General features: G+C 43.9%; 2 pseudogenes; both read left to right on the top strand.

Moving 5' to 3' along the window:
- The first annotated feature begins 15,925 nt into the window (after positions 1-15,925).
- Positions 15,926-53,469, top strand: LOC136114562 (uncharacterized; annotated as a pseudogene).
- Positions 53,470-53,570: 101 nt separating this feature from the next.
- LOC139826334 (endogenous retrovirus group V member 1 Env polyprotein-like) lies at positions 53,571-54,536 on the top strand (annotated as a pseudogene).
- Positions 54,537-72,089: the final 17,553 nt, after the last annotated feature.

Genomic DNA, 72,089 nt, shown 5'->3' with positions numbered 1-72,089 from the left:
TCAGAAGAGTATAAGTGAGAAAACTCATGGGTTGAGATAAAGACAGTTTAATAAATAAAGCAAAAGCTGTGCACACATGCGAGGGCAAAAAATCATGGACTCCACACAATCCAATATGAATTCAAGCAAAGCCATTTATTACAGAAACAAGCCTCCTTATATATGCAGTTATTTCCTGATCACGCGTCCACGCTCCAAGCATGCATTAGCTGATTGGATATTGTCCATGTTCGCGAGCTGTCCACACGCCCGAGTCTCACTGCTAATAGGCCTGTTGATTTACATCGTCTTGAGGCCCTGTTATTGTAGAATTGCCTCACTCCCACAGCAGGTCCTGTTTTCAGCTTTCGAGCTGGCCTTGAAATGCCTTTGAGCCTGGATCGTTCAGAAATAAATCTCCATCTAATAGAAACCCATCCACACAACAGCCTCAAGAAAATCCCTCAAATCTCCCACAATTCCCCCTTTTTGTTTTTGAACCAACCAGGCCTTGTTTACAACGCGCTGAATCATCTTTGAAATACACTGCAGCATACAACATATCACAGTATCACAGTATCACAGTATGTTTGGGATTGGAAGGGACCTCAAAAGATCATCTAGTCCAATCCCCCTGCTGGAGCAGGAACGCCTAGGTGAGGTCACACAGGAATGTGTCCAGGCGGGCTTTGAATGTCTCCAGGGAAGGAGACTCCACAACCTCCCTGGGCAGCCTGTTCCAGTGCTCTGTCACCCTCACTGAGAAGAAGTTCTTTCTCAAATTTAAGTGGAACCTCTTGTGTTCCAGCTTGATCCCATTGCCCCTTGTCCTATCATTGTTTGCCACTGAGAAGAGCCTGACTCCATCCTCATGGCACTCACCCTTTATATATTTATAAACATTAATAAGGTCACCCCTCAGTCTCCTCTTCTCCAAACTAAAGAGACCCAGCTCCCGCAGCCTTTCTTCATAAGGGAGATGCTCCACTCCCTTAATCATCTTTGTTGCCCTGCGCTGGAGTCTCTCCAGCAGTTCCCTGTCCTTCTTGAACTGAGGGGCCCAGAACTGGACACAATATTCCAGATGGGGTCTCACCAGGGCGGAGTAGAGGGGAAGGAGGACCTCTCTCGATCTACTGACCACCCCCCTTGTAATACACCCAAGGATGCCATTAGCCTTCCTGGCCACAAGGGCACAGTGCTGGCTCATGGTCATCCTGTTGTCCACCAGGACCCCCAGGTCCCTTTCCCCTACAGTGCTTTTGACAATTGGTTTTGTGGTTTTCCCCACTTCTCCCCCCTTTTTGTTTTTTAAAAACAAAAACAACAAAAAAAAACAGTTCAGAATCAGATACGTGCATTGGACCTTGACTACGTACTCAGAATCACAAATCAAATTTAGAGGTTCCTCCTTAAATAGCTCTAAGTAATGTAAAGCTGCACCAAGTTCTGCTAATTGGGTTGAACCTTCAATAATTTTTACAGAATGATGCCAATTGTTATCTGCATGCCAGACCACTACAGCTTTATGAGACTTCCCAGAATCATCAACAAAAACTGTGCAAGTATTTTGGATCAGACCAAATACAAGTATGGTCTGTGATCTGATGTTAAAGACTTGCAGGTTCTGCAGCAACTTACATTTAGGCATGCCAAAAGCTACACTGTTAAGAAAATCAGCTAGTGCAATTTACAATGAAATAGATTGCAAAAATAAAAAAAAATCAAAATTAAATTTCACAAATGGTACATATACGACAAAAAGATCATGGCCTATTAAGACTTAAATTAATTCCCTGCATTTCTTGATCAGAGTAACAATCGGTATATCAGTCTGTTAGCATTCTCATCATACTGTCCCACAATAGCCACAGGTTGTTTCTATGTTGTGGCTATAAATAGACAAATCCGCAAGTCCAATCGAATGCAGTCAGCCTGTAAGGTTGTCATAAATTTATTCATCAAAGTTTCTAACTCCATTTTAGATGTCATATTTATTGGATATTGTTTTCCCTTACCGGACTGAAGTCCTGTTTCAGTTCTATCAGTGTAGTATTTGCTTTATCGAAACATTGGCTGTTAATACTAGTGGAAATACAATTAGCTCAACAGTTGTTACATTCCTCAGCCCCATTTACCTTTCACAATCTACAGATGTCAAAATACAGTATATTAAACATCAATCCATTTTTCCATTTTCCTAGATCCAAATCAGTTCATATTCCAGCAACTTTTAAATACAACCTCATACAATACCATGTTCACATCCATCATAGCATTTAGGTGTTTGGTTGGTGGTTTTTTTGTTCTTGGTTTTTTTTTTGCTGTTTTTTTTTTTTTTTCAATGCAAAGCAGAGTTTAACAATTTCAATTCTTTTCTGGTCTCAAAATTACTAGATAACAATATAAGCAATTACTCAAATGTGTAAGGATGCATCCTAAGGGGGAGCAAGGTGGTATTTTAGTAGTGGAACCGGTTCCCATTTCGTAATTATCTCCCCAAACAAAATTCTTTTGGTACCAAATAGAAATATGCAAATTAAAATACTGAGTTCAGATATGAAAACCAAATACCAAGTTCAAATATGCAAATGGATCACAGTTACACTAATTCAAGACGATTTTAGCATTGCACCTTTGAATTGCTTACTGCTCAGACAGGTAGAGGTGCCGCTGGGTCTCCCTGTCAAAACAGGTCAGTGCGCGCTGGAGCCCGATTGGCAGCCCCCCCGCCGCTGCAGCAAGCCGGACCGGGTGAGGTTTTTATTAGTGTCTCATCTAGTGCGCTACAACTGTTATTCCAAAACCAGTATTCTTTACTTAGTGTGCATACAAAAGAGCCAAATCCAGCACATCGAGATGAGAGACAGCCTATCACAGAGTTGCGCAAGTCTGGATATTGGAATAAAGCTAGCATTCTAGAAAGAAAAGTAAAAGCTACTGCACACAAAATCTTATCATCACATTCACGCGATAAGGAACTAAATTACTCATGATCTTCTGTATTATCACAAAACGCACATTTTGAGTCAACGGATTCTCATTATTTAACAGTCTGTGAACTTGCTATACCATATAACAGGCAAAGACTTACCAAACTATAATATGCTTAAACAGATACCTACAAAGAAAACAGGTTAATAAGGAAAACATCGTGCAGACTTCAGCAAGTTTACTGTGACTTGTGTGTTATCAGTTAATTCTCTCTCAGCTTGTTGAAGTTCAAACCATTCCACCTGTAAAATTGTCTGAAATGATTCGATGATCTCTTGTAGAGATTTATTTTTGTCCTGCTCTTCTCGCTTCAGAAACAACAAAGTGTTATACTTCAAGGTTCTATTCTCCGGACACTTTTCCCAATCATCGAGCTTATACAGCAGCCAACACTAATTTCAATATTTAACAAGATCATATTTTCTCCTATTTCCAAGTGCTTTCCTATGTTCTAATACACCTCCCAATACTAATTTCTTAGGAACATGACTGAAAACAGTCGTTCCCGACCCCATCTTGTAAGTAAAAACCCATGAGAAGAGGGAGGTAGGAGGGGATGTGTGAGACAGGATTTGGCTGGCCTCAGCAAAACTCCCAGCACTTATCATTTGACAAAAGGAAACGTACTGGAGCTTGTTGGTCACAGACCCTGGTGACGAAAAACAGAAACAGTACTTAGACAGGATGTGCTAAACCCTTTGTGTAGATAAGAATTACGAGTTACTAAGGTTGTCAAGAAGGAACTGCTGCTGCTGCTACACTAAGGAGATTGCATTAATCAAGATAGCAACTGCCTAAACAAACATTAGCCAATCAGTAGGTATCTAGCAAGAATGACCAACCAATCAGAGTGTGACGTGCTGTTTAGGATAGGTATAAAATATGTCAGAAATTACAATAAAGTTGACATTTTGCTTGCATCAAGCTGTGTCCCATCTCTCCATCGCGGCAAATTGGTGACCCCGACATGATCGCGCGACGTGATTCCAGGGCTTAAGAACCATCTACCTGCGTGGCATGCTGCGAGTCCCACAGAACGCTGAATGAGCTGCTGAAAGGAAGCCTGAAATCCCTCCGGAGTAGAGAGGTGAGCTGTGGGAAACATGGGAAATCAAGCATCTTCCCCAGAGAGAGACGTATATGTTTGAGTGGCGGAGGAACATGCAGGTCGACCCAATATGAGTGATAAAGCATAGTTCGATTGATTATCAGGCTCACACATACACAAGCAAAGCAAAATAAGGAATTAATTCACTAGTTCCCATTGTCAGGCAGGTGTTGAACCATCTCCAGCAAAGTAGGTGTCCTGGTTTTGTTAAAAACAAGACCAGTTCTCTTTTAGTGAATTTTCCTTTCGTCTAAGTTTTTCCAAGTAACTGAACTTTTCTGAATTTGGCTGCGTGTTTTTCAGACACTGATCGCTCCGGAGCTGATAACAGTAGCAATGGTATGCAGAAGAGGCCCAGATTTAGACTTATTGCTATGGAAGCTAAAGTAACTGAGAGATTTTGCACATCCCATGAGTGAGTGGGGTGTATTTGCAAGGAGGGGCAGACGGAACAGGTGACTAAAATTGACCAACTAAGTATTCCATCCCATACACGTCATACCCCCTATAAAAGTGGGAGATCACAAGGGTCTCGCTCTCTTCGACCACGGCTGGCATCTGAAGAGGACCCCGCCTGTCGTGCCTGTGATCCCAGGCCTAGTTCCAGACTCTGAATCCCTGAATCCAGTTCCGGTTTACTGTGGAATCTAGCCCAGGACTTCCGGGTACCTGCCCTGCAGCCACTGGATCAACGCCAGCTCCACTGCGGGCCACTGCGCTACCTCGGGAAATTCAAGATTGGTTTTGTATATTTTGTATTATTTTCTCTATTTTATTAGTAGCATTAGTAAAACATTTTACGCTTTTCCAACTATCCCCTTTTCTTAGTGAGGAGAGCGAGGGGTTAACAGAGAGCATCTGCCACGGTTCATTGTTGCCCTGCAGTAAACAGTGACAGTAGGGCTCCATCACGTATAACAGTTACTTGGGAAGACAAACGCCCTAACTCTGAATGTTCCCCTCTTCTCCCCCCAAAATATATACTGAGCATGACATAATATGCTATCAAATATCCCTTTGGTCAGTTGGCGTCAGCTCTCCTGGCTGTGTAGTCTCCCAACTTTTTGTGCACTCCCAGTCTACTTGCTGGTATGAAGACCTGAAAAGGCCTTGACTCTGTATAAGCTCTGCTCAACAATAACTGAAACATCCCTGTATTTTCAAAACTGTTCTCATACTAAATCCAAAACACAGAACTATACCAACTACTAGGAAGAAAATTAACTCCATCCCAGCTGAAACTAGGACAGTTATGAAAACTAAAAGAGTAGAAGCAACTGATTGTTCTCATCATATATTCTCTAAAGGACAAGAAAGAAGTCTCTCATGTCTGGAGGCAACCATAAATCCATATAGTTTAATCTGTCTTGTTTGTATCATACTGTTGTCTTTAAATGTTAATTGTTGACAATGTTAGAGAGAACACACATCTTGGGCATTTCCCCATGTATTTCCAGGGAAGTGGAGTTACTTGGGAAATACCAAGTGCTAGCTGAGTGTGGCTGGGAATCCACCCAAGGATATACAACTAGTTAGATGTAAAGCTGACTTGAAAGTTTATACTGATAAATAAGCTGTCAAAGTTTACTGCAAGGTGACAATAAACTGTGGCAGATGCTCTCTGTTAACCCCCCACTCTCCTCGCTAAGGAAAGGTGATAAGGAAAAGGGAGAGAGGCTTTGCACATTGGAAAAGTTTTGAAAGCTTTACTAATGCTACTAATAAATAGAGAAAATAATGCAAAATATACAAAACCAATCTTGAATATCCCAGGTAGCGCAGCGTTTTCACCCTCCCGCAGTGGATGGAGCTGGTGTGGCTCCAGCGGCTGCAGGGCAGGCACCCGGAAGTCCTGGATAGGACTCCACAGTAAACTGGAAGTGGATTCAGGGATGCAGGGTCTGGAACCAGGCCTCAGAATGCAGGCATGACAGGCAGGGTCCTCTCCAGCTGCCAGTCATGGTTGAAGAGAGGGAGAACCTCATGATCTCTCACTTTTATAGGGTGTATGATGTGTATGGGATGGAATACTCAGTTGGTCAGTTTTAGTCACCTGTTCTGTCTGTCTCTCCTTGCAAATACGCCCCTCTCATTTATGGGATGTCATCAGAATTCTTGGTTGTTATAGCAATAAATCTAAACATGAGCTTCTTCTGCATTCCGTTGGTCATCTTATCAATTCTGGAGCACAGTGTCTCAAAAAACATGCAGCTAAATTCAGAACAGTGCAGTTACTTAGAAGGTACTTAGAAGAACTTAGCTGAAAGTAAAATTCACTGAAAGAGTTCGGTCTGTTTTTAACAAAACCAGGACATAAGCAAGCAAACAAAACCCTAAAGAACCCTCTTCGTTTTATTTGGATCTCTTTCTTTATGTTTTAGAGGCAGTTTTCTGGAGTAGCCTTCATGAACACCCCCCTTTTTCCAGGACAGAATTTTTCTTTACCTGATGCCTCATACCTGGTTTTTCTGAATAATGAAAAACTGCTTTGAATAGACTAGTGTTTTATGTCCAGTTCATGATGGAATGTTGAATAGTGTTGGCTAAAAAGCAGTACTGCTTGACTGTACCTGCTGTCAGCAAGGAGTTTGGGCAATGTGACTGACTCTGTAGAACATCATGGGGTCTTGCAGAGGGAATGCTGTGTGACCTCTGTATGCTCTGTCCTGTGAATAATGGAAGGATGAAGTTTCATACATTTTTGACTCTTTGGGCCACCAGAAGATGAAGGAGAACTGTGATGTGCTCCAAAGGGAAGGCACACTTTGTTAGGAACTGCTGGGAAATGTACTTCTTGGGAGAATTTGGGAGTAAAGCAAAAAGGCAGCTTGTTTCCAAGAGGAGAAAGGACCGAGAAAGTGGTAGGGTAAGGAAAGGTTATGAAAAGTGGACTTTGTCAGCATCTTTCACCTCTTGATTGATGCTGGGCATCGGAGTAACCTACACAAACAGAGCGAGCTGCTTCCCACAAGGGAGATGCATGTCATACCACTTCATTGACCTTAACCACAGCAGGGTTTGCCTTTTGCAGGTTTTGATCAGTGAATTGGAACAGATCGTTCCTGTCTAAAAGCATGCAATGAAGAGGTAAAACATCCCATTACAAGAACAGAGTCTGATAATCAATCAATAATTTTTATAAATCAGTAATATTTAGAAAAATGCTAATTGTCTGTTGTGGGTTGACCCTGATTGGACATGAGGTGCCCATCAAAGACGCTCTATTACTCCCCATCCTTAGCTGGACAGGGGAGAGAAAATACAATGAAAGGCTCATGGGTCGAGAGGAGGACTCATCAATTACCATTCCAGGCAAAACAGACTTGACTTGAGGAAATTAGTTTAATTTATTACCAATCAAAATCAGAGTAAGATAATGAGAAAAACTAAATCTTAGAACACTGTGGCAATGAGGAACGACACACACGGGGATGCAGACAAAGATGCACACACAGGCAGAGGTCGTGTTCAGGAGAGCTAGGCAGAGGAGAGCTGAGCCTGGCCAAGCTGCCTTTATTAACAGTTCTCAATTTATAGGTTTAAGATACGGGCCTGGACCAAGAGATTAGACAGGATGTTTTTTTCAAAAAATGTTATTCCAAACACACCACACTCATCTTGTGACTGTTTTCAGTCATGTTCCCATGCATATCTTGTGGGCGGTGTTCCATCCCACTGCGGCAATTAGGGACGACGCATACCAGGATACAGAGAGATTCACGCAGAGGCAGAGATCTTGTTCAGGAAGGAGCGCAGAGCCTGGCCAAGCAGATTGCTGACCTAGGCTGAGACCCTCTCTTTATTAGCCAGTGACAATTTACAGGATTTACAGATACGGGCCTGGACTAAGATGTTACATAAGATGTTTTTCCAATAATTGTTATTAAAAACACACCACACTCATGTGATGTTTGTTTCAGTTACGTTCCCACTTATTCACAGACCAGGACCAAGGACATCTCATACACTTGGGGGCGGTTATCCAGTCCGAGATACCATTCTCACAAGTCTGGGCTATAACTTTTTGCAATTATGAGAAACGTACTTCAAAATAATCTGTCCAAGGCCCTTTATATATTATTATGTTAGTATTATGTCTTCGACCGTCCAGATGGTCATGTTAGTATTGATCTTCCTTTATCATCTAGGTGCCTGGAACCGCCATCTTGCTTTCCCACATTTTACTTTCCAGCATCCCACTCATTCATACTCCCAGGCCCAACATTCACACATCATACATACGGGGGCAGTTTTCTGGCCCAAGATATCATTCTCACTGGCCTGGACTATCACTCCTTACACTCATAAAAAACATGCTTCTGTATAACCTGTCTAAGGCCCTTTAGCTGGATCTGCACATCCTGCCATTCCCACAGAACACCTTTCCTCCACCCATCCCTTCTTTCTGGGCTCAGTTTCACTCATGGTTTTCTCTACCTCCTCCCCCCAAGCAGCACAGGGGGGTGGGGAATGGGGGTTGCAGTCAGTTCATCACACATTGTCTCTGCTACTCCTTCCTCCTCAGGGGGAGGACTCTTCACACTTCCCCTGTTACAGCATGGGGACCCTCCCACAGGAGACAGTCCTCCATCAACTTGTCCAGAATGAGTCCTTTCCATGGGGTGCAGTTCTTCACAAACTGCTCCAGTGTGAGTCCTTTACACAGGGTGCAGTCCTTCAGGAAAGGAGTCCTCCAGCATGGATCCCCAATGGGGTCACAGGTCCTGCCAGCACACCTGCTCCAGCGTGAGCTCTTCTCTCCATGGAGTCACCAGTCCTGCCAGGAGCCTGCTCTAATGCAGGCTTTCCATGGGAGTCACAGCATCCTTCAGGTTCATCCACTTGCTCTGGTGTGGGGTCCTCCATGGGCTGCATGGTGGACATCTGCTCCACCTTTAACCTCCATGGGCTGCAGGGGAACAACCTGCCACACCATGGTCTTCACTGTGGGCTGCAAGGGAATCTCTGCTCAGGCACCTGGAGGACCTCCTCCCCCTCCTTCTTCACTGATCTTGGTGTCTGCAGAGTTGTTTCTCTCACATATTCTCACTCCTCTCCTCTAACTGCTGTTGCACAGTTTAGGTTCACAGCGACGCTGTTGACAGTTTAGGTTCAACATTAATAGATCCCTGTTTAGAATTCATTGAAGGCTATTGCTTCTATTAGGTTGGTGCAAAAGGAATTGCGGTTTTTGCATTGTGTAAATTTGCCATTTGATATTGGAATATATTATTAAATAAATGTGGTTATGTTATATGTAATTTTAATGCGCTTTTCATGCTTTAAGTTTTTTTACTACTTACTTATTACTTGCTATTTATTTTATATTTCTTTTAGAGTATGGAAATGATGTTAGACAAAAAACAAATTCAAGCTATTTTCTTATTCGAGTTCAAAAGGAGTCGTAAAGCAGGAGACAACTCACAACACCAACAATGCATTTGGCCCAGGATCTACTAACGAACGTACAGTGCAGTGGTGGTTCAATAAGTTTTGCAAAAGAGACAAGAGCCTTGAAGATGATGAGCATAGTGTCCAGACATTGGAAATTGACAACAACCAATTGAGAGCAATCATTGAAGCTGATCCTCTTACAGCTACATGAGAAGTTGCCAAAGAACCCAATGTCAACCATTCTATGGTAGTTCAACATTTGAAGCAAATTGGAAAGGTGAAAAAGCTCGATAAGTGGGTGCCTCAGGAGCTGACCGAAAATAAAAAAAAATTGACATTTTGAAGTGTCTCTTATTCTACGCAACAACGAACCATTTCTCAATCAGATTGTGACGTGTTGTGGAATAATTACTGAAAGGGTATGTTATTGAAACTAATTATCGAGAATACACTTATTGAGAATAAAGCTATATCCACATCTTCAGTATATAAGGCAGCTGCGCAGAGGGAAAGAAATCTGCTCTGTATAATTTCACCCCACACACCTGGCCTGCATTCTTAATTGGTGGTGCCTGAGGAAGTTCAGTGTAGTATCAGTTAAAAGATACGAGGGGCAGAGTGATGTGAAGGTATCATGGCCAGGCCCTGTTGTAACAAGGCACAAGTACAATAACCAGACACTATAGTTGCTGCCAGTTTTGGAGATAATGTATAGCTGCTGTCAATTAAAAAGAAATTCTGCACTCTGCAGAATGGCAAATGAAAAATCTGTGATCATGTTGCCAGTCCAAATCCTGACAACACTGTTCCTCTCAACCTGCGGACAGAGAAATTTGGAATGGCTATGGACCTAAGCTTGAGTTGAGTATTAAATAAGAATACCCCCTAACAAGACAAGTATAAATTTTGCCACTGTAGTCATAAGCCATAGTTTAGCCCTGGTCTCCCCAGCTGGTGGCTAGAGCCACGTGCCACTCACTCACCCCTCCCCCACTCCCGGTGGGATGGAGAGGAGTATTAAAAGAAAAACAACAATAAAGGCAAAAAACTTGTGGGTTGGGATAAAAAAAATAAAATAAAATTTTAAAAAACCAAACAAAACCAAAACCAACCAAACAAAAACAAAAAACCCCAAAACAACAGTTTAATGGGGCAGCAAGGAAAAAACAAGACAGAACGAACAAGCAGTAACAGAAATGATAAAGGAACCTACAAAGACGGTGTCTTCCCACATGCCTGCCTGCCATTGCAGCAGTCAGCGCTCTTCCTTGCCCCGAATCTTAGCTCAACCCGTGATACCAAGAGGAAAAAAAGAATAAGAAACGTGGTCCACCGGAGCTGCGTGATGCCTGCCGGAGCCATGCTCCACTGCCCACCTCCTGGCTCGCCCCCTCCCGGAACCCCCAGCCCGGAGACTGGATATAGTATGGAATACCTGGATGTCCTGGTAGCATAGAAATTAACCCCATCTTGATCAATCCAGAACATTCCACCCCTTATTCTATACCATATACAGGTCTCACATGCACCCACGTTTTAGCTAATTACCACTACCTTAAACATATATACATATATTTATATATACATATACACACGTGGTATTTTCTTCCTCAGTTCGTGGCGTAGTCTCATTCCTTTGAAAAATTAATTGAGTCCGTGATTTTTTATTCTGTCAGGACAGACAGGAAAGATGGAGTGTCATGTTGGAGTATTGTATTGCTCCATGCTGCATCTGGAACATTCAGTTTGTGTTCACGGCCTGCATGCCAGAGGCACTGACCTCGAGCAAGTGATGGGATACCAATTGTTGGAGCAAGCTTTGGTTCCATCGCTGCTGCAATCTGCTGAGTTTTGTTAAAGTTTATTCTTCATTAACCTGAAAGACGCTTACTGAATATTGTTAATCTTATGTACAGTATTATGCAGTAACTACCATCATACAATTCATATAATGGGAGCATTCTCACCTAGCATCAAATCCCCCTGAGGTATACACCGGACTCCTCCATCTTCTAACATCACCCACCAAGTGCACCCAGGTCCCTGAGCAAAAGCAATCCCATAGATGGGTCTACCTTTGCCCAGGGCAAGGGTAACCCAGACTGCTTTCCCCAACATAATCTTCATTTGCACCACAGGGGCTTTATCCCCCTCTACAGTGTGTGGAGGCTTCAAGTGGGCAGGGCCAGCTCAATTGGTAGATCCCCTGGTGTTAACCAACCAGGTGGCCTTTGCCAAATTTGACTCCCAATTTCTAAAAGTTCCACCACCCATTGTTCTTAGTGTAGTCTTTAACAGTCCATTGTACCATTTGATTTTTCCAGTAGGGGATGTGATATACCCACTCAATGCCATGCTCTTTGACCCAAGTGTCTATAAGGTTGTTCCGGAAATGAGTCCTGTTGTCTGACTCAGTTTTCTCTGGGGTGCCATGTCACCATAGGTCTTGCTTTTCGAAGCCCAGGATAGTGTTCCAGGCAGCAGCATGGGGCATGGTGTATGTTTCCAGTCATCCAGTGGTTGCCTCCACCATCATAAGCACGTAGCACTTGCCGTGTCAAGTTTGTGGGAGTGTAATATAATCAATCTGCCAGGCCTCCCCATATTTATACTTCAGCCATCGCCCCCCATAGCACATAGGCTTTAACCGCTTGACTTGCTTGATTGTAGTGCATGTTTCACAATTGTGAATAACCTGCACAATAGTGTCCTTGGTCAAGTCCTCCCCTCAGTCATGAGCCCACCTATATGTTGCATTTCTTCCCTGATGACGTGAGGCATCATGGGCCCACTGAGCTATGAATAATTCACCCTTGTGTTGCCAGTCCAAATCTACCTGAGACACCTTAATCTTGGCAGCTCAATCCGCCTGATGGTTGTTGTGATGTTCTTCAGTGGACCAACTTTTAGGCACATGGGTGTCTATGTGGTGCACTTTTACAGGCAGGTTCTCTAACCAGGCAGCAATATTTTGCCACAATTCAGCAGCACAGATGGGTTTGCCTCTGTGCTGTCAGTCGTTCCTCTTCCATTGCTGCAACCATTCCCACAGGGCATTTGCCACCATCCATGAATCAGTACAGAGATAAAGTACTGTCCACTTTTCTCGTTCAGCAATGCTCAAAGCAGCTGGATCACTTTTACCTCTGCAAACTGACTCAGTTCACCTTGTCCTTCAGTGGTTTCTGCAACTTGCCGTGTGGGACTTCACACATCAGATTTCTACACCCAATGCTTTCCCACAATATGACATGACCTATCAGTAAACAAGGCATTGTGCTTCTCATCCTTGGATAGCTTATTATATGGTGGGGCCTCTTCAGCACGTGTCACCTTCCTTTCTGGCAATACTCCGAAATCCTTACCCTCTGGTCAGTCTATGATCACCTCTAAGATCCCTGGGTGATCAAGGTTCCCCATGCGAGCCCGTTGCATGATCAATGCAACCCACTTACTCCACATGGCATCAGTTGTGTGATGAGTAGAAGAGATCTTTCCTTTGAACATCCATCCCAACACCAGCAGTCAAGGTGCAAGGAGGAGCTGTGCTTCAGTACCAATCACTTCAGAAGCAGTTCGAACCCCTTCATATGCTGCTAATATCTCCTTTTCAGTTGGAGTGTAGAGGTTCCAAGGGTTGACCTCGAGTCTCCCCTAGTGCTTTCTGCCAAAGGCTCCAGGTAGGGCCATTCTCCCCATCTGCAGTGTAGAGCACCTTTTTGAACATCTTGTCTTGCTCAAACAGCTGTCTAATGTCCTCTGTCTCCATGGTAGCTATGCCAAAAGCCCACCTGTACCCCTTTGGGTCCTTAAAATACCCTCTCCTGAGGTAGTCTATACCAAGGATGCACAGAGCATCTGGGCCAGTCACAATAGGGTGCTTTTGCCAGTCCTTTCCAGTCAGGTTCACCTCAGCATCTAATACAATTAGCTGTCGGGATCCCCCAGTCACCCTAGAAATGCTGATGGGTTCTGTCCCTTTGTAGTTTGATGGAAACAGAGTACACTGGGTCCCGGTGTCCACCAGAGCCTTGTACTCTTGTGACTCTGATGTTCCAGGCCATTGAATCCACACAGTCCAATAAACTTGGTTATTCTTCTCCTCCACCTGGCTGGAGGCAGGGTGCCCCTAGTCCTGGTCATGGTACCCATTGCTTCCTCCCTGTAAGAATGAACCAGAAGTGCCTTCAAGAGGGTAAGAAGCAAGGTCAGTTCTTCTACTCTGTCTGGGGAATTGGCCACTGGAAACTAGGGCAGCATTTTTCCTGGCATAATGTCTTCTTTTGGTTGTCTCCCCTTTTAATTCAAGTACCTGTGCCTCTAGGACTGAGGTAGGTTGTCCATCTCACCTCCTCATGTCCTCTGCATTGTCGCACAGGAAAAACATGGGGTGCCCCCTTTTGAATACCCTCTGTATTCTCTCCCTTGATTGGAGAGATGCTCATTCCAAGTAGCTGAAACCCTAGGCTGTGCAGGTGGGGAGTGGAACTTGTCTTCAAAACGCTGGAAATCTAGGGACAGTTTTTCAGTTAGCACGTCAGGCAGTTTCTCCACAGCAGAGACACAAGTCCGTAGGGAGGAGGATAGACTTCCCTCATACCGCCGGAGTTGGCCAGCCAACTGATCAACTGTTTGTTCCTTGCCTGCTTTCCATGACACTATTACCAGTGAGCTGGTGTAGTATGATGGTGCACTTCGCAGGAACCTCCGCCACATGAGTTGTGTGAACTGAATCTCATCGGGATCGGTGGGTGTAAGAATCGGTCCAAAGAACAATATTTGCCTCAACATTGCCATCAGGAACTTGGAGAGATACCAAGAAACAAATGGCCTGAGAGAAAGAACTGCGTGGTACAGGGAGACTCCAACCTGGGACTACAGGTAGCTGCTGTCCAGAAGATGGATTTCACCTGCTGTCTCAGCCAAATTTGCCCCACCTCCTCCTTGTTACTAAAGCCAACAAAGAGGAGCACGTGCAGAGGCTTGCGGAGGGTCTTGAGGTCACCCAGCAGACAAGTAAGAGACCCCTGAACGCGAGGTGGTGCAGGCGCAGACAAGTTTTGGCAAGCGAAGCGGGAACTTTTTGGGCCTGCGCAGTTAAGTCTGGATTACGAAATGAAGGCAGTGTCGAGGATTTTGATTGCGGGGTGACATTAAAACCATGGCAGATGTTTTGTTAACCCCCTCTCCCCCCACTTCCCCCTTCAGCCCCTCCCTCTCCCCCCTTCCCACTAAGGACAGGCGATCGGGAGGGAAAGAAAGACAGAGAGGAGAGAGTTGGAAAAATTAAAGATGTTTTACTAATGCTACTAATAAGAATAGAGAAAATAATACAAATTATACAAAACCAATCTTGAAAAGTCCCAGAAACTGCAGAGCCAGCACCAGAAGTCCTGTATTGGACTCCGCAGCCAACCAGAGCTGGATTCAGTCTCTCACTAGGCCTTAGTTCGCAGGGACGACTAGCAAGGTCCTCTCCTAATGTCGGCCATAAGCAAAAGGGAAAAAGGAAAGGGACGAGATCCTCGTGATCTCCCACTTTTATATGCAGTATTCACATGAATGGGATGTTATACACAGTTGGTCAGTTCATTGGTCACCTGTTTCTCGTTGCCCTTCTCGCGAGAGGTGCATCCATGCTTATCAATAACTTTGCATTCCATAGCTATGTTTACCAAAACATGTATGTGGTTTTCCAGGAAAATGCAGCTAATATGAAAGCTTTAGCTGACAGGTAAATTCACTAAAAGAGAAACTTGTTTTTTAACAAAACCAGGACAGGCAGAGATTGGCCTCAATCCATGGGAGAGAGGAGGGGTGAGGCGCTGTTGCTGAGCATAAAAGATGATTCGGAGAGATCTCCCCACCAAAGGATCATGGATCACGACAGAGGGCCGGTAGGATGCTGTTCGGGACCTGGGACCATAGGGATGCCTTTGGACCCGTGGTGGTAGCTATAATCTTTGCTCCCTTTTCTTTCTTTCTTTCTTTCTTTCTTTCTTTCCCTTTTCTCCACTTTCTCTATCGCATGCCGCTTTATGGGCAAAATAATAAAGTTATACTGTTTGATTGAATTATAATCCCTTGGCATTTTGGTTGCCTTAATTTTGCACTTTGAGATCAAGGTAAACAAACCATCACGAGTCCACCAAATGCACCATGACATTAAAATGGCGTCATGGACAGGATTCTGAGAAACAGAAGAGTGCAGGTAGTGTGTGGTCTGTAACAGGGGAAGGACGTTTTGCTCCAGCCGCACCTGGCCCTACACCCAATAGGTGAGAGGTGTCCAGAAACCAAGTGGGGTGATTCAAATTTCCTGCACACCACACATGTCTTGGTGTAGAGCATTAAAAACTACTCTAAAGGAGGAATGTTTAAAAAACACAGAAGTGCTGAGCAAGAGGGAGCAGGAGCTGGAGGAGAAGAGTATCTGACAAATAAATTTACCCTCAGAAGGAATTGGAGAAGGTGAGAAAACATTATGAGGAATACCCACACGTGAGATCCTTAGTGAAAAAATAATATTTTTATGTAAATGAAGAGGATACTGACCCTCAAATTACAACTAAGCAGATACCTTACACTGCCACTGAGCTAGCCAAACTAAAGAGAGAGTATGGGTGCCTCCCTAAAGAATCTGAAATGGAGTACATGTGGTGCATATCCCTAACTGGGGGAGACCAAATTTAGTTAAGTGAAGAGGAAGTTAATGGTTACTGGGGGCATGGAGTTTTCTTAACAAATGGTGACAGATGTGCCCTGTGGTCCCTAACCCAGCAAGCTGCTTATTGGGCTGGAGGGTTAAACCCTTTAGATAGAGGAGATCCCCTGGCAATCACTGGAACACCTGATCAATTGCTAGAAAGTGTACACAAAGCAGCCTGCTTGCAAATGATACACGAAAGAAAATTGATTCTCGAATGTGAATCCCCAATGGTGCTGCCAGTGAATCCTGACATGATGACTCCCTTGATAAGGGGACTTCCAGAGTCACTTAAACCTACAGGGATTAACCTTCAAAAGACAATTGCATTGATGAGCCCAGTAGAAAGATTGGAAGGTTTGATTAGAAGCCAGAGGGATGGAGCTGATACTACCATAGATTAACTCTTTACCTATGCCCTGACTCCCCCCAACCAATCAAATACTAAGAAGGTGTGGATGTGGGGGGAAGTAGCACAAGAACTGGTAGATTGTAATAGGAAATATGGTCCTGTAAAAATCCCAGAAGAAAGGTCGAGAGGAATCCGTCATTCTAAAGTCAAGAATCTGCCCCTCTCTACCGGTACTGCTGCTGCTACTGGTGCTCCGAGAAAGGAGCATCTGCATATTAAAAAAGGAAAGGGAGAACAGCCTAGGATGTGATGAAAATGGTGGCTCTTGGGAATTAAAAAGGGAGTTCCCAGAGATATAATGGAGGGCTTACCCCTTGATAAACTGAGTAAACTGGTATCAAGGTGGCATAATCCAAAAGAACATTCACAGAGCATGAAAGAAGTCCTACCCGTTATACCCTCAGCTCCCTCCCCAGCCAAGAATGAAAGTCTCTCCCAGAAACAGGGAAACTTGAACCTCCATTCCCTAGTAGTGAGCAGGGGAATGGAGGATGGATTTATATCCGACAGCTCACACATACAAAAGGGGGAGATTTATTGATCACGGTTATAGTAGGTCCTAAGCATGCACTTGTAACCTTTTTAATCAATACCGGTGCACAGATTTCTGCTCTGAGTGAGGAAGATGCTAAAAGGTGTGGGGTTTCTCCCTCGAGGTGACGTTTTTGTGTCCTCAGTGCCTTAGGGTCGACAGAAGTTATGAAGATTGCTTGGGTAAAATTGATATTGCCGGGAGATGAGAGCACAGTCACTATCAAGACAGTGATTGGAAACATTCCGAACAGTTTGCTAGGTATGGATACCCTTAAGGGAAAGCAGTGGAAGGATTCAAAGGGATTGTTGTGGACCTTTGGAACACCACAGCTACATGTCAGATTACTGCAAACTGCACCCCCACTCCCATATAGCCAAGTTACAAATGTTAAACAATACCCCCTTCCCCTGGGTGCCAAGGAAGGTATCAAACCAGTTGTACAAGAAATGTAAGAACAAGAAGTGGTGATAAATACCCATTCTCCTTTTAACTCTCCAGTGTGGCCAGTTAGAACACCCAACGGGAAGTGGCGACTCACAATAGATTTTCGGGGGCTGAATGCTAACACAGATCCTTTAACCGCCGCAGTCCCCAATCTGGCCGAATTAATAACCATAATACAGGAAAAAACTCATCCCATCATGACAACAATAGATGTTAAAGACATGTTTTTTATGATACCATTGCGACCAGAAGACAGAGATCATTTTGCTTTTACATGGGAAGGACAACAATTCATTTTCACCCGACTTCCCCAGGGGTACATTCTCCCACATTGGCTCCTCATGCTTTAGCCAAGGAGCTAGAAAAAATACCCAAACCTGAAGGCATAGCTGTTTATTGATGATATTCTTGTGGGAGGGAATGAAATAGAAGAAGAGGGAGCAACCCAGCAGAACATAATTTCACATTTAGAGAATCTGGGCTTGCAAATTGCCCCCGAAAAGGTCCAAAAGCCCTCACAAGAAGTAAAATTCCTGGGAATCTGGTGGAAACAAGGGATGACTTCCATCCCACCGTACACCCTTGCTTCCTTAGATCAGATCAAAATGCCTGAGTCAAAAAAGGATTTGCAGCATGTTTTAGGGTTGTTAGTCTTTTGGATGAAACACATCCCAGACTTTTCTATCATTGCTAGACCTCTTCATGACTTAGTAAGAAAAGGGGTCAAACGGGAATGGACAGCTTCTCAGGAAGAAGCTATGTGATTACTAATTTTTGAAGCAACAGTTCATCAATCCCTTGGTCCAATTCACCCTACAGACCCTTTTCAGGTTGAATGGGGGTTTGCTTTATCAGGCTTGTCAGTACATATACAGCAGAGAGGCCCTGAGGGTGCAACCCGACCTGTGGGATTTTTCTCCTGGGATTTTCGGGATGCGGAGAGAAGATATACTGCCTGGGAGAAAGGTTTGTTTGTTCTTAGCCTGGCTCTGGTACAATTAGAGAAGACTGCACAACAGTAGCCAATCATATTAAGAGGCCCATTTAAAGTCATAAAAACAGTCACTACTGGGACCCCTCCCCCTGACGAGGTGGCCCAAAAAGCCTCAGTACACAAGTGGTACGCTCAGATTGAATACTATTGTAACATTTTCTCAGTATCTGAAGGAGCTTTAAAAAACCTAGCTACACAAGAAATTGAGAGCTTGGACGATGGCCAAGATAAACCTGCTGCAGCTTGTGGGTTTGGAAAAGTTCCAAACCATTCTCGCAATGGTTTCACAGTGTTTTCACCTGTAGCCCTGCCAAAAGCTTCAGTTTGGACTGATCCTGGGGTTATTTCCCTCCCCCCCATCCCCAGCCCTGTTTGCTTAAAGGGGCTAAAATCATCCACTTGCCAGGTTTCCCACAAACCTTTACCCTCCTTTAAATGTAGAGGGTTGTCTTCTATTGGGTGCTTTTCAAGCTGTCTCCGACATTGTTCACTGGCCAGGGCTTCACGATACAAGTCTTTAGCACCAGTGTATTTGTGTTATATATGTAACCACTCTAACAAGCGTTCCCAATCTTCTGAAATTTGGTCCTTTTGTACAGGGGCCTGCAGTGATTAGGGACTGTTGGAAAGTAAAGTGTGGGAAAGCAAGATGTGTGGTTCCAGCCATCTGGATGATAAAGGAAGATCAATACTAACATGACCATCCGGACGGTCGAAGACATAATACTAACATAATAATATATAAAGGGCCTTGGACAGATTACTTTGAAGTACATAATTGTAAAAAGTTATAGCTCAGACTCATGAGAATGGTATCTTGGGTCGGATAACCGCCCCCAAGTGCATGGGATGTGTGAATGTCCTTGGGCCTGGTCTGTGAATGAGTGGAAAAACAAGTGAGACAAACATCACATGAGTTTAGTGTGTTTTTAATAACAACTAGTGGAAAAGCACCTTTTGTAAACATCTTAGTCCAGGCCTGTACCTCTAAATCCTATAAACTGTCAATGGTGAATAAAGAAGGCAGCCTAGGCCTAGGCCTAGGTAGGCTCTCAGCTTGGCCAGGCTCTGCGCTCCTTCCTGAACAAGATCTCTGCCTCTGCGTGAATTTCTGTCTGCGTCCCGGTATGCGTCATTCCTAATCGCCGCAAATGGTGCCCCGTGTGAGTGTGTGACCCCTGAAGGCTCTTCGTCGAACAGTGTGTTTGGCAGCGACCACGCAATCTGACGGGTGAGTAAATTTTATTTGTGGGCACATTAATCCCTACGGTATAGATAGGGACAAGCAGTCCTCGTTGAACGAGAGAGCTGTGGGATTGCGTTAGTATAGGTCAAGCCGCTTCTCAGGAACATAAATTGTATTTGCAGGTTTTACTGCAGCTATTACATTCTTCTGGGTATTGTACTCCTGAGAAGCAGGTAGCTTTGCTCCTCATATGAGTGAAAGAGAATTGTGCTTGGTTTCTGAGTGAGGGGATGTTTGACAGTAAAATTTGGAAACAGGTTGGGGAACAGCTACATGCACAAAAGAATTCAGTTCCCAGTAGTTTACATATTACTTGGAGATTTGTGTACTCTGCACTATCCCAGTTTCAGTCGGCAGAGCACATACTGAAAGGGCAAACAGGGGAGGATGGACAGAAAAACACAAAGGAGCAGGTTGCTAATTATTTGAGTCTTGACAGCGCTCATCCTTTTGAGTCAGGCTCTGTAGATCTCAAAAAAAAAAAAAAAAGTCAGTTTTATATCCATCATTAATGCCATCACAGCTATGTAAAGATAAGGCCGGAATTTGTGTGGAGCTGGGTCAGGAGTCTAAAACTCTGCCCTCAGTACCTCCTTTACCTGATTTTAATGATGCTTATACAGTACACAGTAACCCCTTCATGACTAAGACAGCAGAACACAAAGGGGTGATGCAAAATGCCGTGAAAAGGCTATGGAGCACGGCGATTTTTCTTTCGCCTTTCCAGTTACTTACAAACCATAACAACCACCAGGACATGATGTAATACCTGCTTCTGTGTATTGCATTTCTGAAAATCAAGCAGCTTGTCAGGAATGTGAGTTAATTGTTTTATTGGTTGTTGTTACAGTTGTTTCTTTGTGACATTGTTTATATAAGTGAACTGTAAGTCTTCTCCCCACTTTTCCCACTTGCCCCGCAAGCCACTCCGTGCTTCCCCCCCTCCCTCCCTCTTCTCATGGTCTTTACTTAAGAGATGGTGTCGGGAACAACTGTTTTCAGTCATGTTCCTAAGAAATTAGTATTGGGAGGTGTATTAGAACATAGGAAAGCACTTGGAAATATGAGGAAGGAAGATCTTGTGAAACATTGTAATAAATGGTGGCTGCTGTGTAAGTTCGATGATTGGGAAAAGTGTCCAGAGAATAGAACCTTGAAGTATAACACTTTGTTGTTTCTAAAGCGAGAACAGCAGGACAAAATAAAACTCTACAAGAGATCATTGAATCATTTCAGACAATTTTACAGGCGGAACGGTTTGAACTTCAACAAGCTGGGACAGAATTAACTGATAACACACAAGTCATAGAAAACTTGCTAAACTCTGCGAGATACTTTTCCTTATTAACCTGTTTTCTTTGTAGGTATTTGTTTAAGCATGTTACAGTTTAATAGATCTTTGTCTGTTATATAGTACAGTAAGTTCATAGACTATTAAATAATGAGAATCTATGGAATCAGAATGTGCATTTTGTGATAATACAGAAGATTGTAATTCAGTTCTTTACTGCGTGAATGTGGCAATAAGATTTTGTGTGTGACAGCTGTTACTTTTCTTTATAGCATCCTAGTTTTATTCCAATATCCAGACTTGCGCAACTCTGTGATAGGCTGTCTCTCATCTTGATGTGCTGGATTTGGCTCTTTTGGATGCACACCAAGTAAAGAATCCTGGTTTTGGGATGACAGTTGTAGCACCCCAGATGAGACACTAATAAAAGCCTTGCCCAGCCCAGCTTGCTGCGGTGGCGGGGGGGCAGGTGCTGTTTGGGATCCAGCACACACTGACCTATTTTGTCAGGGAGACGCAGCAGCACCGCTACCTGGCTGAGCAGTAAGTGGCCCAAAGGTGCAATGCTAAACTTGAGATATTGTCTTGAATTAGTGTAACTGTGATCTATCTGCATATTTGAACTTGGTATTTGGTTTTCTTATCTGAGTTTTTAGTTTGCATATATATGTATTTGTTCCCAAAAGAATTTTGTTTGAGGAGATAATTACGAAATGGGAACCGGTTCCACTACTAAAATACCACCTTGCTCCCCCTTAGGATGCATCCTTATACATGAGAATAATTGCTCGTATTGTTATTTAATAATTTTGAGACCAGAAAAGAATTGAAGTTGTTTAACTCTGATTCGCATTGAATTTATGTGTTTGTTGGAGGTACGGAAAAGAAAAGTAAATGCTATGATGGATGTGAACTCGAAGGAGGTTGTATTTAAAAGTTGCTAGAATATGATCTGATTTGGATCTAGGAAAATTAAAGTAATCAATTGATAGTTAATATGCTGTTTATTGACATCTGTAAGACATTGCAAACGGTAAATGGGGCTGAGGAATGTAACTATTGCTCAGCTAATTAGAATTGCATATAGAGTGTATTATGGCTGGAATGAAATGGGAGAATAAAAAAAGCAAAATATCCCAGGCCTGTGCTGTACTGTTTTGAACATTTCAGGCCTGTGTCTTAGCTGCAAGATAAACTTAACTCCCTGGCAGCTCCCAGGCAGCTCTCACTTAGCACCAGTAATTAAGGCCACCTGAGTGGCCTTGCCTGTATCTAAGCTGCACCAAGAAGGAAAAAAAAAAAAAAGAAAAACCTGGCTGCCCACTTTTAAAGGAGTGAAAGGGGGGTTTTCTCTCCCCCCCACTGCAGCAATGTTGTAATACTGAATGGAGCAGTCTGAGGGTGAAATTTAAAGGCATCCCTAGTGGATCCATGGTTCTAATGAAACTGAGAAATTAAACCAAAAATCTTTTTATAGACTTATCTTGTGGTAACTAGTTGTAAAAGACTTCTTAGTAAATTCAACATGATAGTTTTTGAGATTGTGGGAAAGAAAGAAAGAAAGAAAAGAAAGAAAAGAAAGAAAAGAAAGAAAGAAAGAAAGAAAGAAAGAAAGAAAGAAAGAAAGAAAGAAAGAAAGAAAAGGTTTTTTTGAGACCAGTGGAGTGCCAAATTTGGAACAAATTTTTACCATATGAATTCTTGTATTTGCCAGAAAGCCCTATACTTCGTTTGGGTCAAGAATTGTTAAGTAAATTGTAATCTCAAATAACATTTTCTGAGAATTCTGCTTAGTTGCATGTCCCACAAGAAGCTGCTTGGATGGTGCAGATCTGCTTGCCACAAGTGAGAAATCTCCAAGGAAATTTTGGATTCTGTATTTCCACTAGTATGGGCAACCAAAGTATCGGTAAAGCAAACACTACACTGATAGAACTGAAACAGGACTTCGATCCGGTAAGGGAAAACAATATCAATAAATATGATAGCCAAAATGGAGTTAGAAGCTTTGATGAATAAATTTATGACAACCTTACATGCTAACTGCATTCGATTGGACTTGCAGATTTGTCTATTTATAGCTACAACATAGAAACAACCTGTGGCTATTGCAGGACAGTATGATGAGAATACAAACAGACTGATCGGAGCCAGCTGATCGGAGCCAGCGCAGCAAGAGCCAGAGTCGGCGAGGTTCAGCCGACTACGAAGTTTAGCTGAGATGAGAAAACTCAGAGGGAAACGTACAGGGACAGCGTGATACCCGGCGGTCCTGATCCCCCAGAAGCCCTGGCAGCCATTGCGAGAGAGCGGCTGACGTGGCGGGGGGCGTTCCCACGGTGACGGCGACCACACCTCCTCCCCTTGCCTCGAAAAAGCCTTTGGGAGGCGACTAGTCGCTGCCTACCAGGTGCAGAGAGGAGCGACCAGCTTGTGCAGCGGGTGTGGTAGCTTGCGCAGCAGGGTGCAGAGAGCACTTGTTGCTTGTCATTCCCTCCAACTTATTGCCAGCGTCCCAGACTGCTGATGACCATGGTCGCCTCCAGAAGGAGAGCTTGTCTCAAAAATACTGTGGCAACGCAGACTGAGGTTCTGTCCCGAACGGTGGCTGTTCAGGTCTCCGGCTGTAGGGAGTGCCAGAGCCTGCTGCTACCAGAGGAGGGAGGCCAGCACTCCTGTGTGAGGTGTGAGCAGGTGCAAGATCTGCTCAACATGGTTGTGAAACTTAAGGAGGAGATGGAGATGCTGAGGTCCATCAGGGAGTGCGAAAGGGAGATGGACTGGTGGAGTAATACCCTGATGTGTGAGTTGGAAAGGCCCCAGGGAGGTACCCCCGAAAAGAAGATGGACCTCCTGCCCTCTCAGACAGAGGTGGAGGTCCTGGGACAGCCCCACCCTTGTGGCTGTAGGGCAGAGGTAGGGGACCTAAAAGAAGACGAGGGTTGGAAGCGTATTCCAGTTCGGCATCACGGGCAGCCCAACTCCCTGCCTGCTTTGCCTCCCCAGGTGCCCCTCTGTAATAGGTTTGAGGCCCTGGATCTTGAAGAAGAGGTAGGTGAGGAGGTGGTGCCAAGCCTGCCTACAAGATCACATAGGAAGAGGCAGTTGACTTCACAACTTAAGACTGCCTCTGATAAGAAAGAAAGAAGGGTGATTGTAATAGGAAATTCCCTTCTGAAAGGAACAGAGGGCCCAATATGCAGGGTTGACCCTCATCTTAGGGAAGTCTGTAGTCTACCTGGAGCCCGGATCAAGGATATTGCTAGAGAGCTCCCCAGACTGGTGCACCCAACAGACGACTACCCGCTGCTGGTCTTCCAGACAGATGGGGAGGAAGCTGCTTCCCGTAGTCTGAGGGGAAGGAAAAACGATTTCAAGGTCTTGGGAAGGATGGTGAAAGACTCAGGGGCTCAAGTGATCTTCTCTTCACTCCTTCCATCTTCAAGTGACGATGTGGGGTGGAATGGTAAAATTCAGTCTCTAAATGGTTGGCTCCAAGACTGGTGCTACAGGCAGGGCTTTGGTTTTTTTGATAATGGTTGGTTTTATAAGACTCCAGTCCGGACAGTGTTACGCGGGAAAGGCTTATCTTGCAGGGGCAAAAGGATGCTGGGGCAGGAATTAGCTGGGCTCATTTGGAGAGCTTTAAACTAGGCTTGAAGGGGGATGGGGTTGTAGCTGGGCTTGTCCCAGTGGGGCAGCATTCTAAAACTGATGAGGACCGGGTGGCCTCTTGTGCCCCTAGGGAGAAATTGGTGTGCTCTGGTCACTCCCTGAAATGCCTGTACACCAATGCGCGCAGCATGGGGAATAAGCAGGAGGAGGTAGAATCCTACGTTCGGTCGGGACATTATGATCTGGTGGCAATTACAGAAACGTGGTGGGACAGTTCACATGACTGGAATGTGATCATGGATGGCTACGCCCTTTTCAGGAAAGACAGGCCAGCCGGGCGTGGTGGTGGAGTTGCTCTCTATGTGAGAGAGCAACTGCAATGTACTAAATTCTGCCCGGGAGCGGATGAGGAACGAGTTGAGAGTGTATGGATCAGGATCAAGAGACAGGCTGGCAGGGGTGATACTGTTGTAGGTGTCTATTACAGGCCACCAGATCAGGCTGAGGAAGTTGATGAGGCCTTCTATGCGCAGCTGAGAGTGGCCTCACAGTCACAGGCCCTTATTGTTGTGGGTGATTTTAACTTCCCTGATGTTTGTTGGAAGGACCATTCAGCCATCCAGCCACAGTCCAGGAGGTTCCTCCAGTGCATTGATGATAACTTCCTCATGCAGATGGTGGAGAGGCCAACTAGGAGAGGTGCACTGCTGGATCTCATCCTCACTAACAACGAGGGTCTGGTCGAAGCAGTAAAAGTTGAGGGCTGCCTGGGTTGCAGTGACCACGAGATGGTGGAGTTCAGCATCTCATGTGGCAGGAACAGAATAGCAAGTAGAATTGCAACCCTGGACCTCAGCAGGGCTAACTTCGGCCTTTTCAAACAATTGCTGGGGGAAATCCCATGGGCAAGACTGCTTGAAGGAAAAGGGGCCCAAGATAGCTGGATTGCATTCAGAGATTGCTTCTTCCATGCTCAGGATCAGAGCATCCCCACACGTAGGAAGTCAAGGAAGGGAGCCAGGAGGCCTGCGTAGTTGAATAGGGATCTGTTGGGTATGCTCAAGCAGAAGAGGAGAGTTTACAGGTCATGGAAGCAGGGGCTGGCCACTTGGGAGGAATATAAGGCTGCTGTTAGAGGATGTAGGAAGGCAGCTAGGATAGCCAAGGCCTCCTTAGAATTACAGCTGGCGAGAGGGTTCAAGGACAGCAAAAAGAACTTTTTCAAATACATAGCAGATAAAACTAATACCAGAGGCAATGTAGGCCCACTGATGAATGAGGTGGGTGCCCTGGTGGCAGAAGATACAGAGAAGGCAGAATTGCTGAATGCCTTCTTTGTCTACTCTGCTGGAGGCTGTCCTGGGGAGCCTTGTACCCCTGAGACCCCAGATGAAGCCAGGTCAATCGAGGAGTTTGCTTTAGTCGATGAGGACTGGATTAGGGAGCAATTAAATAGTCTGGACATCCATAAATCCATGGGTCCAGATGGGATGCATCCGCGGGTGCTGAGGGAGCTGGCTGAAGTCGTTGCTGGACCGCTCTCCATCATTTTTGCCAAGGCTTGGGAAACAGGAGAGATGCCCGAGGACTGGAGGAAAGCAAATGTCACTCCAGTCTTCAAAAAGGGCAAGAAGGAGGACCCGGGTAATTATAGACCGGTCAGCCTCACCTCTGTCCCTGGTAATGTAATGGAACAGCTTATCCTTGGTGTCATCTCAAGGCATATCAGGGATAAGAGGGTCATTAGGGGCAGTCAGCATGGCTTTACCAAGGGTAAGTCATACTTGACCAACCTCATAGCCTTTTATGAGAATGTATCAAGGTGGATGGATGATGGCAGAGCGGTGGATGTGGTCTACCTTGACTTCAGTAAAGCCTTTGACACAGTCCCTCACAGCATCCTCACAGCTAAATTGAGGAGGTGTGGTCTAGACAATAGAGTAGTGAGGTGGGTTGCAAACTGGCTTAAGGAGAGAAGCCAGAGAGTGGTGGTCAATGGTGCGGAGTCCAGTTGGAGGCCTGTATCTAGTGGAGTGCCTCAGGGGTCAGTACTGGGGCCAATATTATTCAATATATTCATTAATGATTTGGACGAGGGAATTGAGTGTACTGTCAGCAAGTTTGCTGATGACACTAAGCTGGGAGGAGTGGCTGACATGCCAGAAGGCTGTGCTGCCATCCAGCAGGACCTGGACAGGCTGGAGAGTTGGGCGGGGAATAACCTGATGAAATTTAACAAGGGAAAGTGTAGAGTCCTGCATATGGGCAGGAACAACCCCAGGTTCCAGTATAGGTGGGAAAATTATATATTAGAGAGCAGTGTAGGGGAAAGGGACCTGGGGGTCCTGGTGGACAACAGGATGACCATGAGCCAGCACTGTGCCTTTGTGGCCAGGAAGGCCAATGTCATCCTCGGGTGTATTACAAGGGGGGTGGTCAGTAGATCGAGAGAGGTCCTCCTTCCCCTCTACTCCGCCCTGGTGAGACCCCATCTGGAATATTGTGTCCAGTTCTGGGCCCCTCAGTTCAAGAAGGACAGGGAACTGCTGGAGAGGGTCCAGCGTAGGGCAACAAAGATGATTAAGGGAGTGGAGCACCTCCCTTATGAAGAAAGGCTGAGGGAGCTGGGTCTCTTTAGTTTGGAGAAGAGGAGACTGAGGGGTGACCTTATTAATGTTTATAAATATATAAAGGGTGAATGCCATGAGAATGGAGCCAGGCTCTTCTCAGTGGCAAACAATGATAGGACAAGGGGTAATGGGATCAAGCTGGAACACAAGAGGTTCCACTTAAATTTGAGAAAGATCTTCTTCTCAGTGAGGGTGACAGAGTACTGGAACAGGTTGCCCAGGGAGGTTGTGGAGTCTCCTTCCCTGGAGACATTCAAAGCCCGCCTGGACACATTCCTGTGTGACCTCTCCTAGGCGTTCCTGCTCCAGCAGGGGGATTGGACTAGATGATCTTTCAAGGTCCCTTCCAATCCCAAACATACTGTGATACTGTGATATACTTGGAATGGATTTTTTTTTTTCCCAATTCTTTTCATAAACCTATTACTGAGCCCCTGGAATTGATTGTTACTCTGATCAAAAAAGGCAGAGAATGGATTTAGCCTTTAGTAGGCCGTGATCCATCTGTCATATATGTACCTTTTGTGAAAGGAGATTTTGATTTTTTTTTTATTCACCACCTCTGTCCTTGCAAATTGTGCTAGCTGATTTTCTTAACAGCATAGCTTTTAGCATGCCTAAATGTAAATAACTGCAGAATCTACATGTCGTTGATATCAGACCACACACCGTACTTGTATTTGGTCCTCTCCCAAATGCTCGCACAGTTTTCGTTGATGGTTCAGGGAAGTCTCATAAAGCTGTAGTGGTCTGGTGTGAAGATAACGATTGGCATCATTCTGTTAAAATTGTTGAAGGTTCAACCCAATTAGTGGAACTTGGCGCAGTTTTGCATGCCTTAGAGCTTTTTAGGGAGGAACCTCTAAATTTGGTTTGTGGTTCTGAGTACGTAGTCAAGGCCCTACAGCGCATCCCCTCCACTTTTCTTAAAGAAATCTCACAACAGCAACTCTTTGATATGTTTGTATCATTGCAAACTGCATTACAGCTTTGCAAACACCCACTGTTTGTTACTCATATACGCTCTCATACAACTTTACCAGGTCCCGTAACTGAAGGCAATGCAATTGTGGATTCTTATACTGTAGCTACAGTCCTTTTCCCATCTGCCAAGGCTTCACATGCTTTCTTCCATCAGAATTCTGCTGCCTTAAAAAAGATGTTTGGTCTCACTCTTGAGCAAGCGAGAGACATAGTACGTTTTTGCCCGGAGTGTCAAGGTCTGATTACAAGCTCGCCCTCCCTTGGAGTTAACCCTCACGGGTCTCAGCTAATGACATTTGGCAGTCTGAGGTTACACGTTTCATTTTTTGGCTGTTTGAAATATGTACATGTTTCTATAGATACTTTTTCAGGTATACTTTGTGCATCTGCACATACAAGTGAGAAAAGCAGACATGTTCAGTGTCACTGGACCCGTTGTTTTGCTATGCTGGGAGTACCACAACAGATTAAAACTGACAATGGTCCTGGATACACTGCTAGATCCACGCAATATTTTTTACAGCAATGGGGTGTTTTGCATGTCACAGGTATTCCACATTCTCCCACTGGACAGGCTATCATTGAAGAGGTGCACTCCACGCTGAAACGGATGTTATTAAAACAAAAAAGGGGGAATATGACACCTCAGGAACAATTAGACAATGCAATATATGCTTTAAATATTTTGAATCGTATTATGCCTCCCTCCTCTATCACAGCAGTGGAAAAACACTTCCCTGTTCCAGATTCACTGTCTCAGAGACCAAAGGTTTTATACCGGGATCCCCTGCACAACAGTCAGTGGCAAGGGCCTGTAGAACTAATCACCTGGGGAAGGGGGTATGCTTGTGTTCTTCTTCCAACAGGACCAAAGTGGCTTCCTGCGAAATATGTTAAACCTTTCTACGAGTTGGACAAACATGATGCAGGACCTAATGCCAGAGATGCAGCATCTGTCTCTGCAGCAGAGGGTAACAAACAAATACAAGAGACCAAAGGAAGAGGCACTAGCATATCAGAATGATACAGATTTACATTATTTGGACTGGGGACTAACTGGCAAAAAAACTTTCAATGCATTTGTTTTCCTTATTAGTATGGCTAACCAGCTTTCTCCAATATTTGTTAATAACTGTAATTGTTGTAATTTGTATTATGCTGTTCTATTGTAGGTTGATTTGCAACAAGAATATGACACATAAGGTATGATGATCCACAGTGGCCATTCAAACTCACCAACAGAATGCCCCCTTTTGACTTTGGAGGCAAGAGGTGACTGCACCACCACTCCAAAGTAGTTTGTCAGATGACTGTGGTCGCAGGCTGGATTGTGAGGCAGTACACATTCCCCTGAAATCTGGAGCTTTCAATGAGGAGGTCGATGGCTCTTTAGAACCTTTTGTGCCCCACTGTGCCTGTCCCCACATATATACACCTAGAATGGTACCAAGGTGTTGTCAATAAACTTCACCTCTACCAACTGATGGGTCAGGAGGGGTGGGACCCTCGGTCAATTGACAGGGTCCTTAACAAAGGAGGTGCCCAGACTAGCTGAAAAGCTTCTGGACTATGTTGTAATGCCCACAGCCACATCTGGCCAAACAATGAAACGGGGTTCCCGCCGAAGACCCCCTTCAAGTGGTCTTCTCAGAGCTGCGGGTCTGTGAACTGGAGTCCTTTCCTTAGACAGGAACACCATCTAAGGAAACTTCCTGGGATTAATGACACCTCACTTCTTTATTTGAGCGAGTGACTATTTCTTGTGAGTACCCTGAAGTAAAAGGCCTCTAGTTTTGTTTCTTGTGAGTGACTACATGCAAGTTGTGGATCCTAATTATTCTTGTGATATTATGTTTAAATCATCTCCTTAGCTGATACCTGAACTTGTGTTTTCTGTTATCAGAGTGCTAAATATGTGTAATACCGTTGAAACTGAATTATAGTGTTTATGAGTGATATGAAGTAAAATAACAGTCTTAGCTAATGTGCAAGACCTGATTTAGGATTTAGCCAGTACCCTGCAAAATAATGACCTAATTTGTAAAAATCAGGACCGTAAGACAAAATGGCTAACATTATCTAATAGCATAAAGTGATTAGAACCTAAAACTTCATTTTCAGCTTTCAATCTGCGTATATGTGTTTTTGTGGGAATTGGAAATGCTTGTGTGATGTTTTTTCTTGTAGTCCTCTGAGTCATCTGGAGAATGATACAGAATGCAAAGAAGAACAAAGCCAGGGTCCTTACTGCGCTCATTGAGAACCTGATGTTTAAAACAAAAAAGGGGGAAATGTTGGAAAGCAAAATGTGGGAAAGCAAGATGTGCGGTTCCAGCCACCTGGATGATAAAGGAAGATCAATACTAACATGACCGTCTGGACGGTCGAAGGCATAATACTAACATAATAATATATAAAGGGCATTGGTCAGATTACTTTGAAGTACGTTTCTCATAATCGTAAAAAGTTATAGCCCAGACTCGTGAGAATGGTATCTCGGGCCGGATAACCGCCCCCAAGTGCATGGGATGTGTGAATGTCCTTGGACCTGGTCTGTGAATGAGTGGAAAAACAAGTGAGACAAACATCACATGAGTTTAGTGTGTTTTTAATAACAATTAGTGGAAAAACACCTTTTGTAAACATCTTAGTCCAGGCCTGTACCTCTAAATCCTATAAATTGTCAATGGTGAATAAAGAAGGCAGCCTAGGCCTAGGTCAGCTCTCTGCTTGGCCAGGCTCTGCGCTCCTTCCTGAACAAGATCTCTGCCTCTGCGTGAATTTCTGTCTGCATCCTGGTATGCATCGTTTCTAATCACCGCAGCCTGTATCTAGTGGAGTGCCTCAGGGGTCAGTACTGGGGCCAATATTATTCAATATATTCATCAATGATTTGGTCGAGGGATTAGAGTGTACTATCAGCAAGTTTGCTGATGACACGAAGCTGGGAGGAGTGGCTGACACGCCAGAAGGCTGTGCTGCCATCCAGGGAGTCCTGGACAGGCTGGAGAGTTGGATGGGGAAAAATTTAATTAAATATAACAAGGGAAAGTGTAGAGTCTTGCATCTGGGTGGGAACAACCCCAGGTTCCAGTATAAGTTGGAGGAATGACCTATTAGAGAGCAGTGTAGTGGAAAGGGACCTGGGGGTCCTGGTGGACAGCAGGATGACCATGAGCCAGCACTGTGCCCTTGTGGCCAGGAAGGCCAATGGCATCCTGGGGTGTATTAGAAGGGGGGTGGTTAGTAGGTAGAGAGAGGTTCTCCTTCCCCTCTACTCTGCCCTGGTGAGACCACATCTGGAATATTGTGTCCAGTTCTGGGCCCCTCAGTTCAAGGACAGGGAACTGCTGGAGAGAGTCCAGCGCAGGGCAACAAAGATGATTAAGGGAGTGGAGCATCTCCCTTATGAAGAAAGACTGAGGGAGATGGGTCTCTTTAGCTTGGAGAAGAGGAGAGTGAGGGGTGACCTCATTAATGTTTACAGATATTTAAAGGGTGAGTGTCACGAGGATGGAGCCAGGCTCTTCTCGGTGACAACTAATGATAGGACAAGGGGTAATGGGTTCAAACTGGAACACAAAAGGTTCCACTTAAATTTGAGAAGAAACTTCTTCTCAGTAAGGGTGACAGAACACTGGAACAGGCTACCCAGGGGGGTTGTGGAGTCCCCTAGTCTGGAGACATTCAAAACCTGCCTGGATGCCTTCCTGTGTAGCCTCATCTAGGTGTTCCTGCTCCAGCAGAGGGATCGGACTAGATGATCTTTCAAGGTCCCTTCCAATCCCTAACATTCTGTGATTCTGTGAGCTTTCAAATTTTCTCCTTGTCACCCCCCCAGGCAGTAACTGTCTTTCTGCACCCAGAGCCTGCAAAAGATTTCTCACTAATAAATAAGCTGGGGAATCTTCCACTAATATAAACCTTCCCCATGGACTTTTAATTTCTATAGCCACAAATAGGGGTTTATTCATAATTCTCTCTCCTTTCCCTTGCTACCCCATTAAACGTTCCTTACACCTTGCAAATATAATAGGCCCAGGCAGGATCTCTCAGCAAAGCATATTTTAATAATGGTTTTGGAAGATCGGGTGTTCTACCTAAAGGTAGGCACACATAATAGGGCAAAATGCCCCTGCTTATATTCCCCCAAATCCCAGGCTAAATTTCCCTCCCCTGTTCCCCATTTGTTGGGTACTTCAGGGTTTAGAGACTACCTGATGCCTTCCTCATTTTACATATTTTATTCCTCTAATTCTAGTAAACGGACTAGAGTTGGACCAAGGATTGGACTCAATGATCTCTGAGGTCTTTTCCAACCCAGTCAATTCTGTGATTCTGTGAACATGGGCTAGATCCTATAAATTGTCAATGGTGAATAAAGAAGGCAGCGTAAGCCTAGGCCTAGGTCAGCTCTTGGCTTGGCCAGGCTCTGCGCTCCTTCCTGAGGAAGATCTCTGCCTCTGCGTGAATTTCTGTCTGCGTCCCGGTATGCGTCGTTCCTAATTGCCGCAGGGACGACGCATACCTGGACGCAGACAGAGATGCATGTACAGTCAGAGATCTTGTTCAGGAAGGAGTGCAGAGCTGGGCTGAGCAGAGAGCTGAGCCAGGCCGAGACCCTCTCTTTATTAGCCAGTGACAATTTATAGGATTTACAAATATGGGCCTGGACTAAGATGTTACATAAGATGTTTTTCCAATAATTGTTATTTAAAACACACCACACTCATGTTATGTTTGTTTCAGTTATGTTCCCACTCATTCACAGACCAGGCCCAAGGACATTCACACATCCCATACACCTGGGGGCGGTTATCCGGCCTGAGATACCATTCTCACGAGTCTGGGCTATAACTTTTTACAATTATGAGAAACGTACTTCAAAATAATCTGTCCAAGGCCCTTTATATGTTATTATGTTAGTATTATGTGTTCGACCGTCCGGATGGTCATGTTAGTATTGATCTTCCTTTATCATCCAGGTGGCTGGAACCTCACATCTTGCTTTCCCACATCTTACTTTCCAACAGGGGCCAGTCTTGCTAATTCATCACCTTGGTTATTCCATTCTCCTGCAGATCCCCATCTACCTGATGAGAAGCTACCCAGCTGTAAGAGTCGGTCTGAAGATTTGCCTGACCATGGTCATCAGGAACTGAGAGAACTGAGGTCCTGACAGATAGAACGAATGGGCAATGACTTGGAGAGAGGCCTGAGGAGAAGCCTTGTGTTGCACTGGTTTCACTGATACGGGGGGGCTGCTGCTTACAATGCCCACTGTATGGACTTCCCCTGCTGCTTCAACCAAACCAGCCCCCACCTTCTGAAAGTCATTGTTATGAGGGTTTCTTCGACCCAGGGACAATAGTTGCAGTCCGGAAGATGTGTTCTCACCTGCAGTCTCAGTCACACCTGTCCCCCACCAGCTCCCTCAAACAATGGCAAATGAAAAGGAGCATGCCCAGAAGCTTGCCAAGGGTCCTGAGGTCACGCAGTGGACCAGGGAGAATGCAGGCCACGTAAGTGCTGACTAAAGAAGCGTGGATCTTTCGAGCCTGTGCAGTTTAAGCCTGGCTTACAAAATCAAGGTGGAGAGTGGCCTCAAACAATGGGAGCGAGAGGGGGTGAAGAAGCAACAGAGATGACTCCTGAATGGACACTGTTGTGATCGCCCCACCAGACAATCCCGACCAACGACGGAAGACCGGCAGGACTCTATTGGACTGGAGACCAGAGGGACGCCTCTGTAGCTTGACTGGTGGTAAACACATCCTCATTCCCACTTTATTTTCCTTTTCTTTCCCTGTTTCTTTTGTCTTTTCCTTTTTCTTACTCTCTCTTGCTATCATATGCCACTTCACAGGCAAATTAATAAAGTAACACTATTTGATTGAATTATAACCCCTTGGCATTTTGGTTGCTTTAATTTTGCGCTTTGAGATCAAGGTAAAAGAACCATCACGAGTCCATCACTGAATGGACCGTGACATTAAATTGGCAACGAGGATGGGATTCTGGGAAACAGAGGAGTGCAAGTAGTGTAGAGGCCTCTGTCTCTTGGAATCAAACCAAAAGATCTCAAAGTGCAAAAGGGGTGTTGCTCTCATGTTGATGAGAATTTTCTGCTAGGGAGAGTGAAGGGGCAATCTCATGTGTTTGTGTAACTAAGTTGAGCCTCCCTGTAGCGGATTTTTGGCCCCTTCAACCACTCAGGAAAGAGAAGGGTGACACAGCACTTGCTGTGGCTTCTGTAACTAAGTTGTGCTTTCCCAGACTGAGTTCCGCCCCTTCGTAATAAGAATGACCGGAAAAGCTGATAAACAAGATTTTTGTTTAGTAAAAGATAGAGACTCGTTCTACACACTTTTAGCAAAGTATGGGGCTCGACCCTCCGTACCTGGACAAGACTGGGCTCGTGATAATTGGGCTAATTTACAGAGTGTAGTGGACCTAGTGATTTCTTTACAGACTAAGTTTGGATCAAATAAGGATGAAGCTATTGTGTGTGCTGTACTAGAAGCCAACCTGGTAGCAGCGATTGAAGATCACTTCAAGCGACGTAGTAATGAAAGTAAAATTATAGAATCTGTTGAAAATCTGGTGCAGGTTTTGCAAAAAACTTCCTTCAGTTTAGAAAAACAATTAGAAAATTGTTCACAACAACTAGAAAAAGAGAGGGAAGAAAACCGCTCCTTAAAAGCTACTCTAAAGGAATGTTTAAAAAACACAGGAGTGCTGAGGGAGTGGGAGCTAGAGGAGAAAAGTATCCAACAAATAAATCAAGTTGATGAGGAGTATACTGACTCTCACATTACAACTAAGCAAACACCTTACACTGCAACTGAGCTGACCAAACTAAAAAAAGAAAACGGTCACCTCCCTAAAGAATCTGAAACAGAGTACGTGTGGCGTGTATCCCTAACTGGGGGAGAACCCTTGGCAGTCACTAGCACACCTGATCAATTGCTAGAAAGTGTACACAAAGCAGCCTGCTTGCAAATTGTACAAGAAATGAAAGAACAAAGAGTAGTAACAAATACCCATTCTCTTTTTAACTCAGAGTGTACCTGGGAGAAAGGTTTGTTTGTTGGTAGCTTGGCTCTGTTAGAAGTAGAGGAGATTGTACGACAGCAGCCAATCATATTAAGAGGTCTATTTAAGGTCATAAAAGCAGTCACTACTGGAACCCCTCTCCCTGACCAGGTGGCCCAAAAGGCCTCGCTTAGGACCTACTATAGCCGTGATCAATAAATCTCCCCCTTTTGTATGTGTGAGTTGTCGGATATAAATCCATCCTCCATTCCCTGATGGCGATGGTCAGGCAAATCTTCAGACAGACTCTTACAGCTGGGTAGCTTCTCATCAGGTAGATAGGGATCTGCAGGTGAATGGAATAACCGAGCTGATGAATTAGCAAGACTGGCCCCTGTACAAAAGGACCAAATTTCAGAAGATTGGGAACGCTTGTTAGAATGGTTATACGTAAAACGCAAACACACCGGAGCTAAAGACTTGTATCATGAAGCTCTGGCCTGAGGCTGGCCTGTCACCAAAAAAATGTGTAAAACCTGCATATCAGCCTGTGAACAATGTCGGAGATGGCTTGAAAGGCACTCTTTAGAAGATAACCCTCTACATTTAAGGGAAGGTAAAGGTTTGTGGGATGCCTGGCAGGTAGAATATAGTGGCCCCTTTAAGAAATCAGGAGGCAAACATTTTGTGCTGGTGGGAGTGGAAATAACATCAGGATTAGTCCAAGCTGAAGCTTTTAGCAGGGCTACAGGTGAAAACACTGTGAAAGCATTGTGAGAATGGTTTGGAACTTTTCCAAAACCACAAGAGATACAGTCTGACAACGGCTCCCATTTTACCTCCAGAGTTGTACAAGATTGGGCATGAAGTGAAGGGATTAAATGGATTTTTCATACCCCATATTACCCACAAGCTAATGGAATTGTAGAAAGAATCAATGGCCTCTTGAAACGGCTTCTGGAACCTCATGAGGGAAACAGGGATGTTCGTCTGTGGCAAGCTGTCACAGGGGTAAATGACAGGTGGGGGGTAAATGGATGCCCCAAAATCACTGATTTCTGCCCAAAGGCCCCTTCCTTGATTCCCTCTTTAAAAGGACCAAATGATTCCAAGGATCCGGCCCATTTTCCAGGACAAAGAGTTCTGGTGGAACTTCCTACTGTGGGAAGCGTACCACTGGTATTGAAAACCCCTTTAAATGCAAATGCATGGGTAGCCTCCGATGCCCTGGATAAGGAAAATTGAATAAATACTGGTTGGATAATTCCATCATTTTAATTATTTTTGCCCTGTTTGTTTTCCTTTTTCAGAAGAACTCCAAGGGACACAGAGAATAATGCAAATCATTCAAGAATCAAATCTGAAGGCCTAAATTTTCAAAATGACCAATAATATAATTGGGCTGCTAATACTTTTCTGCATCTTTTCACTTACCTGTAACCATAAGTATGATAAATGGCCTTGGTCCAAAGCTACTGTTAGATACACTAGTTCTCTAGGACTGTATCCCAAAGACCGCTTTCCAAATTTGGCTACTGTAGTAATACATAATGATGAAGTGTATCGCTTAATTGAATGGAAGTTGAATAGGAAGAATTGGGTTAGAGCCCTGACTGGTACAATTGGATAAAAAATTAAAAGAGGATGCAGAAAGGTGGAAGGATCTTACCATGAGAAAGCCTCTTCAATCACAGTTTCTGGAAATCTTTTAGATCCAAATTTGACAACCAAAATTTACCCTAACATCTCAGCAAAACCCTGTCCCACTGCAGAGTGGAAATGTGATAAGCAAAATTCTCTCATCTTGTGTTGTCGCCAAAAGTACATCGGCAACTATACCACCTTGGACCCAAGTACCAACAATGTTGAGATTACTAAATCCTGTGAGAATGAGGAAACTGATTGTTGGTACAACTTCACTTGGACAAGGATCATCTGGGTGGTGTGTAATTGGCAAAACAATCAGGCCAACCGCTCATCTATTAGGCCTAAACTTCAAATTTAAAATAAATTCTGTCACCAAACCTCCAGTGATGCTTGTTGCAATAGTCACCTATCATGACAAAGACAATGTTTTCACACTAAATGACAAAAATGAAGCTACACCCTCTTATATGGTGGTCTAGGGTGACAATCTCTCCGTACAATATAGATTAATTACTGAGTCCCTCACTGAACCAGTAAACAGCTATGGAATTGGACTACATGGCCTTACTTTATCATGTAAAAAACAAAGCCAAAATTGTTGTCTAAACCTGACTGCAATACAATATACTCATAAGATCATGCGTGGCAAAAATAATACCAAACACTGGGGGAGACTCAGGATAGAGGTCATGACACCTACCACCCAACCAATAGCTGTACCCGATCCAAAAATTTTTTAAATTGGACCATATGTGATCAAAAATGTAGGCCAACAACAAATGTTGTTCAACCCAGAATGGTCTCTTAAACGTGTTGAGTTGTTAATGCAAAATAATGTTTCTGAGATTCAGCCAGTCTGCTCTCCTTTCCTGAGAACCTCCTTCGAGGGGTGGACAACCTGGCTGTGGAAACGAATACCTAATAGAAAATGAACACAGAGAGACCTAACTGGTGTGTTGGGGACAGGATTGGGAGTTTTAAATGGTATTGATTCAGAAATATTAGTGAATAAATTGGCCACCACAACTAGTGATTTGGCAAAATTACAACTACCCTTGTGGTCTTCCCTATTGGCGTTGGGAACTAACCAATGGCTGCTATCAAAAGTGTTGCTAAAATGGGAAAAGGTAAATGTAAAAGACCATGAAATTATAATAGATACACTTGGTGTGGTCCAAAATAACCTTTCTTTGGCTCTCAGTTGTATTCAGGCACAACCATGGATGCAAACAGTGGCTGCCTCAATCATTACAGAAGGTGAAGAAGGCACTTTCCCCATCGAAATTCGGAAAAATGTTTGGGACAGTGCCACTGAATTTGAGAGAGAATTCCAATCCTGGTGGACTTTGGTAAACTTTACCTATAACCCCATCACGAACACGACCACAACCTTTGTGTTAACCATACATAATGCTACAATATACATAATTTACCCCATCATTGCATTAGGTTTGAACCACAATGGAACTATACTCTATCCTTTTGAGCATAGAGTATGGGCCCGAAAAGTGGATAAGAAATGGCAAACTGTCAATTTAGAATCTTGCATTGTACGACAACAGCAAGGATTCATCTGCGAAAGCAATACAATCAGTGTTCAAGACATTTTTCTGGACACTGAGCGGAATGTTTGTCATTTTGAGGTTCGTCCTGACAATCGAGAAATGGTATTAGCGTATATTGGCAAAGGTTGTGTGTGCTTGAGGACTGCTTATAACTCTATATTAGTAGATATGGTGATGGTAAATATTAGAAATCATTCAATTTTTTGTATTTGTAATTTTGTCAAAATAACTGGATGTGATTTTTCTTATTTAGCACCAGTCATATATCATAAACTTTTACAATCTAATTACACACTGATTAACGAATTGCTGCCTATACCTATTGGGATGAATCTCACATTGGTAAAGCAATTGTTGCAACGTTAAGACTTGATCAAGATCTTGGAAGAGGTTCGAGTAAATGAACAGAAAACCTTGATAACTGTTCACCACAGTGTTGAAGAAATTCACAGTTTGTTGAGAAGAGTAGAAAAGGATGCATAACATAAGCGGTGGGACACACTTTTCAGGTGGTCACCTACTGCTACAGGCATCCTGAACAAGTTGTGTCACCCCATTGTTGTTCTCTTGATATTAATTTTGATAGGTTTTGTTTTTTCTGCAGTATTGTATGTTTTGAATTGGAGAATGGTAAACCAGTTGACACATTTAACATCTGTACTTAATGCACACGATTTGTTTAGTGTCCCCTCCAATGTAGACATTCCTAAAATCATTGACACAAAGCGGATCACGTAGATTCTTTTCTTTTCCTTTCCTTTTCTTCCTCTTATACTTTCTGTTTCTCTTTGAGGATTGTGTTACTGCCATGAGATCCTGATAACAATGTTGAGCCATGGGGTGGTGTAAGAGTCAGTTCGAAGAACAGTATTTGCCTCAACATCGCCATCAGGAACTTGGAGAGATACTGTTACGGTTTAAGGCAAGGCGGCAATAAACCGTGGCAGACGCTTTCTGTTATTCCCTCATTTCCCACCACCCTTTCTTTAGATCGGAAAGATGATAAGAAAGATAAGGGGAAAGGAAGAGAGACTTAGACTTAAAGTTGGAGAGTTTTAAAGGGTTTTACTAATGCTACTAATAAATAGAGAATATATATACAAAATATACAAAACCAATCTCAAGTGCTTGGTGTGGAGTTGGCATCACTCCAGCAGTGGCGGAGCTGGGTGTGCGGAGCTGGCGTGGCTCCAGCAGGTGCAGGCCAGGCCCCCGGAAGTCATGGGCAGGACTTCACAGCAAACTGGAACCTGGTTGCAGGGATGCAGGGCCTGAGGCCTGTAGATCACAGACAGACAGACAGGGTCCTCTCTAGATGCCGGCCATGGTCGAAGAGAGCGTGACCCTCGTGATCACCCTCTTATAGAGGGGGTATGACGATTATGGGATGGAATATTTCCATTGGTCAGTTCTAGTCACCTGTTCCATCCACCCCTCCTCAAACACGCCCCTCTCACAATGGAACGTGGGAAAACTTATCAGTCTTTCTTAGCTACCATAAATCTAAACACAAGCTTCTTCAGCATTCCGTTGGTCTCTGATCAGCACCGAGTACAGCATCCTAGGAAAAATATGCAGGCTAAAACTCAGAAAAGTACAGCCACCTAGAAGAACTTAGCTGAAAGAAAAATCACTAAAAGAGAACCGGTCTTGTTTTTAACAAAACCAGGACACATACCAAGAAACAAATGGTCTGAGAGAAAGAACCGCGTGGTTCAGGGAGTCTTTGACCTGGGACTAAAGTAGCTGCTGTCCAGAAGATGGAGTTCACCTGCTGTCTCAGCCAAACTTGCCCCACCTCCTCCCTGTTACTAAGGCCAACAAAGAGGAGCACATGTAGAGGCTTGTAGAGGGTCTTGAGGTCACCCAACGGACAAGTAAGAGACCCCTGAACATGAGGCGACGTGGGCGCAGACAAGTTTTGGCAAGCAAAGCGGGAACTTTTTGGGCCTACGCAGTTAAGTCTGGATTGCGAAATGAAGGCAGAGATTGGCCTCAATCCACGGGAGAGAGGAGGGTTGAGGCGCTGTTGCTGAGCATAAAAGATGGTTCGGAGAGACCTCCCCACCAAAGGATCACAGATCACGATGGAGGACCGGCAGGATGCTGTTTGGGACCTGGGACCATAGGGATGCCTTTGGACCCGTGGTGGTAGCTATAATCTTCTTTCCTCCCTTTTCCTTATTTCTCTTTCTTTCTTTCTTTCTTTCTTTCTTTCTTTCTTTCCCTTTTTTCCACTTTCCCTATCACGTGCCGCTTTATGGGCAAAATAATAAAGTTACACTGTTTGATTGAATTATAATCCCTTGGCATTTTGGTTGCCTTAATTTTGTGCTTCGAGATCAAGGTAAATGAACCAAATCAACCGTGACAGTGGGTCATTATTGGTGTCATTGTAAATCACCTCCAGAACAGTCAGCTCCCTCAGGTACTGGATACCTTTCTCCATGGTGGTCCACTTGCTTGGGTGACAGATACCATCCTCCTTGAAGGGATACCTTTCCTTAACACCTGACAGAAGTCACCTCCAGAGGCTGAGGGTTTGTGTCTTCCTTCCAATCACCTTGTCAATGCCCCCTTCCCTAGACAGGAATCCTAATTGCTTAGTTTCCCTGCCTTCTAATTCCGCACTACCAGCCCCATTATCTGAGCATCAGAGCAGCCAAGCAACAATGTGCTCACCATCCCAGCAGCTGAAATCCTTTTGCGTATCTTGCAGCTCACCTGGGGATAGCGATTGGGTGACTGTCTCTGGTTCTGCCTCCTCCTCCTGCTCTTGTGATGGGCCTGGGTCTTCATCTTCCCTCACTAAGCGAACTGATTTCTTTGTGTATTTGTTCTTCTGGAGAGGAGCAACTGATACAGACACAGGTTGGTTCTCTGATTCAGTTGCCACACGTACCACCTGGGGCTGAGTAGCCACAGTGCCCGTTGCCTGGCTTTGAGTAGCCACAGTGCCTTTCGCTGGGGTCTGAGCAGCCGCAGCATCTGGTGAAAGGGCAGCAGCAGCTGTAGTGCCTGTCAGTTTGTTATCCCCGTCTTTGCCCTGGGGGCACTGTATGGTGTCGAGCAGTGTTTGATAGATACCGGCCAGGGCCTAACACAGTGCAGTAAGTTGTGCCTCTTTAGAATAGCTAGAGTATCTCCGTTTTACATATTCTGTCACCTCATCAGAGTCCTGCAGTTGTTCAAGAGTGAAACTCCAGACCATTGGAGGTGAGAAATTCTCCAGATATCTGCCCATATTTTCCCACGCACCATTCCACCCATGATCATCTGACCTTGGGGCAAATCTATGGGTGTTATTCTTAGTATGTCCTTTTGTTACCCTGTATATGACCTGGCACACATTCAGAAGACATAGCAGCAAGAGCAGGCTAGCTTGAATATCTCCAGGGTGTCTAAAATCCTCAGAAACTGTTGGAACCAAGCCGGAAGAGAAAAAAGCAGTGAAGAGATGAGGAAAGATTCCACCCCCCTCTATCTTCTCTGTAGACTGGGTGTGATTATTAATCAATTCCGAGAGATGGTTCCCTAGATATGGAAAAATCAACAATATCTTATGAAAATACCAATAGAGCTGTGTAAGGAAGGAAATCACAATCTCATAGGCTGATGTCATACAGGACAGCATTATGATAAACCAAATCCTTTTCCCAGATGTAACAAACAGCATCCCAGGGAAAACATAGGGCATGTAGGAATTAAGATGACACAGCCACGTGGACAAACAAAGAAACATCGTGACCACTTAACTAATAGAGTAAGTTCTAACACACTTGGGTCAGCTCTGTTTTTTTATCTCAACTCTATTCTTTCTCCTGCTTGGCTCGACAAAAACGACTGTCATAGTTTAGCCCTGGTACCCCCAGCCGGCAACTAGAACCACATGCCGCTCACTCACCCCTCCCCTGCCCCTGGTGGGATGGAGAGGAGAATTAAAAGTAAAAAAAAAAAAACAACAACAAACCAATAAAGGCAAAAACTCGTGGGTTGGGATAAAAAGAAAATAGTTTAACGGGGCAGCAAGGAGAAAACAAGGGAGAACGAACAAGCGGTAACAGCAATGATAAAGGAACCTACAAAGACGATGCCTTCCTAGGTGCCTGCCACCACTAGAGCAGTTGACGCCATCCCAGCCATCAGCTCGCCCCCCCACAGCCTGTGCTTAGACTCTCTCGCTGCTGCAGCCATCAGCACCCTCCCTTTCCCCGAAATCCCGGCTCGCACCCATGATACCAAAAGGAAGAAAAAAAGAATAAGAAACGTGGTCCTGCCGGAGCCTCCTGGCTTGTCCCCCTCCCAGAATCAGAACACTCTAGTCCCCAGAGAGAGACCAGATATGGTATAGAATACCCTGATGTCCTGGTAGAAATTAACCCCATCTTGACCAATCCAGCACAACCAGTCTTCCTCAGCATGGGTGGCATGCTTTCTTTGACCTTCCTTTTCTGGTTGACGTACCTGTAGAAGCCCTTCTTGTTATTTTTGCGTCCCTTGCCAAGTTCATCTCCAGTTGCACCTTGACCTTCCTGACCCCATCTCTGCACAACCAGGCAGTGTCCCAATATTCTTCCCAGGATACCTGTCCCTGCTTCCACTACACGTCCATTTCCTTCTTGCCCTTTAGTTTGACCAGCAGGTCTCAACGCAGCCATGCCGGCCTCTTGCCTTCCTTACCCAATTTCTTACACCTGGGCATCGAGAGCTCTTGTGCTCTATGGAAAGCGTCCTTAAAGATCTGCCAGCTCTGTTCCGCTCCCTTGTCCCTGAAGGCAGTTTCCCAGAGGATCCTGTTGACTAATTTCTTGAAGAGCTGGAAATTGGCTTTCCTAAAATTCAAGGTCCTGACTTTACTTTTCACCAGTCCCACTTCCCTCAGGACTGCAAACTCCACAAGCGTGTGTTCACTGCAGCACAGGCTGCCTCGAGTCTTGATGTCACCAATTACCTCACTTGCATTGGTGACCATCAGGTCCAGTGTCGCATCCCCTCTGCTAGGATTGTCTCTTACGTAGCTGAGGAAGTTATCCTCAATGCACTCCAGGAGTCTCCTGGACTGTCTACAGCTTGCTGTGCTACTTTCCCAGCAGATATTGGAGTGGTTGAAGTTCCCCAGCAGGACAAGAGCCTGCAAGCACGATGCCTCTTGTAGCTGAAGTAAAAACGCTTCATCAATAGTCTCCACCTGATTGGGTGGCCTGTAGTAGACACCAACCACAAGGTTTCCATTGTTGCCTCGGTCTTTGATTCTTACTGATAAGCTTTCAACCTGCTCATGGCTGTTTTTCAGAGAGAGCTCTTCACACTCTATCTGTCTCTTGATGTAGAGGGCAACCCCTCCAGCCTTCCTTCCTTTTCTGTCCCTTCTGAACAGCCTGTAGCCATCATTACCTGCACTCCAGTCATGGGATCCATGCCACCACATTTCATTAACGGCCACGAGGTCATAGCCTTCTAGCATCACGGTGGCTTCCAAATCCTCCTGTTTGTTGCCCATGCTGCGTGAATTGGTGTAGAAGCACTTCAGCTGGGCTGTTGGCTGTGTCACCTTCTTAGAGGAACACCCCTTAATTCCTCTAAAATATTTCACAGGTGTTTTCTTGTTGGCCTCTATTACCTCAGGAGTCCCTGGCTCATCTCCATAAGACTTCAGGTGTGCTCCAGTGAGGCAAATACATCTCAAGGCCATAGGCTGAGGGTCCTTGCTAACACCCCACCCCTCTGTCCTTGGTGTCTCATCCCACTGCTTGTCACAGGTGAGCCTGATATCATGCTTCTCCCCCATCATGTCTAGTTTAAAGCTCTGCTGATGAGCCCAAACTGGGAGGAAGGGCTGATATACCAGAAGGCTGTGCTGCCATTCAGCAAGACCTGGACAGGCTGGAGGACTGGGCAGACAAGAACCTGATGAAGTTTAATAAGGGCAAGTGTAGGGTCCTGCACCTGAGGAGGAACAGCCTCAGACACCAGTACAGGTTTGGGGTTCTCCTGCTGGAAAGTAGCACTGCAGATAAAGGACTTTGTAGTTCTGGTCGACAACAGGTTGACCATGAGTCAACAATGTGCCCTTGTGGCCAAGAAGGTCAATGGTATCCTGGGGTGCATTAAGAAGAGTGTGACCAGCAGGTCAAAGGAGGTTATCCTCCCCCTGTACTCTGCCCTGGTGAGGCCACATTTGGAGTACTGTGTCCAGTTCTCGGCTCCACAGTTTAAGAAGGACAAGGAATTACTGGAGGGAGTCCAGCGTCAGACTACGAAGATGATTAGGGGTCTGGCACATCTTTCTTATGAGGAGAGACTGAGAGACATGAGTCTGTTCAGCCTGGAGAAGAGAAGGCTGAGAGGGGATCTAATCAATGTTTATAAATATCTCAAGGGTAGATGTCAAGAGGATGGGACCAGACTCCTTTCAGTGGTGCCCAATGATTGGGATGAGGGGCAATGGGCACAGACTGAAACACAGAAGATTCCATCTGAATATGAGGAAAAACTTATTTACTTTGAGGGTGCCAGAGCACTGGAACAGGCTGCCCAGAGAGGTTGTGGAGTCTCCTTCTCTGGAGACATTTAAGGCCCACCTGGACACATTGCTGTGCAATCTGTTCTAGGTGTACCTGCTTTAGCAGGTGGGTTGAACTAGATGATCTCCAGAGGTCCCTTCCAACCCTAACCATTCTGTTATTCTGTGAAGACAAACACCATTCCTTTCCCTTGATCTGCTTGGTCAGTCAGGGGGAGGGTAATTGTTTGGTTTCTTTGTGGTGACCTTTCCTGTCTCAGGGAGGCCAGAGCTTGATCCTACCAGTCTGTCTCCTTCTCTGACTCCCTGATGCTTCTCAGCCTTTCTACCTCCTCCTTCAGCTCTACCACCAGGTTGAGCAGGTCATCCACCTGGTCACACCTCACGCAGCTTTCTCTCTCTTGCCATCCCATACCAGTGAGACGCTCAGGCATTCCCTGCGGCAATTAGAAACAACACACACTGTTACACAGACAAAGATTCACGCACAGACAGAGATCTTGTTCAGGAAGGATCGCAGAGCCGGGCTGAGCAGAGAGCTGAGCCAGGCTGAGGCCTTCTTTATTAGTCAGTGACAGTTTATAGGATTTACAGATACAGACCTGGACTAAGATGTTACATAAGATGTTTTTCCAATAATTGTTATTAAAAACACACCACACTCATGTTATGTTTGTTTGAATTACGTTCTCACTCATTCACAGACCAGGCCCAAGGACATTCACACATCCCATGATGCACTTGGGTATGGTTATCTGGCCTGACATACCATTCTCACGAGTCTGGGCTATCACTCTTCACAATTATGAGAAACGTACTTCAACACGATCTGTCCAAGGCCCTTTATATTTTGCTATGATCTAATTATGTTAGTATAATTTCTTAGACCGTCCAGATGGTCATGTTAGTATTGATCTTCCTTTATCATCCAGGTGGTTGGAACTGCACATCTTGCTTTCCCACAATTCCCTGAAGCCTGAGGTCTGGATGACTGCATGTTTCGATGGCAGCTCAGTCTGGGTTGCTGCATCCTTTATGGCAAGTTCAGGGGACTTACCTTTACCGCCCAGCTCCTCCTGCAAGGGTGATAAGCACTAAGTGAACTAATCTCTTGAGCTGGCAGAACTTCCTCTGCCTTCCCGCTCACTCTTCCGTGCAAACTGCTGCGCTAACTGCCACACTCCTGGTTGCGCACCCTGTTCATTGCACTCCTAGTCACTTGCACTCCCTAGGGGCTGTTTAAATCTCCGGGCAACACCCCCTCTGCATCAGCCTCTCTCTCGAGATCTGCCACTTCTTGGCACGAATGCCAGAGCAGACTCTTCCTCGGGTTTCCCTGACTCCAGGAACCCTGCTGTCCACCCCGATCTAGTGCTCAGACATGGGATTTAGCTGATCTAGTGCTCAGCTGTGGGAACTAGCCACAGCTGTGTGCCTCTCTGACTGCTGCTTCCAGTTTCACTGTGTTTAAATCTCCTATGGTTGCACTGTAAGTCAGAGGACAAGCTGAGAGCAATTGTGCATTGTGGGATGTTCCTCCCCAGGATTACCCTGGTGAGATGCAGTGATTAGAGTCCAGCTGATTTTAGGAAAATATCCCCTTAGCTCTGTGCTTTTTATTCACCCTTTGTCATTGTGTCAGCTGATCTCTACAGCTTTATACATCTCCCTTGGGTTTTGTTCCCATCCTGCACTAAGGAAATCTGCAGGAATGACCCTGCTACATTCATCTCGCAGCTCCCCCCATCCATTTACCAGTACAAACAAAGGCAGACAGCAGCAAAGAAAAATCCATGCCTTGTACAATCATTCCTGTAGCCCTGAAGCTGCAACAAGACAAGCCTTTTCAGCAGTCAGCAGGCTGGGTTCTCTGAAACAGAGATGGTTTCCTTCTGCTTTCTACTAGTAAAAAGTTATATGAACTTTCTCCAAAATAATGCACAAACAAATCTGAAGAGAATAATTTAAAAGTCCGGAAATCTACAAGACAAGTTCCTCCAGACAGTAGGTTTCTATTTTGAAGACATGATTTCAATTGCAATGAGGTAAATGTGATCAGATGCCTCACAAGGTATCTCACTGGGAGCAAGCAGGATATCATCTCTGCGATACACAAAATATTGTGTCCCTATGGTGAAATTGTTTTAATTCTTGTTCTCTGATTTCTCCTTGTTGGTGCTCATGACGAGCAGAAGGTTACTTGCCCAGAATGTGTCCTGTAACTGACTGAAATATGGGATCTGTATTAATTTCATTTTTAAGCATCTAACTGAAAAAAAGTCTTGGGATGACTGATATGAGAATAGTGCTGGAGCAAGTCATATTACAACTTAAAGCATAACAGATTTCACTTGGTGCTATTCTGTGGGAAATTAAAACCGAATACATTAGAAATCCATCAAAGAAAACTTGTTTCACTGAGCAGAAGAACCCACTTAAAAGTACATAAATTACCAGCAAATGAAACAAATGACCTTTTTGTTCATTCCTCATGTCTTAAGCATATGACATCTAATGTATCCACTTTATAAATCAGAGAAATTATGAGTAAGAGGCAACATCTATAGGTTACTCTGTGCATTTAAGATTGTTCATTTTGCAGCTTTACCTTCTTCCCCAAGGCTTATCTTGATACAGGGAATTAACAATTAACTAATTAACACTTAAAAACTAACACTTGACACTTAAAGAACTAACCCTACCCCACTAAAGACACTTAGAGAGCTAACCCTTTAACCCACATCACTATTGCCTAGCCTTGCTTAACTCTATGTAACTTATTATATGAAAAACAGGACTTCACTGGCGCCTTGCAAGGATAATAATCATTGGGTGCATCCTTGGTGCATCCTTAAGTGAACTATATTACAGAAACTTGGGCACAGGACAGGAGATATGCCAGTTTTAACCAACTCAGCCGTCTGAGACCTAAGCAACTCATCACACTGGACCAAAGGTGACCGTGTACAGAGAAAAAGGACCTGGGTTCACGATCACTGCACAGCTGCAACCAGGAGGAGCCAGAGGTGGAGACTATGGAAATGGTCTCCTGGAACTCATTGTAATAAGAACCGCCTTCTCGGGGACAGGTTATGAATATGTATAGACGTTCCTAAATCTTTCATGAATATGCAACACTTTACTGCATTTAACCAAGTTCACAGCTACTGTAATTTTACACATGTATTAGGTGAAATGATTCCCCGTGTTTCCGGCATCGTAAATAAATACATACCTTCTTTATAACCTCAAAGGTTGTAAGGTCATTCTGCACCTCATTTTGGCGAGCCAGATAGGAGGCTGTTCTGCTTGCCTTTTTGAACAATTGGGAAGGGATGTCTTAGGCACGCCCCAAAGATTTTTTTTGGAAAGATCTCCAGTCCCCGTTGTTCACTGCAGGAGCAGACAAAAAAACCTCTGACCACGATAGCGGATAAGGTATGTTGTAATAAATTTAATTTAAATGCGTTCAATTGCATTTGGCGGTGAGCCAGTAAGGCGTAAAGAGATGTCTCATGCGTGACCACAGTTCCACAGTGGGATAAGGTACCTGGGAAATGGGGGGAGTTGCTGTCTGTTTGTGGGTACAGCCGCTAGCGATCTTGGGGGTAGATTGAGCAACTCCGCGATTTCTGCATCTCAATTCTGAGAGCCAGGATGGACTTTTGCTAATGACTAATTTAGCAGGAGTGAAGGGTAATGCAGAAATCTTTTTTTTTCAGCTGCTGAAAAAGGTAATGGTGAAAAAGGAATAATTGTTCTATAACTACGTGTTATCTTTTGTAAGTGCCCAGGCATTCCATGCATTCCATTCTAAATCGTAAAGTAACTCGTAAATCGTAAGACCAACCAGCCATGTCTGTGTGAGCTGTGTGAGTGTGTGCTACTTACAGTAATTGCTGTTTATGGTGGTACGCTTTAGCATGTGATCTGTATAAAGCAGAAGGTGAGCTTAAAACACCTTGATTTAAGTCACGTGACATATGAGTTAAAATTACAGTGCGCACGATGTAAGAAAGTATATGCAGATATGTTTTTCACCCTCCGAAATCAGGGACATAATAACAAAACGGGAACTGGTTCCATTAAAATACTAAAATGCCATCTTGCTCTTCTTAGGATGCATCTTTACACATTAGAGTAACTTAGTGGGGAAACCTGATAAAAGAAAGTTTGAAACAATATTGTATTCACTTGTGGTTTGAATGTGGGGTTATATCAATTAGTCGCAATTAAATGTTGTTCCGCAGAACCTGGAAAATAGGATGAGACACAGTACTTTAAGATAATTTGCTTTTATTGTTATCTAATAATTTTGGGACCAGGAAAGGATTTAAGCTGTTAAACTCTGATCCGTATTGAATTGATGTGCTAGTCAGAGATATGGAAAAAGAACAAACTAAACATAATGATGGATGTGAGCTTGGGAGATTGTATTTAAGAGTGGTTTGGATGTGGCTAGAATATGAACTGAATTGGATCTAGGAAAATAGAAATAATGGACTTATGTTTAATATGTTGTTTTTCTGACATCTGCAAAGGTAAATGGGACTGGGGAATGTAACTATCACTGAGGTAATTGGAATTGCATATGAAGTGTATTATGACTGGAATTAAATGGAAAAACAAGAAAGCGAAATATCCCAGGCCTGTGTTGTAACATAAATCACAAGCCTGTGCTAAGCTGTAAAATAAATTCAGCCTCCCCCGTCCGCGTTGCCTTGCCTCTGTCTAAACTGCAGCAAGGAGAGAAAGAAAAAAATAGAAAAAAAAACCACTACCTGAAGGAGGGGAAGGAGGCGGGGGGAGGACAAGCCGTATGCCTCTCGGGATAGCCTGACATTTGAAATGGTGCGAGCTCCCCTATAGAAGTAATAGAATCTGAGGGCAACAGAAAGTAGAAAGGGCAACAGAAAGTAGAAATCTGGAAATGTTGTTAGATGAAGCTTGGAGAGTATTCAGTAACAGGGAAAAGGAAGATTGTCGAAAGGATAAGAAAGTATGGAACAGAAGAGGTTGGAAGGCTTTAAAAGCCTTTAGAGAGAGGTCAGTATATATAATGGGAAAATGAATGTTGGGGAAGGTACAGAAGAATTAGGCAGTGAGAAAAACAGACAGTTGCAAGGTTTGAAAAAGACTCATGGGAACCTGGAATGAAGAGAAACAAGTGGAATTTTTGATGGACTGACAACAAGTAACAATTGCATAGTAGGTAAAGGGAGTCACTGGCCAAAGTGAAAGGGCGCATTTTTGTGAACCTTTGAAATACAAATTGGGTAAACAAGTAGGTATTGATAAATTTCTATATATGTCCAATTCCTTGAAACCTTTTTGGGAGAAGTTTATTGGAACAAATGGATGCAGTAATCAGATTCAAAAAAATGAGAAATTACTCTGGAGGTAAATGATCAGCAATATATGAAAATAATGGACTTGCTTTTAGCAACTGTGCCCACAGATGGCAAGATTAATGAAGAAGTTGTGAACCAAGTGTATCCCAGGATACAGACTACTGATGTACCTGGAAGGGCAAAAATGCTGTACCCGTCGAGGTAAAAATCAAAGAAGCAGAAAAGCCAGTAATGATAAAACAATGCCCTTGGAAAAGGGAGGACAGGGAAGGAATTCAGCCAGTAACAGAGAAATTAATACAAATCAGGTTATAAACAGAATAACAAGGGACCTCTATCCAGTGGTAGCAAACACCTTTCTGACTGTATTAACTCTAATTGGATTTGGTTTACTGTTTTAGATTTAAAAGATGCCTTTTTGCCTCTCTCTCCGTGAAACCAGCCAGACAATATTTATGTAAAATCCAGCTCACATGGACGGTGTTGCCACAAGGATTTAAAAACAGCCCGACAATATTTGGAAATTAGCTCACTAAAGATCTTGAATCTTGGGAAGTCCCATCTGATGATGCAACAATATGTGGATGATCACTACTAGGACACAGAAGATGCGCATAACCTGAACTGTGAGTTTATTGAACTAATTTGGGCTCCAAGGATACCGGGTATCACAGAAGAAAGCCCAGATGATACAGTAACAAGTAACTTATTTGGGCTATGAAATTAGTCCAGGGCAGAGGACCTTGGGACAGGCTCGAAAGGAGGCTGTATGCCAAACTCCAAAGCCTCAAACTGTAAAAGAATTACGGACCCTTTTTGAGCAGGACATGGTGGTGCCGGTTGTGGATTTATAATTATGGATTGTTTGTCAAGCCGCCGTATGTACTAGCAGCCACAGATCAGAAACACCTGCAATGGAATAAAGGAGATACACAAGCCTCTGAAGAACTTGGTGAGGCTTTCATGACAGCGCCTGCTTTAGGACTCCCAGATGTGAGTAAATAATTTTTTTCTATTCTCTCACAAGAAGTAGGGAATAGTCTTGGGTATACCGGCACAGGATCTTGGCCCGTACCGATGAGCAGTGGCCTATTTCTCCAAACAATTAGATGCAACTGCAAAAGGGTGGCCTGGATGCCTGCGGGCAGTTGCAACAGTGATACTGAACGTACAGGAGGCCTGGAAATCTACCATGAGTCAGAAAATGACTGTGCTAGTATCCCACACAGTGTCTACAGTTCTAAAAGCAAAAGGGGGACATTGGCTTTCCCCACAAAGATTTCTCAAATATCAAGCTAAATCATCGTCACTAACATTGTCAATCCAGCTTCTTTCCTCAGTGATAACATTGGAAAACCAGTTCATCATAATTGCCTGGAAACCATTGAAGCAACATACTCCAGCCGACCAGATCTAAAGCACAATCCCATGGAGAACACTGAGAACTGCTTTACGGATGAAAGCAGCAATATCCTGAACGGTGAAAGGTGTGCTGGTTATGCTATAACTACTAGCCATGAAGTGATGGAATCTGGACCTTTGTCTAAAAGTACTTCAGCACAAAATGCAGAAATAATCGCCCTTACCTGTGCTCTGGAACTAGCTGAAGGTAAAACTGTGAACATTTATATGGACTCTAAGTATGCTTTCAGGGTCGTGCATGTGCACGGAACAATTTGGAAAGAAGAAGGACTCTTGAACTCTCAAGGCAAACATATCAAACATGCAGAAGAAATATTGGCAGCTCAACTTCTTAAGAAGGTGGCAATCAGGCATATCAAGGCACACCAGAAAGTGAGCTTGGAATTGGAAAAGAGGAAATGAGCTGGTGAGCAGAGAGGCAAAACTGGTGCCTAAGCAAAAGGTAAAAGTAGAAAGTGCCATAGTCCCCGACAGGCAGGTTATTTTAGAAGGTAAGCCAGAATATACTAAGGAAGACTGAAAACCTGTTATAGATTTAGAGGAATCATATAATGAGGAAGGGTGGGCTCACACCCCACAAGGGAAAACTTATTGTAACCTCCTATTTAGTTTGGCCTTTAGTAGCAGAAGCATTATATAAACATTTGATCAAAAATAGTACCAGCAAATTTGTATACTACTGTAAGATAGGTGACACAGCAATGCGATCTTTGCCTCCAGACTAATCCTAAGAGTATACCTAAGCCAGAAATGGGTCAAATTGGGAAAGGAAACAGACCTGGGCAAGAATGGCAAATTGATTTTTTGGAACTCCCAAGAAAAGGGGGGGTCTGATATTGTTTGGTACTAACTGATACCTTTTCAGGTTGGCCAGAAGCACTCCCTATCAGAACAGCAAAAGCTCGTGAGGTAACTAAAACATTAGTACAAGAAATAATACCAAGGTTTGGACTTCGAGCTCAATCTTTACCTTTGACCCTCTTGCATATGAACAAGGCCAAGGGCAAAGGAAAGGCTAAATCCTTTTGAAATCCTGTATGGGAGACCCTATAGTGTACAGAAGGGGATGTCTGCACAAGTGGAGGATGAGATTATGACTTCTTACATGGTGGCACTGGGTAAACAACTTAACAAAATTGGGAAAAATGTGTTTGGAACTCGGAGTAGGGATTTGGATAGACCAGTATATAACATCCAACCAGAAGATTATGTGTATGTGAAGTCTCTTGCAGAAAAGACTTTGGAACCACAATGGGAAGGTCCATTTCAAGTCCTCCTGATGTCATTCACTGCTATCAAGATTAAAGAACAGAACGCCTGGATTCATCATTCTAGAGTGAAGAAAGCCTGGAAAACACCATGGAGGGTAACCCAGGTGCAGCCTGAAAAGTTGTATTTTTCACAATCATAGCTTTAGGACACAGTTGGCATACAAAAAATTGGCATGTAAAGCTCACCCAAATGATTGGGAACAATTTGAACCTTTCAGACTGTTGGATATGCACGATCCTCCCAAGAGGAATGGAATTTCCACTATTCGGAGTACCCCATCCAGACTGGAGTAGAGAAGGGGGAAAGTTGGATGCAAATCTAAAGCAAACCTGCCTTTATGGGCAGGACCTGAGTAAAACAATTGGAAGACATTTCAAATTTGTACCTTGGTATCAGACTGAAATTAGAATTTATTCTAGATGTATGAACTCCATAGATAAAACCACCAGTTGGGAAAAACTTCCAAATGACAGTGAATGTAGTCAGTCACAAGGTGTTGGAATCTTTGATATAACTAAGCTGAAAGAACTGGGGTTTAATTACAGCATACAAAACATTGAGAACTCTAGCTTCTCTTCCAACATAGCAACAAATTGTAATCTAGCTCCTGGGTGCTGGTGGCTTTGCGGAGATAGACGAGCCAGGAAAAGCCTACCTGAAAATTGGCAAGGCCATTGTACAGGTGGATACGCAGTACCTCAAGAAAAGGTGTTTAACCATCAATACCCACCCCCAGGTATTGTCAGAACATTATGGAGAAAAACGCGTTCAGTGCCGAGTAACCCTCTTGTAAAGAGGCCCTCGCAATTTCATAGTTTTACTTGATGGTTTATTCCTCAACTAGGAGTTAGTGAACTAGAAAAATCCATAGTAAATATATTGGCCAGAATCGAGAAAATTGAAAATACCACTATGGATGCCCTTCATGGGCTCCAAGAAGAGATATCATCACTAAGCAAGGTAGTCCTACAAAATCGCATGGTTTTAGACCTCTTGACTGCAAAAGAAGGAGGGGTTTGTGTGGTGATAAACCAAAGCTATTGCTCATATATTAATCAGGAGAAACAGGTAGAAACAGATATTCAAAAGATATGGGAACAATCTCAAATCCTCCATCTAGTTACTAAAGACAATCCAACATGGGAATTCTCTAATTTATGGGAAGGTCTTACTTCCTGGCTTCCCAGCTTGACCTGGTTACAATCCTTGTTTCTAGCTTTAGTGGGAATATTAGCTTTAGGGATACTGGTCTGTATGATGATAAGGTGTTCCCTGTGGTGTTGCCAGAGTACCAGGAATACTTATAGCAACTGGAAGAAACATCAACTAAGACAGGAGCTAGAATCTAACAGGTACTTTGTAAAGACATTAGGTAAAGAATCATATTAGTAAAAAAATTTACTAACTTCTTAGAAAAGGGGGAAATGATACAGGGAATTGACAATTAACTAATTAACACTTAATAACTAATGCTTGACACTTGAAGAACTAACCCTACCCCACTAAAGACACTTAGAGAGCTAACCCTTTAATCCACATCACTATTGCCTAGCCTTGCTTAGCTCTGTGTAACTTATTGTACGAAAACCAGGACTTCACTGACGCCTTGCAAAAATAATAATCCTTGGGTGCATCCTTGATGCATCCTTGAGTGAACTAGATTACAGAAACTTGGGCGCAGGACAGGAGATATGCCAGTTTTAACCAACTCAGCAGTCTGAGACCTAACCAGCTCATCACACTGGACCAAAGGTGACCGTGTACAGAGAAAGAGGACCCGGGTTCACAATCACTGCGCAGCTGCAACCAGGAGGAGCCGGAGGTGGAGACTATGGAAATGGTCTCCCGGAACTCATTATAATAAGAACCGCCTTCTCGGGGACAGGTTATGAATATGTATAGGCGTTCCTAAATCTTTCATGAATATGCAACACTTTACTGCATTTAACCAAGTTCACAGCTACTGTAATTTTACACACATATTAGATGAAATAATTCCCCGTGTGTCCAGCGTCGTAAATAAATACTTACTGTCATGCCACATAATGACGCTCAGGATGATCTGCTGTATAACCTTCCCTGGCACTGAGGTCAGACTGACAGACCTGTAGTTTCCTGGATCCTCTTTCCAGCCCTTCTTGTAGATGGGTGTCACATTTTCTAACTTCCAGTCAACTGGGACCTCCCTGTTTAGCCAGGACTGCTGATAAATTATTTAATGTGGCTTGGTGAGCACTTTCACCAGGTCCCTCAGAACCCTTGGGTGGATCTCATCTGACTTCATAGACCTGAGTGTGTCTACGTGGTGTAGCAGGTTGCTAACCATTTTCCCTTGGATTATTTGGACTTCGTTCTGCTCACTGCCTCTTTCTTCCAGCTCATGGAACTGGGTACTCCAAAACAATGAGTCTTACTATTAAAGACTGAGGCAAAGAAGGCATTAAGTACCTCAGCTTTTTCCTTATGCTTTGTCACTATGTTTCCCCCTGTATCCAATCATGGATGGAGATTCTCCTTAGCCCTCCTTTTGTTGTTAATGTATTGTCATTGTTTAATTCCAGCCGGCAACTAAGTACCGCGCAGCCATTCGCTCACTCCCCCCCCAGTGGGATGGGGGAGAGAATCAGAAGAGTAAAAGTGAGAAAACTTGTGGTTTTAGATAAAGACAGCAAAAGCCACGCATGCAAGGAAAGCAAAACAAGAAATTCATTCACTACTTCCCATCAGCAGGCAACTGTTCAGCCATTTCCAGGAAAGCAGGGCTCCATATGCATAAAAGTTACTTGGGAAGATAAACCCCATAAATCTGAATGTCCCTCTCTTCCTTCTTCCTCCCCCAGTTTTTGTGCTGAGCATGATGTTATACGGTATCAAATATTCCTTTGGCCAGTTTGGGTCAGCTATCCTGGCTGTTGCCCCCTCCCAGCTTCTTATGCACCTGGACAGCATGAGAAGCTGAAAAGTCCTTGACTACCTAGCAACAACCAAAACATCAATGTATTATCAACATTATTCTCATTCCAAATCCAAAACACAGCACCACACCAGCTTCTATGAAGAAAATTAACTGTATCCCAGCTGAAACCAGGTGTCAAGGTTTGATTTCAGGGCAACAATAAACCACGACAGATGCTTTGTTAACCCCCTCTCCCTCCCTAGCCCTCCTGTGCCCCCTCCCCCCCCTCCCAGGTACAGGTGATAGGAGGGCAAAGAAAGACAGAGAGAGAGTTGGAAAAAAGTTTAAAATGTTTTACTAATGCTACTAATAAAATAGAGAAAATAATACAAAATATGCAAAACTAATCTCGAATTCCCCTGCAAAACTCAGCACTGCTCCACTAACTGCAGGGCAGGCACCTGGAAGTCCTGGGTTGGACTCTGCAGCAAACTGGAACTAGATTCAAGGATGCAGGGTCTGTCACTAGGCCTCAGATTTGCAGGGATGGCAGGAAGGGTCCTTCCCAGATGTCGGCCATAGTTGAAGATGGGAGAGATCCTCATGATCACCCATTTTTTTGTGATTTGCGATGTGGATGGGATGGAATACTTAGTTGGTCAGTTTTAGTCACCTGTTCAGTTCGCTTCTCCTTGCCCCTTTCACTTACGGGACATGCATCCTTATCAGCAACCTTGCGTTCCATTGCTATGTCTACCAAAAACTTGTATCCAACTTCAGAAAAGTGCAGTTACTGAGAAGAATTTAGTTGAAAGAAAAATTCACTAAAAGAGAAACTGGTCTTGTTTTTAACAAAACCAAGACACCAGGACAATCCAGTAGAGGATGGAGATTTTCCTTTGCCTTCCTCATGTTGTCAATGTATTTATAGAAACATTTTTTATTGTCTTTTATGGCAGTAACCAGATTAAGTTCTAGTTTCTGTGGCCCTTCTAATTTTCTCCCTTCATAACTTCACAACATCTTTATAGTCCTCCTGAGTTGCCTGCCCCTTCTTCCAAAGATCATAAACTTTTTTTTTTTTTTTTTTTTTTTTATCTGAGTTCTAACCAAAGCTCTCTGTTCAGTCAGGCCAGTCATCTCCCCTGCCGGCTCATCTTTTGGCACACGGGCACGGCCTGCCACTGAAGCTTTAAGATTTCCTTCTTGAAGAATATCCAGCCTTCCTGGACTCCTTTGCTCTTCAGGACTGCCTCCCAAGGGACTCTGTCAACCAGTCTCCTAAACAGGCCAAAACCTACCCTCCTGAACTCCAAGGTGGCAGTTGTGCTAACCACTCTCCTTCTCCAAGAATCAGAAACTCTATAATTTCATGAGTGCTGTGCCCAAGATGGCCTCCAGCCATCACAACACCTGCAAGTCCTTCTCTGCAAACAACAGGTCCAGCACGGTGCCTTCCCTAGTTGGCTTATTCACCAACTGTGTCAGGAAGTTATGTATAGGTCTTGCGTATACACAGAGAACCATGGCAGAATAATTGAAGAGGGTCATTGAATTGGCATGAGTGGAGGGAGAGTGAGCTGTTGTTGTCAATCAGGCAGCATTAACTAGTCCAAATGGGACTTACTTTATGACAGGTGCTCTGCAGAACACCATCATGATCCTGTAAAATGCAAAATTCAGTGCAGATGTGATGTGCCACACAAAGACTCGAAGATGAAAAATTTAAAAGAGAACTGTGTACCAATGGCTATCCCAGTAACACATATGAGCATTTACCCTGATGATTTCACTTTAAAATGCTTCCTCTTCAGAGACGTCCTTTACAAATCTCTGAGGTGTGAGAGTGCTCACTCTCAGACTAGATGTTAGATGCACATTGGGCAATAGCTTCTCCAGCTTACTCAGAGTTTGGAAGGTAACTTTTTTCTCATGGGTAGCTGAGCTATTTTTAGACAGTGCAGCTGTCACCTTTCTAAAGGCCCATTAATGAGTCAGGAATGTTTATCTCAAGCATGTGTGCTCATATCAAGCATATGTATTTTTTCCTTCTTCAAGGCAAGCAAAACTGTCAGGGATCAACAGAGAGATTTATGAACCTCCCTGGAAGCAGTGGGTTTCCCCAGCATTGTTCTCAGCAGGAATGTTGTAAGAAGAGACATGCTCCCCCCTCGTGTTAGTTCTGAGGGGAAGACTTTTACAGATAATGACTATGGGAACCAGTTCTTTAATACTTGCCTGTCAATAAAATATTCAATATCCCCTTTGGAATGTACCTGCAGTCCATTCCTTGGGATTTAGAAATACAGAAAATGATAACAGGAAATAAAAAAGCCACATCATTTTGTCAAGGGTAGCATGCATTTACCTCTGGGCATATGGTGGGGTTCACCATATGCTTTACAGAAAGTTTTGAATCAAAACTTCTTTTCAACAGTTGGAAAAAGGGCTCCCTCCCCATTCTCACTGAATGGCCTTTATTCTCCATAAGTGATTTACTCAAAGGACACAAAATCCACAGATTTCAAGTAGAGTGTATGATGGTAAAACCTGTCTTTCTAAATTCAGGCATTCATATGTTTGAAAAATGAATGTCTGGAAAGACTTTACTGGATTGTTAACTAAACTACTTGGATGAGCAAGAGATCAGGATTGTCATGGTTGAGACAGACAAACGACATAGACCAAGTTCTTCCAGGATGAAAGTAGTAGATGCCATTTATTGCCACAAGTGCATTTTTATACAGTTTTACCAATTCATGTGTCTCTTCGTTATTGGTTACAGGTTACAGCAGTAACATCTCGTTGGCTAATTTTGCTATAATCAGTGTTACTCTTCTACTCCCTTCTCTCTCACGGGTGCATCCTTAACATCTCCAGATACTCCTTTACTCCCATCTTTCTCATGGGTAGGCCTTCATATCTTCAAGGCTAATTTCTGTTCCCATGCCATCCATCAGGGAATCCACGGACCCACCGTAGTCCCCCACACAGGATCTCACTGTGTTTGATGATGTACAAGAAAAGGATGTAAAGGCAGTCCCTGTCTCCAAAAAGTGTGTGTACTGTGAATGCTAGACAGTCAGTAGATGCATGTAAATGCACAAATGAACACCATGGAGATCTTGTGGATCTCATCCTCACTAACAAGGACGGTTTGGTTGAAGCAGTAAAGGTTGAGGACCGCCTTGGTTGCAGTGACCATGAAATGGTGGAGTTCAGAATCTCCTGTGGCAGGAACAGAATATCAAGCAGAATTGCAACCCTGGACTTCAGCAGGGCAAACTTTGGCCTTTTCAAGCAATTGCTAGGGGAAATCCCATGGGCAAGGATACTTGAAGGAAAGGGACCCAAGATAGTTGGTTAGCATTCAGGGACTGTTTCTACCAAGCTCAAGATCAGAGCATCCTGACATGTAGGAAGTCAAGGAAGGGAGCCAGGAGACCTTCGTGCTTACACGGGGAACTGCTGGGCAAGCTCAAGTGAAGAGAAGAGTTTACAGATCATGGAAGGAGGGGCTGGAAACTTGGGAAGAATATAAGGCTGTTGTCAGAGGATGTAGGGAGACAAGGAGGAAAGCTAAGGCCTCCTTAGAATTAAATCTTGCAAGAGGGGTCAAGGACAATAGAAAGAGCTTCTTCAAATACATGGCAGATAAAACTAACACCAGAGGCAATCTAGACCCACAGATGAATGGGTTGGATGCCCTGGTGACAGAAGATACAGAGAAGGCAGAGTTACTGAATGCCTTCTTTGTCTCTGTCTATACTGCTGGAGGCTGTCCTGAGTAGCCCTGTACCTCTGAGGCCCCAGAGGAAGTCAGCTTTTTGGATAAGTTCAGCTAACCCAGTGCAGATCTCAAACACAGTACATTCAGAACACAATCAATATTTAATTTTATGACAAATATTTTATCTGCCTCAGGAGGCTGACAGGAATACAGGTGGTCAGTTGAGTGTAAGCTAAGTGAAAACAAGTGAGTCAAATCCATACTGAAGTGTTAACTTATTATTCCATGATGCATTTCTCATTGGCAAACTGCCACTGAAAGACCTCAATAGGAACATGGAAGAAATGAGGGGAACTCCATTTTTCCACCTTCCAACCTCCTCTCCTGGGCATGGCACCAACATCAAGAAAATAAAACAGTCACTAAATATAACACAATGGGCTTTTTCCTCCCTAATTACCTTTAAAATTCCCAGTCAAACAAAGAGACACGGCGCAGATTTTCTATGCTGTGTATTAGCACTTGTTCAGCTGAGTGATGAACCTCTGAAAATAAAGTCTAATAATGGAGCTGCTGACACAGCAAAGACAAGTGCTGGATTCTGCATCCGGGACGCAGCAACCCTGGGCGTACATACAGACTAGGGAATGAGAGGCTGGAGAGCAGCTCCACGGAGAAGGACCTGGAGGTTCTGGTCGATGGCAAGTTGAACATGAGCCAACAGTGGTTTTGGCCTGACTCAGTATGATTACTAGATTCACAACAAGCTGTTTGAAACTGTTTACTCATGGGTAAGAAGTAAAAATTTAGATGACTCTAAAACTTTTTCTGAAGCACAACAGAGCCTCTGTACAAAGATGAAAGCTGTTTCTTCATATAATATATTCACTCAAACCTTTGGCCCTGACAGAGATTTCATAGAACTGGAAAGGAGCATTAATATGTTTAATTTTTTTATTTGTCTCCTGCTCAGCAGTCCAAGAAATTTAAAATGAAAAAAAATTCTTAAGCTTAAATAGCTCAGATTAATGAAAATTGTTCGTCAATTTGGACTGCACTGTTGAGCTTTTTTATTGTTGAATTGGTTGCTTTTATAACATAGCCTGGATAGAAAACACCTTGCCAGCAAAAAACCAAGCTGTGGTCTTTATGGAACATGGTGTGCTTTTAAGTACTTGGTGTGCAAACATGTCTATGAGATTACCCAATGGAAAATTAGGTTTGTTTGCTGTTTGTCTTACTGTTTGAGCTGACACAGACAGGTTGCAGGAACAACCACAAAATGCAAAGACTAAAGTTATTTTCTTTATCTCACTAACCATGTATCACTAACCGAGTAACGTTGTGACTCCTTGCTTGTTAGACCCTCTCACCTGTTACCAGTGTCCCAGACTGCTGCTGATAATGGTCTCCTCCAGAAAGAGAGCTTTATATGAACAAGATGAGTTTAGGAAATCCCTGATGCTAGCTCCCCACAGCAAAGATAACGATCTGGTTGCCAGGGGAATAGCGATTACCTTGAGCTTAAATGTCAATTGGTGTGACTAACACCAATATTTTAGGCTTTGATTTATTATACCCAGCATATGGAGATTTCCTGATGGAATTGTGTGGAGTTTTGCAGTGAATGAACGGGAGCTGGACATAGTGAAACTGAAACAGCTATTCCCTCACTGGCTTCTAAAATCACTAGTGTCCATCAGTATCCCTTGCCCACAGTAGCACTCACAGGGATTGACAGGGTGGAGACAGAAGTGTATTAGAAGGTGTGTGGTTAGTAGGTTGAGAGAGGTTCTCTTCCCCCTCTACTCTGCCCTGGTGAGACCACATCTGGAATATTGTGTCCAGTTCTGGGCCCCTCAGTTCAAGAAGGACAGGGAACTGTTGGGGACAGTCCAGGCAGAGCCACAAAGATGATTAAGGGAGTGGAGCATCTCCCTTATGAGGAAAGGTTGAGGGAGTTTGATCTCTTTAGCTTGGAGAAGAGGAGACTAAGGGGTGACCTCATTAATGTTTATAAATATGTAAAGGGTGAGTGTCACAAGGATGGACCCAGGCTCTTCTCGGTGACAACCAATGATAGGACAAGGGGCAACGGATAAAAACTAGAACACAGGAGGTTCCACTTAAATATGAGAGGAAACTTCTCACTGACGGTAACAGAACACTGGAACAGGCGTTCCAGGGAGGTTGTGGAGTCTCCTTCTCTGGAGATTTTCAAAACCCACCTGGATGCCTTCCTGTGTAACATCATCTAGGTGTTCCTGCTCTGGCAGGGGGATTGGACTAGATGATCTTTTGAGGTCCCTTCCAATCCCTAAGATTCTGTGATTCTGTGACAGAATTAGAAAACAGAGGCATTATTAAAAGGATTCATTCACCCTATAATTCACCAGTTTAGCCAGTAAAAAAAAGACCCAGCAGTGGCATTTCACAGTAGTTTACCAGCAATTAAATGCTAACACTACACCTCTAACTGCTGCAGTTCCTGCAGTTGCTGAGATAGCAACATTAATCCAGGGAGCAGCACATAAATGGATGGTTGCTTTAGACATTAAAGACATGTTTTTCATTATTCCTCTCTGAGAGCAGGATAAAGAACAGTTTGCTTTCATGTGGAGGGGAATCCAGTATACTTTTTATTGGCTTCCACAAGGATATAAACACAGACAAGCATAGCTCATAATGTTTTGTTTAGAGTCTTAGCAAAAATTCCTATTTCACCTGATTGTACAGTTTATCAGTGTCACGGAGGGACCCCAAAGTCAGTTTTAGGGGGCAAAACAAGTTCTAAACCAGACTTAATTCTGGCTGGAAAGGTACAGCCAATGAACCGACCAAAACAGGGTTTATACAATTAGTTAGCACTCCGATAACATAAGATAAAGGTTCGGATATCAGTTGAGGACATTATTGGGGTGTGGTAAATGAGAATAATGATGATCCACAGCGTGCATGCACACACTCACAAGAAACAAAGCCATAGCCCTCTGACTCCAGGATACTACACTCGCCTGATTCGGCAAGGACTACACTTGCCTGGTCAGCAAGGACTACAGTAGGTTATCACTGACCCAAACGAGGAGGTGAGGCGCTTCCAATCCCGGGAAGTTTCCTTAGATGGCATTCCCACCTAAGGGGAGTGCTCCGGCACAGACCCACTGCTCCAAGAAGACCACACAAAGGGAATCTTTGGCGGGAACCCAGTTTTACAGTCTGATCAGATCTGGCTGTGGGCATTCCAGAAGCTTCTTGGCTTCTCTGGGCCCCTCCTCCTCTGCTAACGACCCTGTCCAACCGACTCCGGGTCCCACAAAAGAGCCATTAACTGCCCCACTGAAGGAGAGGGGGATGTACAACTGCCACAGCAGTTCTCCGGGTGGGGGGGGGTGGTGTGCAACTGACACAATAAGTATTTCATGCTATCCTGATAGGGGGAGAGAGTCAGGAAAGTGTAAAAGATGACATGGAAAGCATTTAAAGAAACTTAACTGAATTGAGACTGGAAGTTCCAGAATCAAAATGTCAGGGGCCTGCCCAGGAGATTAAGTTTCTGTGAATCTGGTGCATTAAAGGATCTGTGTCTGTTCCCTCGAACATTCTGGAAAAGATAGAACAGAGGCAAAACCCATCTAACATAAAGGATTTGCAACAAGTTCTGTGAGCCCTCAGCTATTGGTGCAAGCAGATACCTGTCTTCTCCCTTATTGCTCGTCCTTTATATAATCTTCTTAAAAAGGGAAAGTCATGGGACTGGACTGAGTGGCACACAGACACATTGGAACTGTTAATAAGGGAACTGAGACTGTTACAGCAACTCGGCCCTATACATCTGATGGACCATGTAGAATGTAATAGGGACCAGAAGGGCCAGAAAGTCAGCTCCCACTCTTTCAATGATACTGAAATAAGATATTTGGATGCTGAGAAAGGTTTATTATCTCTAGTGCAAGCGCTACAAGCAGAACAGATGTGTAGAAAACAGTATAATTATCAGAGGACCTTTCTGCCTCCTGGACGTAGCCCATAAGTGTACAGCGCCACCTGCTGGCCTTGCTCAGAAACTCCCAGTTTGCAAGTGGTACGCATAACTGGAAGATATTAATGCAATCACGCCAGTCTTCGGGGGTAATATTAAAATATCTAAACTGCAAAAAGACATAGATACTACCCTGTTGTTCCAGCCTACACCAAGCAAACCCTCTCCAATCGAGGAAGCACCACCTCTGAAGGAGAAAAGTGATCTTACAGCAGTGTGGTTCACCAATGCTTCATCCCATAGGGAGAACAATAAGTGGAAATATAAAACTGCAGCATTAAAGGTAGAAACAGGGGAAAAATAATCGAGACCAGAGAGAGGAGTGCCCAAACAGGGCAACTCAAAGCAGTTCTACTAGCCACACAACAAGGTGCTAGTCATATCTACACTGACTCCTATGCTGTTTTTAAGGGGGCCACCAAATGGATAGGCTATTGGGCAGACAATGACTAGCAGGTGAACAGAGTCCCAGTCTGGCAAAATGATAGCTGGAAGCAACTATTGGAAATAGGACAACAGAGAGTGTTACACATTGGTTGGGTAAAAGGGCATGATCATTCAAATTCAATTGCTGCTCAGTTCAACCAACAGGTGGACAGACTTACACAGTTGCAAAAGGTTGACATCATAAACAACTAACAAAAATGGGAATACCTTCTTGAATGGTTACACGTTGAGGCCACACTGGTTGGGCTGACTTATATCAAGAAGGCATTGTCAGGGATGGCTTGTATCTGTCAAGCTTTGTGAGCAAGTAGAGCCTGTTTGCAATGTCATCTACGACTTAGCCCAGACCATCCAAGTAAGGTGCCTCCTCTGCACACTCAGGATGAGAAAACACTGTGGCACAATTGGCAGATCGATTATATTGGTCCATTGCGACTATCAGGTGGGAAAAAATATGTTCTGGTGGGAGTAGAGGTCATCTTTGGTCTCACCCTGGCTATCCTTTCTGCCTTTTTGGTCTTTTTTTTTTTCTCTCTTCTCAGAATCAGCTGTTCAGGGCCAGGGTGCTTTCTTCCTGAGACTGGCTGCTTGGCTCAGATGGAGTTTGTGATGAATTGCATTGAGTGTCACTTATATTGTATTTTTATTTTATATATTTTAGTAGTATTAGTATTTTATTAGTATTATTTTGTTATTTTATTAAACTGTTTTTATCTCAAGCCGTGAGTTTCTCCCTTCCCTTTCAGTTCTCTCTCCTACCTAGGCGGGGGGGTGGGGGGTGGTGAGGGGTGAGTGGCTATTGTGGTTTTTATTGCTAGCTGGAGTTAAACCACAGCACCCTCTTTCTGCAGCATCTCAGCTTCTTCCCATGACCTTGACGTTGCCCTCTGCAGTGCCTTTCCCTGACCCCAGTGCCTTGCCAGTTCTCCTCACGTTGGTGTGAAGGAGTACTGGTGTACATTACTGTTGAATGGAAGATGGGAATGTCCAGATCAGCAGGCTGGTACTTTTGCACTTATTGGCCAATTGGGTGAAGCTTCTCAGACTTGATAAGGGAAAGGTGGCTTTAATTCATCCCCCTTGAAAGGTGACTTAATCAGTCTTCTGTCCAAACATGAATTCTTGCAACATTTCTTGGAGCTGTTAATTTCTGAAACTTCAACTATATTTGACAGAGAGGTAGAAGCTGGACAAAATTCAAGAAACTATAAAGGAGTGGAACAGAAAGATGGACAAATAGAGGGATTATACAGGTTGCACTTTCCAGAAGCCTGTGCAGTGAAGAAACTGAAACATACTTGTGTATGTTACTTGAACTACTTGTTTTACTGAAAGCCATTAGAGTTGTGGGATGGGCCAGTGAAGGGTGTACTTTGTGTCAGACACTGTTCAAATGCCAAGGGGTGCTAAAGTGTGATGTCAGAGAATGTGGAATTTGGAGTGATCCTCTCTGAGCTTGCAAGTACTGGATGCTAGTGTGTACACATACACAGGCACGTCGCAAGAAGAGCCAGAGGCCACAAATGCATTGCAAAGAACAAGTTTTATTTTAGTTACCTCTCTACTGGGGGATCTCTGAAGTAGCACCTAAGCTCCCAGGCAGAGGTGACACCAGCGGGTATGCAGGCGCTGGTAAGTTCAGCCCTGCTGGAAGATCACCGGGCCTGCTGAGCTCGCCTGTATTTCAAGGCTTCAGGCAGGCGCAGCCTCCCGCTCTCAGACATAGTGATAAAATGCCTAGAGTTTCTCAGGGGCCTATGTTATCTAACACAGAGGTTCTACTCATCAAGCACACAAAGTCAGTAAAACAATTAGTGTGATGTGTGTGCTTTTTCTACAGACAGGTGCAAGTCACTTGAGCGTATTTACATTTAACTAACCTCCTCGCCAAATCTTCCGCTATATCCCCATACAGCTAGCAAAAAGAAAGGTGGTTGGATTTTTTTTTTTAACAGTTATTGGTTATGATCTCCAATTTCTGTCTTTCAAGCTATCTGAGAAATTTGAGAACAGTATTTTTCTTTCCTAAGTGAAGTTTAATAAATATAAATTTAAATGGACTGCGGAAAAGATAATGAAAGCATAAGGCATAACTGTACAGTGAGGTGAGTGGTAGAGCTGCTTGTTATTGTGTAGCACATACAGGCATGTTAATTCTGATACCAGAAGTCCTACTGGTGTGTCACCATGACACTACGTAAGTACTGTGACCTCCCAAGCTATTGCAGCCATTCTGAGTGTTTGTGTGGCATGCTCCATAGCACACTGTGAACTGGGAAAGTTCTGAATGATCCTGAAGAGACACAGTTATCTCTGGTAAAGCAACTGGCATTTGCCTAAACAAAAGACTTTGCCTAATCCTGAAGGTGCTTGAACATCAGACTTGACTGAGAAGCCAAAATATGAAAAGACAAGACCTGAAGCAGAGAGGCCTGTGGTTTCTGCAGCTGCTCCTTTTATCTGGAGTTTCTGGCTTATTCCTCTCTTTTCAGTCTTTTCCCTAAGGTGATAATTTTGTGCAGAATATTGAATCTCTGCCCTTCCCTCAATTGCATCAGCCTATGTCTATTGGGCTGAACTACATCAAGTTAAACTTGAAATCAAGGTAAATATCAGCTGAAGATACGGTTTCACGCTTTTACAGGTGGGACTCAGCTGCCCAGGTTAAGTAATTGTGCTGGTTTGACTGAAAATGAGTTAATTTTCTTCATGCAGTTAGAAACCTTTATTTTTAATAGCTAGCATGCTCGTGATTTGGACTTAGTTTGAGAACAAGAGATAACACCCCAGCACAGAGTTAATGTTTTTAATTGCTCTGATCTGAGAGCCAAGGACATTCTGAGCACTCTGCCCACAGGTGTGAGGCATGGAGGAAGGGGGGCATAGATGAGGCAGACCTTGACTCACATCCAGACTGATCAGTAAGAGTATTCCATCCCATTAGCGTCATGCTTCATATTTAAGGAGAGTCGGGATCTTCTGGTCTCTCTCTCTCTCTGGCTCTTCTCTTTGCTCTCAGAGACCTGTTCAAGGGAGTTCTGTTTGGGATGTTTAGTTCCGCCTTTTTTCCATCCTGCTGTTTTGCAGAGGCCTCTGGGCCTTTTCTGCCTTTTTCTCTTTTCTCTCTCTGGGATCAGCTGTTTGGGACCAGGGTGCTGCTTCCTGGGATTGGCTCCTCTGTGTGGACAGAGTTCATGAGGAATTGCCTTGAGTATCTTTTATTTTATATTCTATTTCTGTTATATATATATATATTTACTAGTAGTATATTAGTATTTTGTTATTTTATTAAACTGTGTTTCTCTCAATCCAAGTTTCTCCCTTCCCTTTTGATTCTCTCCCCTATTTGGGGGGTGGGGAGGGTGTGAGCGAGCGGCTATTGTGGTTATATTGCTAGCTCAGGTTAAACCACAACAGCTGTAGCTGGATAATAAAAATTTCAGTCATAACGGGCCATCTATGCTCATACCCAAGAGGTTCCTGATGACTTCAGCTAGTCTTTCAGGCGTCTGTTTCTTGCAGTGAATGCACACTGAAATCTACTTTCAAGAGCTCTTTTCTTTTTTTTTCTTTTTTTTTTTTTTAATTTGTTTGGGGATTTTTGTTTGTTTGGTTCGTTTGTTTGTTTGTTTTCCCTTTCTACTAAGTTGCATTGTCAGGATAAGTAATATTTCAGTCTGCTGACTTAGTTATCTGCAAGGACAAAATCTGGATGTCTGCACTCTTGGAGGGTTATGATCTTCATGGAGACAGAAATATATCCTCTACCTTTAGACTGTATTAACATGCTAGACTAATTTTGTGACAAAATGTTTTTCTGCACAGATAATGTGTCAGGTTGATTTTGGAGTAACTTAAAAATGCATCTCAAGAGAAATGCACTACTATTGTCATGTCCTAGTGTTCAAACAAATCAAAATCAATCCTGCTGAAAATTTGTTTTTTTTTCTTAAAAAACAACAATATAAAAACAAAAATAAAAAAAAAGACACCACCAAAGAAAACACATCAAACAATACCAAACCCCCAAACCTCCAAAAAAACCCCAGACCCCATAGTTGCATAACACAGTTATGTAACAAGCTGGATTTTTGAACATGGTGATTTATAGCACAGTAAACAAAAGTTTATCATTAATCTTTCAACATCTTTTTGAGTGGCAGATTAATAGACATTATTCCTATCAATGCAGTACCAACAGTAAAAAAACAACCACAATGTATCTCCTCTTTTCCTGCCAAAAAAACCAGAACAACTTGTAAATCTAAAAGACTGGGAGATGTGATATTAAGATACCATTGTATGAGTGTTTACTTGAACTGGATGGGGATGTGTATTTAATTCTAAAGAGAGCAATGCAACATTAGGTAGTAAAAAGTAAATCCATTTTTTTTTAATTGCCAAATCTTCTCTCGACAGTAAAGTTCATGCATATTTCAGAGAGTAGTGTAATGCTCTCCAGCTATAAGTAATTCCCAGAGCAGCAAAGAATTGAGTGACACATGCTCACACTGAAAAAAAAATGGTGGTGGCTACAAAGAGATATCTTTGAGAACTGTAGGATGTTATAGGTGAAACTGATGTGACAATGTGACAGTCAACTCCAAAAATTGCCATCCTAGACTCCGGCAACAGAAACAACAATGGCAGATCTGAGCTTTACACCGTTTTGTATTGCATAGTACTTACCTAGATTTATTTGGTGCATTTCAGTCTAGACAAGTGGTCTGTGCAGTGCATGGGGAACTGGCTGTCAGACCTCACCCAGAGGGCTGTAGTAAATAGCTCCTTTTCTAACTGTCAACCTGTCACAAGTGGGGTCCCCCAGGGACTGATATTGGGTCCAAAACTGTTTAACGTCTTCATAAATGATCTGGATGATGGGATCAAGTGTACCCTGATAAAGTTTGCCAATGACACTGTCAAGGTTTAACAATAAACCGTGGCAGACACTCTCTGTTATCCCCTTATCTTCCCTTTAACAAAACCAGGACATTACACCCCTTATTCCATACCATTTGAGTCATACCCAAATCACTACTGTTTTTTGCCTGTCTTCATATGTATATACACACACACACAAATATGTATATCACTAGTTCATGAGTGCAAGTCTCTCTATCACAGCAGTCTCTCTCTAGGCAGGAGAGATGATGTGCAGTCTGATGCAGTTCATGTCCAGGAATTGTAAGTCAGAGATGTCAGTCTCAGGCAAGTTACTGGACACCACTCGATGAGGTTAGCTCAGGGTTCATCACCACCACTGTATCCACCTGAAAGACACTTATGGAACACTGTTAGTGTCATGCAGCAATTTCCCTCATACAGTTTGAAAATGAGTATTCTCACCCAGAATCAAATCTCCTTGAGGTACACATCGGACTTCACCATCCTTCAGCATCACCCACCAAGTACATTCAGGCCCTTGAGCAAAAACAGTCCCATGAATGGGTTTGGGTTTGCCTTTGCCCAAAGCAGGAATAACCCAGACAGCTTTTCCTGACATGTTCCTTCCATGCACCACAGGGACTTTATCCCCTTCTACTGTATGTAAAAGCTCTGATAGAGCAGGACCAGCTCGATTGATTGATCCCCTGGTGTTAACTAACCAGGTGGCTTCTGCCAAATTCTTCCCCAGTTTTTAAAAGTTCCACCTCCCATTGCCTTCAGAGTAGTTTTTAACAAACCATTATATCCCTCAATCTTCCCAGAGGCTGGTGCATGATAGGGGATATGATATATCCATTCAATACCATGTTCTTTGGCCCAGTTGGTTATGAGACTATTTTTAAAATGAGTCCCATTGTCTGATTCAATTCCTTCTGGAGTACCATGTCGCCACAGGACTTGTTTTTCAAGGCCCAGAATAGTGTTCCGAGCAGTTGCATGAGACACAGGATATGTTTCTAGCCATCCCGTGGTTGCTTCCACCATTGTAAGCACATAGCGCTTGCCCTGGCGTGTACTAGGGAGTATAATGTAGTCAATCTGCCAAGCCTCCCCATATTTATATTTCAACCACCTCCCCCCATACCACACAGGCTTTAACCTTTTGGCTTGCTTGATTGCAGCACATGTTTCACAGTCATGGATAACCTGTGAAATAAGGTCCATGGTTAAGTCCACCCCTGGGTCCCGAGCCCATTTATATATTGCATCCCGTCCTTGATGCCCTGAAGCATCATGGGCCCACCAAGCTAGAAAAAGTTCACCTTTATGTTGCCAGTCCAAATTCACCTCAGCTACTTTAATCTTAGCAGCTTGATCTGCTTGCTGGTTGTTGTGATGTTCCTCAGTGGCTCGACTTTTAGGCACATGGGCATCTACATGCCGTACTTTTACAGTCGGGTTCTCTAGTCGAGCAGCAATGTCCTGCCAATTACAAGTGCTCTGAAGCTTTACCTAGTTCCAGTGCAGTCTGGATCAGTCCATGGCAGATAGTAGGGCTGTGTTTCCACCCCTGGGGCAGTCGATTCCAGGTATACTGGATACCCCTCCAGGTAAAAGCAAACTGTGGCCTGCATTCTGCTGCTAAAAGAAAAGAGAAAAATGCATTAGCAATGTCAGTTGTGGCATACCACTTGCCTGCCTTGCTCAGTCTCTGGTAGGGAGACACAAGAATCCCTCCTACTCTGTCTTGAAAGCCTCCCACTGGAAACTAGAGCAGCTTTTCTCTTGGGAGCTTACTTTTTCAACTCACGTACTCTTGCCTCTAGGTCAGCAGTGGGCTTGCCATGCCAATTACTCAGATCTTCTCCCTGGTCATGCAGAAAAAACCATAATTCACCTCGTGACATGTTGCGTTTCTCTCGGGCTGATGCTGCAGAAGGGCATCTCTTCCCAATAGCTGTGGCTCAGGCCCGTGTATGTGATGAGTAGGATCTGTCCTCCCTCTTGGACAGTTTGTCACACAGTTTCTCCACAGCTGCGACACAGGCTTGTAGGGGAGAAGAAGGAGTGTCTTCATACTGCCGCAACATGTTTGCTACTTCACCCACAGTTGACAGATCGTCCTTTGAAAGGGTGAGTAACCCTAAAATGCGGGCATAAGATGGTAGTGTGCTCTGCACAAACTTCCACATTATACCTCGGGTACATGGCACTTCATCAGGATCTACAATTGTCTGTGGGTCACTGTAAATTATCTCTCGCACAGCCAGTTCTCTCAGATACCTAATACCTCTCTCCATAGCAGTCCATTTGGTTGGGCGGCATATGATATCATCTTTTAAAGGGTACCTGATTTTTACTGCTGACAAAATTCTTCTCCAGAGGCTTTGACTATGTTTCTTCTTTGCAATTGCCTTATCAATGCCACAATCTCTGGCCAGGGATCCCAACTGACTGGCTTCACTGCCATCTAAGTCCAAACTATTAGCCCCATTGTCCCAGCACCGAATGAGCCAAGTGACAATTGGCTCACCTTCACGATGGCTAAAGTCTTGTTTCACAGTCCTCAGCTCCTTCAGAGATAAGGAGCGTTCTATTAGCTCGTCCTTTGCTGATCGTTTTGTTTTAGAAGGATCCGCTGGTGGTTTTGCTGTAGTAGCCTGGGATAGCAGTGGAAGGAGTTTAGAAAGGGCTGTGGGAGGAGCTGTAGAAGGGCCCTCTTCTTCCTCCTTTGATTCTTCTTCATCATCACCTTGCTCTATTTCAGAAACAACCTCTCCCTCCGCTGTGGTAGAAGGACCCTCTGCTTCCTCTTCCTCATCTTCCTTCACAATGGATTCCAATTGTGCTTTCTTTTGTTTCCTCTTTGTTGGGGCAACTAATACTGCTGAAGTCTGAATGGCCACGTAACATGTTGTGGGGGTCTGAGTAGATGCAGAA

This window comes from Patagioenas fasciata, chromosome W (assembly GCF_037038585.1).
Source record: "Patagioenas fasciata isolate bPatFas1 chromosome W, bPatFas1.hap1, whole genome shotgun sequence".
Classification (NCBI taxonomy): Eukaryota; Metazoa; Chordata; class Aves; order Columbiformes; family Columbidae; genus Patagioenas; species Patagioenas fasciata.
The sequence above is the reverse complement of the archived record's forward strand: the minus strand, read 5'-3'. Positions and strand labels throughout refer to the sequence as shown.